Source organism: Microcebus murinus, chromosome 19 (genome assembly GCF_040939455.1).
Source record: "Microcebus murinus isolate Inina chromosome 19, M.murinus_Inina_mat1.0, whole genome shotgun sequence".
Classification (NCBI taxonomy): Eukaryota; Metazoa; Chordata; class Mammalia; order Primates; family Cheirogaleidae; genus Microcebus; species Microcebus murinus.
Window position 1 is genome coordinate 28,096,362 of NC_134122.1, and position 60,948 is coordinate 28,157,309.

The 60,948-nt window shown below is 40.9% G+C and overlaps 3 protein-coding genes across 4 annotated transcripts; all 3 read right to left on the bottom strand.

The window, feature by feature from the left end:
* Nucleotides 1–253: 253 nt before the first annotated feature.
* Nucleotides 254–1,240, bottom strand: OR2AE1 (olfactory receptor family 2 subfamily AE member 1). Its single transcript, XM_012759390.2, has one exon. The coding sequence runs from the start codon at nucleotides 1,238–1,240 to the stop codon at nucleotides 302–304; it is 939 nt and encodes a 312-aa protein (XP_012614844.1). The 3' UTR covers nucleotides 254–301.
* Nucleotides 1,241–16,498: 15,258 nt separating this feature from the next.
* TRIM4 (tripartite motif containing 4) lies at nucleotides 16,499–39,891 on the bottom strand. 2 transcript variants are annotated; one of them, XM_012759389.3, is made up of 6 exons: nucleotides 39,315–39,891; nucleotides 31,552–31,647; nucleotides 30,129–30,359; nucleotides 23,693–23,715; nucleotides 23,333–23,430; nucleotides 16,500–19,308 (listed from the first exon to the last, which is right to left on the bottom strand). In XM_012759389.3, the coding sequence occupies exons 1-6, from the start codon at nucleotides 39,705–39,707 to the stop codon at nucleotides 18,722–18,724; spliced, it is 1,428 nt and encodes a 475-aa protein (XP_012614843.1). In that variant the 5' UTR covers nucleotides 39,708–39,891; the 3' UTR covers nucleotides 16,500–18,721. The 2 variants fall into 2 exon arrangements, with proteins under 2 accessions (XP_075851433.1, XP_012614843.1); XM_075995318.1 differs by lacking the exon at nucleotides 31,552–31,647 and having other exon boundaries at nucleotides 16,499–19,308.
* Nucleotides 39,892–50,245: 10,354 nt separating this feature from the next.
* Nucleotides 50,246–51,061, bottom strand: LOC105868420 (gap junction gamma-3 protein-like). Its single transcript, XM_020281363.2, has one exon. The coding sequence runs from the start codon at nucleotides 51,059–51,061 to the stop codon at nucleotides 50,246–50,248; it is 816 nt and encodes a 271-aa protein (XP_020136952.2).
* Between the last annotated feature and the right edge of the window lie 9,887 nt (nucleotides 51,062–60,948).

Below are 60,948 nucleotides of genomic sequence, written 5' to 3' on the forward strand. Positions count from 1 at the left end.
AAAAGGACTTTGTATCTTTGTCTTGCTATGTTTCTTCAGAGGGCGCTGGCCTTTATATGTCTTATTTTAAAGGGATTATTGCTAAGTTTTTGCCTAAATCTCTAAAGATCTCAGATCATAGTCCATGATGCTTGATTGACTGACACCAAGTTAAAATAGTAGAATTTGTGTAAACCACAACATTCTTGCAGTAGTCAAAGAGCATCAGGGATGTAGATGTGTGAAAAACCTTAGAGTTATAGCACAATCAATTTAAGGAGCTTTTCCCATTCCACTCTAAACCCAGGCAACTCTAATGCAGTCACTGGGTGATAATATCTCTTCTCAACACTTTCCTCAGAGCCTTAGCTACATCCTTATTCCGAAGAGTATAAATCAGAGGATTCAGTGTGGGAGTAATGATGCTATAGACCACAGAACCAACTTTGTCTTGCAGTGGAGTGTGCTGAGACCTGGGCCTCATATATGCAAATATGCCACCACCAAACCAGAGGGAAACAACAGTGAGGTGAGAGCTACAAGTGGCAAAGGCATTTCTCTTGCTCCCAGCTGAATGCATATGAATAACACTGTGGAGAATAAAGGCATAGGAGGTAGAAACCAGTAAGATAGGGAGGAGGACAAGGATGATACTGCTGACATACACTGCATTCTCATAAAAAGAAATGTCACCACATACCAACTTCAAAACAGCTGGGAACTCACAGTAGAAGTGGTGGATTTTCCGAGCCCCACAGAAAGGGAAGTGCATCAAGGTCACTGTGTGAAGGAGGGAGTTCACGGATGCCCCTAACCATGACATGGCAGCCATCATCAGTCCCACCTTTTTGTTCATGAGCACAGAATAACGCAGTGGATGACAGATGGCGACATAGCGGTCATAGGACATGAGAGCTAGAAGAAGGCACTCCGCACCACCCAAGGACAAGTAGAGGAAGTGCTGGGCAGCACAGCCCACAAAGGAAATGGACTTCTCGCCCGAGAGGTAGTTGGTAGCCATCTTGGGGATGGTCGTGGAGATGTGCATCAGGTCCATGAGGGAGAGCTGGCTGAGCAGGAAGTACATCGGTGTGTGAAGCCGGGGATCAGCGCAGATGAGGAGAATGGTGAGACTGTTGCCACTGACTGCAATAAGGAAGACCACCATAGTCAAGGAGAAAAGGAAAAGGTGAGTGAGAGAGTCATCAAAGAGCCCCTCAAGGATGAAGTCAGCCAGATAGGTCTGATTCCTCTGCCACATGTCCCCGTTCTCAGTCCCTGGGGAAACAGAGAGAGGAGACGAAGGGTGACTCCAGAAGTGCTGGGGTTCAGACTACCTGACAAAAAACACTTTAGATTGAAGGAAGAATTTGTGAAGGGAGTTGTTTTTTCTATTTCAAATTATTCAACAGCTCTAATCATTGAAATAACTTTTTTAAAAAAGAGAAAACTTAAAATCCGTCTTCACAAGCATGATCACTCTGATTCTAGACTATATTAAGTGCCAGACTTCTAGGCTGATCTCATTAAGGAAAATATACGCATGTGTGTGCATGCTCACAGGGGCATGTATATGTTTATGTATACACACACACACACACACACACACACACAAATAGGTTTGGGAGGGTTTGTGGACAGTTTCAGGGTGTTCAGTTTTTATTGGGGGTTTTATCTTTATTTTATCAGTGAGGTTTTAACCAAAGATTCTGAACAGGTTCTACATATACATACATATTAGAAACAAATTTTGTTAGGAACTTTGGCCTTACACAGTTGTGGAAGCTGGAAAGGCTTTGTGTGTGATGCTAGAACTTGAATTCCATGGGGCAAGTGGTCAGGAAGGAAAGCTGGGTGTAAAGGGGGAAAGATCAAGGACAGGTTGGAACCCACAAGCATGAGTTGGAACCCACAAGCATGAGCTGTAACCCACAAGGGGAGGCTGAAACCCATGTCAGTTCTTGTTGCCTCTGCAACAGGTGGCAAAGGAGGACCCAGGGGCCCATAAACAGATACAGGCCCAGCTGCTGCTTCACACCACTGAGGTGAGTCAGAAGATCAGTAACAACTGTGTAAATGGCAAAACAGCTGCTTTCCTTCAGATCTTTAAATCTCCCAAGCATCTCTTCTTGGCCCACCTCAACTAGAAACACACGAAAAAAAGGATTTTGGGAAAAGTAGTTCATCCTAGCCAAGACACTATCTTCTGTCAATTTGGCACACATACACATCTCCTTAAGTCACACTTAATCTCTAAATAAATAGAACAAGTTCATCTCTCTAATATGATCCAACCACTTGCATGCAATGAAACACATGCTAACCTTTTCCCCAGAAGAAAATACAAAGGTAGATTGGGGGATTTTTCGTTTCTTTGTTTGCCTCTAGATAATGTTTGTTCTTTCCCTAACTGCGTCATATGTCCTATTGTGTATTTTGTAACTTAAACCAAAAATATTTGATTAATATATATGTAAAATATTTATATAAAAACAAAGAAAAGTAATCATCATTATTATCTACAGCATAGATCATCTTATACAAGTGCTAAACCATTCCTTGGATGCCAGCCCCCTTTTTCCCAGTCACTCCTGTCATTGGCCAATGGACCCATGAACAAAGCAGCCATGGAAGCATGGATAAAGATTTTGAATGGCTTCAGCAACATGAAACACCCACCAAGGCCAATCTGGCTACAGCTTCTGCTGAGTGCCCAATGTGCCAACAGCTGAGATCAACACTGAGTCCCCGAGATGGCACCCTTCCCGGACTGATCAGCCAACTACTTGGTGGCAGACTGGTTACACTGGACCACTTTCAAGCAGGATGGGATAGTGCGTTGTTCTTACTGGAAAAGACACTTACTCTGGATATAGATTTACCTTCCTGACCTGCAGTGCTGCTGCCAAGTGTACTATCTATGGATTCATAAAATGCTTTATTCACCATAATGGTATCCATGCAGCACTGCTTCTGATGAATGGACTCGTTTCACAGCAAACAAAGTGTGGAAATGGGCGCATGGTCGTGGAATTCACTGGTCTTAATTTATGTCCTCTATCGTCCTGCAACAACTGGCCTGACAGAACTGTAGACTGGCCTTTTCAAGATCAGCTAGTTGGCAACACTTCCAGTGTTGGGACAATGTCCTCCAGGATGTGGTGTATGCTCTAAACCTGCATCCCATTTATGGTGCCATTTCATCCATAATGAGCATTCACAGGACCACAAATCAAGGGGTAGAAAGTGTACATTCTCTCACTATAACCTCTATAACTATGACCCACCAGAAAAATTTTTCTGGCCTGTCCCTGCACTTTGAGGTCCTGCACTTTTAGAGCTCTTAGTTTCAATGGGAGAAATTCTTCCACCAGGTGTCACAACAATGATTCCATTTACTTAGAGTGAAGACTGCCACCCTGACATTTGGGGCTCCTCCTTGCACTGACTCAAGGTAAACAAGGTTTGTCTATTAACTGGTCTGATTGATCCTGACCCACAAAGGGAAACCGAGTTACTACTTCACAATGCAAATAAGGAGACATCTGGAAACAGGAGATTTTCTACGGTGCCACTTCATACTCCCATCTCCAGTGATGTAAGTAAATAGAAAACAACCCAATTCACAGAGGACTGTTAGTGGCCCAGATCCTTCAGAAATGAAGGTTTGCATCATTTGAACCTTCAAATGAAGGTTCCACCAGACAAGGAACCATGACCAACTGTAGACAAAGGGAAAAGGGAATGGGTAATGAAAGAAGGTAGTTACAAATACCAGCCATAAACATGTAAGCAGCTATGAAAACAAAAACTGTTAATAGTTATGGGCATTTCTTTTTTTTTTTTTTTTTTTTTTGAGACAGAGTCTCGCTTTGTTGCCCAGGCTAGAGTGAGTGCCATGGTGTCAGCCTAGTTCACAGCAACCTCAAACTCCTGGGCTCAAGCAATCCTGCTGCCTCAGTCTCCCGAGTAGCTGGGACTACAGGCATGTGCCACCATGCCCGGCTAATTTTTTCTGTATATATTAGTTAGCCAATTAATTTCTTTCTATTGATAGTAGAGACAGAGTCTCGCTCTTGCTCAGGCTGGTTTCGAACTCCTGACCTTGAGCAATCTGCCTGCCTTGGCCTCCCAGAGTGCTAGGATTACAGGTGTGAGCCACCACGCCCAGCCAGTTATGGGCATTTCTTTGCTATTTTGTATATGTAAGTGTGTGTATATACTTACATATATGATGATTTTTCTTTTCTCTTCTCTGTCATTGCCTTATCTAACATAAGAGGTATTAATAATAGTTCACTCATATCTCAGTATTTAAGTTATGGGATATAATAGGGAGACTATAAATTAGATAGGAGTGGAATGAATTTTACCCAAAGAAAAAAATAGGGATTCTATATCCTTTTATGGGAAAGGCGTTTTATATCTTCTTCTTCTTGGAATAAGGTTAGCATGTTTTGGGTTGTACAGGGAATAGTTGTATCAGGTAAGGTATAAGCATAACTTTGGCAATATCTTTATTTGGAGATCAAGTGTGATTTAAAAAGTGACACATATGGTACCAAGATGACACATAACATAGCCACCATACTTATGTACCTGAAAACCAACCAGAAATATGCCCCAGATATACTTGAGAGTCTTCAAATTATGAATCAGGCTGATAACACTGGATTGTAACATTTAATCAGTCAAACTTCCCAATCTGCCCTGTATTCAATTGTCACATGAATACTCATCAGAATGAGAGCTTAATCTTCATGATGAAGCATGATTCAAAAAAATTGATCCTCCAAATATGTACCCTATCCTTCTTGGTCATTGTCCTACTAGACATCTCACTAGACATCCATGCATTGCAGATTACCTACTAACATTATAAAGCAAAGAACTCTTTCTTTAATTTTTTTTTATTTTAGCGTATTATGGGGGTCCAAGTGTTAAGGTTACTTATATTGCCCATGGCCCCCTCCCCCCTCGAGTCAGAGCTTCAAGCATGTTCATCTCCCAAACGTTGCACATCTTACTCGTGGTTGTATACACCCATCCCCTCTTCCCCCCTCCCACCCTCCCAACACCCGATAAATGTTACTCCTATATGTCCACTTAGGTGTTGATCCGTTAATACCAATTTGCTGGTGAGTACATGTGGTGCTGGTTTTTCCATTCTTGAGATACTTCACTTAGTAGAATGGGTTCCAGCTGTATCCAGGAATATACAAACGGTGCTATATCACCATTGTTTCTTAAAGCTGAGTGGTATTCCATGGTATACATATACCACATTTTTTTAATCCACTCATGAATTGATGGGCACTTGGGTTGTTTCCATAGCTTTGCAATTGTGAATTGTGCTGCTATAAACATTCGAGTGCAGGTGTCATAAAGCAAAGAACTCTGAACTGAATACACTCTTTAAAGCATAATTCCATTAGCAAGAAAGAGGTCACATCTATTATCTCCTTCTCTACTAATGCATCCTATGGTCTCATCTTTCTGGCTCTCACCTCACACTGGTATTTCCCGCTCAGCTTCTTATCAACTAAAAGCTCAACTTCTACCACTCCAACTTAATTGAGATATCCACACACTTCCCTTTTACCAAGTATCCATACACTTCTCTCTTTCCTCATTAGTGCCCATCTTTCTCTTAATCTCCATAGTGTACGTTTTTCACCATCTGACCCATTTCTTTCACCCTCAGCAAGTTTGCTAATAATTTCCCATTCTGATTTGTGACCCTCATGTGGCTTTTTTCTCTACCTTCTCAGGAAGCATTCTTCATGGACTGACCAAATATCACCCTATGACTGAAGGGATAGCTGACAATACCCTAGTTTCTAATAAAGTTTCCTAGATATCTCAAGCCTCATCATTATCTTACCTGGAATTTCCTCTGCAGAGACTTGTGGGCAGACAAGTATAGATGTGAAATGGAGATGGCAAGATTGGTCCACACTGACCTACAGCTTGACTACTGATGATCAAAACAAGCCTTTGCTGAGGTCTTCATCAGTCTTCCTTTCCTAAGCCTGGAAACCTCCATTTACTGGCGGAATGGCATAGAAGGTATTGCCCTGACACAGTCATCCTTGCTCATACTAATTACCCCAGTGAAAGAGCATCACCAGGAGAAACAGGACATGTACATGTTGAGATTTTCACATCCATCAGCACTTGCCAGAACAGATTAAGTACCTGAACTTCTTTAGCCTCTACTAGTTGGGCCTTGGAATCATGCATATGCTTCCTCTGTCTCTAAATATATATTTAAGCCAAACCTCCATCCCAATATAAAAGCTTGGGCAATAAAAATTTCTATTAATGCTACTTTATTAAGAAGGCAAATTTAATACCAGCTTAATCATCAGTGCGTTCAGATGCAAAGGAAAATCTGTTTGGGGTTTTCTGTTGTTTTGGACCACTCAAGGCACTCTCTTCTGAGCTTTATAGCTCCTTCCCTACTTCATAAGATAAACTTGGCTTATGTAGTCATAGGCCCTGCAGAGTCTTCCTGACTGCATAAATGCTTCATTAATAGTAATCACAGTGGCTAGAATGAGAACAGACTTCACCTGATGTGAGCTAGTCATGGAAACGGAGCACCATCTGTGAGAGAGAAAACATCCCCTAACCCAGAGGACCTATGATGTCAGCTGAGGCAAATTGAGGACACTCAATAGATGGCATCAGGGATTCCAACCCAGAGGACACATCTTGGATCCTTTCTGGAGACCATTACTCAGGACACCAATTAGACTGTGCTGTGCATTGACTTAAGCAGCCCCAAAGGGCTTTACTTGGAGTTTGTTTGTAGGGGTCAGGAGAATGAGATTTTGGGGGAGTGTGCCTGTGAAAGTACCATGGGAATATTTTCTATAGGGGCCAACTAGCTGGAGAGACAAACAATCCCTAGAGTCTCTTCATTGTTTTTCATTTTAGAACCCATCCATCTAACCCTTTCCATCTAGCCCCTTTCCATCTAACCAGTTTGAGAAGACAGTCTGAAAAATATCCAATCTCTCTTGCCCACAGGACCCTTTTCAGGGTTTTCCATGTGCCATGTCATAGAAAAGTCAAGGAATAGAGGCAGGCAATTCCTACCCCAGCTGTTGGTCATACTCCAATTTTATAGACTACATTACCATAACATGTCAAGAGATTTCAGATACAGAAGGAATAGAAGAGAATGGCATATTCCTACCTCTTTTCCTTATTTACTTCCAACTCATTCTTGTACCCTTCCTCTCCATTACAAGGATATGTTGGACTATTCTGTGTCTCCATCTCCACTTAGATCCTAAAATGTCTTGCTTCTCTGAGTTTATCTTGGCTTAATATTGGTTTTTTGCTTTTTTGGTTTTGTTGTGGGTTTTTTATTTTATTGTTGTTGCTGCTGTTGCTGTTTTTGTTTTGTTTTGCTTTGTTTTTGCTATTGAGTTGTAGGAGTTCCTTATATCTTTTGGGTATTAGCCATTTATCAGATAGGGTCTGCAAATAATTTCTCCCATTCCATATTTTGTGTTTTCATTTTGTTGTGTCTTTGCTGTTCATAAGCTTTAACCACTTGCCTATTTTTCTTCTGCTGCCTGATTTTGATGTTGCACCAAAGAAATTACTGCAAAATTCAATATTAGGAGGCTTATACTCTATTTTCTTCTAGGAGTTTTATGATTTCAAGTCTTACATTTAAGTCATTAACTCATTTTGAGCTGATTTTAATGTATACTGTAAGATAAGGATCCATTTTCATTCTTTTGCATATGGATGTCCAGTTTTCCCACCACCATTTATTGACAAGATTATCCTTTCCCTATTATGTATTCTTGGCACCCTTGTCAAAGATAAGTTGACCATGTACACCTGCATTTATTTCTGGGCAGCCTATTCTGTTCCATTGTTCTCTGTTGTCTGTTCTTATGCCAGTATCACACTGTTTGGATTATTGTAGCTGTGGACTAGATTTTGAAATCGGGAAGCATAACGGCTATAGTTGTGTTCTTTTTGCCCCACATTGCTTTGGCTATTTGGGGTCTTTTGTACTTCCAATGAATTTTTGGATTTTTTTTCTCTTACTGTAGAAAATAACATCAGGATTTTGATAGGAAGTGTATTCAATCTGTAGGTGGCTTGGTGTAATATGAACATTTTAACAATATTATTCTTCCAATTCATAAACATGGAAGGTCTTTCCGTTGTGTTTAATTTCTTTAATGGTGTTTTATAGTTTTACATATATAAGTCTTTCATATCCTTAGTTAAGTTTATTCCTAGGTATTTTATTCCTGTAGGTGCTCTTGTAAATGAGATTGTTTTGTTAATTTTTTGAATAGTTGATTGTTAGTGTGTAGAAATGCAATTGAGTTTTCTATGTTGATTTTGTATCCTGCTACTTTGCTGAATGTACTTATTAGTTCAAAGAGGGTTGTTTTTTGGTGTACTCTTTAAGGTTTTCTACATATAAGATCATATTATTTTCAAAGAGAGGTAATTCTACTTCTTTCCAATGTGGGGATTTTTATTTCTTCTTTGATTCAATGGTTATTCAAGAGTTTAATTTCCATGTATTTATGAGTTTTCCCATTTTCTTTTGTTATAGATTTCTATCTTGATTCTGCATTTTCCTTTTGTTATTTCTTTCTTTCTTTCTTTTTTTTTTTTTTTTTTTGAGACAGAGTCTCACTTTTGTTGCTGGGGCTAGAGTGCTGTGGCATCAGCCTAGCTCACAGCAACCTCAACCTCATGAGCTCAAGCAATCTTTCTGCCTTAGCCTCCCGAGTATCTGGGACTATAGGCATGTGCCACCATGCCTGGCTTATTTTTTCTATTTATTTTTAGTTGGACAATTAATTTATTTCTATTTTTAGTAGAGATGGGGTCTCACTCTTGCTCAAGTTGGTCCTAAACTCCTGACCTTGAGCAATCCTCCTCCTCGGCCTCCCAGAGTGTTAGGATTACAGGTATGAACCACCATGCCCAGCCTATTGATTTCTATTTTGATTTTACTGTGGCAGAAATGATACTTGAATGATTTCAATCTTCTTAAGTTTGTTACTTGTTTTGTGACTACCATGTGTCTATCCTGGAGAATGTTCCATCTGTACCTGAGAAGAACTTGTATTCTGCTGTTTGAGAGTGAATTGTTCTGTATATATCTTTTAGGTTCATTTGGTCTATTGTTGTATTCAAGTCTACTATTTCATTATTGATTTTCTGTTTGGATGATCTATTCATATGGAAAGAGGGATATGAAGTCTTCTAAAGTATTGTATTCCTGTTGATTTCTCCCTTCAGATTTATCGATGTTTTGCTTCATATATTTAGGTGCTCTGATTTGGGGTACATATATATTAAAAGTATTATATTTTTCTATTCAATTGGACTTTTGAAATTACATAATGATCTCTTTTGTATTTTATGACACTTATTTATTTAAAGTCTATTTTATCATACATAAGTATAGCCACCTTTGCTTTCTTTTGGATATCACTTGCATGGAATATCTTTTCCCATCCCTTCACTTTCAGCCTATGTGTCCTTAAATCTAAATTGTGCCTCTTGCAGACAGCATTCCATTGGATCTTATTTTCTTTAATTTATATGGCTACTCTGTCTTTTGATTGCTGAGTTTAATCCACTTACACTTGAAGTCATTATTGATAGATAAGGACTTACTGTTTACATTTTTTTAACTGTTTTCAGTCCATTTTGTAGTTGTTTTGTTCCTCTCTTCCTCTTTTTCTGTTTTCCTTTGTGTTTTGATTTTTTTTTTTTTTGGTCATGTTATACTTTGATTATATTTTCTTTATCTTTTCTCTGTCTACTATAGGTTTTTGCTTTGTAGTTACCATAAAGTTTGAATAAAACTTTTTATAGTTATAACAGTATATTTTAAGCTGATAACAACTTAACTTCAATCACATACAAGGACACTACACTCTTACTTCCCTCCAATATACACACTTTATATTATTGATGTCACAATTTACTTTTTATACTGTATATCAATTAACAAATTTTATGTTATAGTTACTCTTAATACTTTTTTAACTTTTATACTAAGGTTAAAATGATGTATCCATCACCATTATTGTTCTACATTATTCTGCATTTGTCTGTATCTTTACCTTTACTCATGAGATTTATATTTTCATGTTTTTGTGCTGCTGTTTAGTGTTCTTTAATTTGAACTTGAATATATATAGAAGTCATTATGTTAATTTCAGACAAACTACACTTTAGATCAGGGAAATTACCAGGAATAAAGAGCTGTATTATATATAATGATAAAGGAATCACCTCTACAAGGAAACATAACAATCCTAAATGTGTGGATGACAAACAAGCACATGAAAAGATGCTCAATATTATTTGTCATTAGAGAAATGCAATTGAAACAACAATGAGGTGCCATTAAAAACCTATTAGGATGGCAAAAAAAAAACACCTGAAAATACCAAATTCTGGTGTAAAAATGAAGTAACAGGAACTATCATTCATTGCTGCTGGGAACATGAAATGGTACAACCACTTTGGAAGACAGTTTGGCAATTACCTATAAGGTTAAACAGATTTACTAAACACACTCCTGTGTATTCACCCAAGTGAATTGAAACTGTGAGACTTATTGCAAACTTGTGTTCACAAAAAAAAAACCTTTACACAAATGTTTATAGCCACTGTATTTATAATTTCCTGAACCCAGAAGTAACCTAAATAGCCTTCCACAGATGAATTGATTACATAAACATAGATTCATACAACGGAATAAATACTATTTACCCATAGAGAGTAGTGAGCTACTAATACACACAACAACAAGGATGAATCTTAAATGCATTTTTCTAAGTGAAAGAAGCCAGACACACAATGGATACATATTATATGATGCCCAATTAAAGGACATTCTGTAAAATCTAGAACTATACGGATGGAAGTGTCCAGGGATTAGAAGGGCAGGTAGATGACTGACTACAAAGGAAACACACAAGGTAATGTTAGGATAATGAAACTATACTACATGCCACTGGAGATATAAATACATAACTGTGTGCATTTTTCTAAACCCACAGAACTATACATCACAAAGAATGAACTTTAACATATAGAAATTTTTAAAAATTAACCACAATGTTGGAAGATTTCCAGGATGAAATGCAAACTGTAAGAAAGAATCTAACTATATTACACATATATTACATAAACTCACTGAAGTTGATGGGGCAGTAGAGAAAGAAGCTAAACAAAGTAACTTCAGAAAATAGTGTTTGATTGAAAAACAATATAAAAACAAAAGAAATTGTACATAAACACTGTATTGCAGTTGGTAAATTTCTCTCACTTGGATACAGGTTAACCATTCTGACTCTGCTTTACATGTATGCTGTGGTTATAAATAAGTAGATGGTGAATGGTGACAGTCAAGTTTCTCACCACAAGAAAAGAAAGTTGCAGACAAGAAAGGAGAGAAGGCTGCAATGAACATTGTGAAATTGGATTAGAATTGGAGACATCAGTATTCATTCATGCTTAGCTGAATACAAATATAGATGAATACAAAAATAATTGTAGAAATGTGTGTATATATGGATTTGTTGCATATACATGTATCTATCCTATCTTTGTCCACTGACTCTGGGAGAAATGATACCCAGTAGCAATGAGCACACTCAGGGCCCAAATCTTGGTTTCTAAATACCATTCTGCAATGAAAGGAAATGGGGATTTTAGGAGAAATGGTAGATTCTAGCACTGGGTAAATTAAAATACAAGATGAGGCTGGGGCATCCTTTAGTACCAGAAAGTAAGAAAGTGTTCAGGAACATAAGTATGGAAATAAGTTAAAAGAACAAAAGAGCCAATCTGAAAGAGTTCCTAATGGCCAAAGCCAGAACAATTTGAGTAACAAAATTATATGGCATTCATTGCATATAACCCAAAGGACAAAATAAATTTCCATGAGCCCATTTTGATATAAAAGGTTGAATAACAGATGGCAGAGAAGCGATCCACATGCAAACATTCCAAAATATTTATATATATACTCCCCTGTCCCCAGGGTTTCAGTTTACTTCTCATTCCTCCCTCCCTGGCCCCTAAGTATGAGTTAGACTTATTTTTTTGTTTGTTTCAGAATTTTATGGGGGTGTACCTATGGGGATACACACGTTTAATTTACCAAATTTGCTTTTTGTACAGTTTGATATAAAGCTATAAGTGTGCCCTTCAGCCAGTTGGTGTACATTGTACCCAGTGGGTATGAATTTATTTTTTCCTCCCCCTCCCACCTACTTAATTTCCCTTGAGTTTTACTTCCATATATGCACAAGTGTTCATACATTAGTTCCAATTTTGTGTTGAATACATGTGGTGTTTGTTTCTCCATTCTTGTGATACTTCACTAAGAAGAATGGCCAAGTTATTATAAAAGATACTAGATCACCATTTTGTTTTATGGCTGTGTATTGCTCTATGGTATACATATACCACATTTTATTAATCTCCTAATGTATTGATAAGCATTTGGGTTTATTCCACATCTTTGTGATTGTGAAATGTGCTGCTATAAACATTCGAGTGCAAGTGTCTTTTTTATAAAATATTTTTTTTCTCTTTGGGTAAATACCTAATAGTGGGATAGCTGGATCAAATAGTAGGTCTACTTTTAGTTCTTTGAGGTATCTTCATACTATTAATACTTTCCATAAAGGTTATACTATTTTTCAGTCCTACCAACTGTTTGTAAGTGTACCTTTCTCTCTGCATGCTCACCTGCATCTGTTGTTTTGGGACTTTTTGATAAAAGCCATTTTCACTGGACTTAGGTAATATCTCATTGTGATTTTGATTTGCATTTCCGTGATGATTAGAGACATTGAGCACTTTTTCATGTGTTTGTTGATCATTAGTCTGTCTTCTTTGGAAAAGTTTCTGTTCATGTCATTTGCTCACTTTTTAATGTAGTTGTTTGATTTTTTTTTCTTGCTGATTTGCTAGAGTTTTGTAGATTCTGGTTGTCAGCCCTTTATCAGATGTACAGTATGCAAATATTTTCTCCCATTCTATAGGTTATCTATTTGCTCTGTTGATTGTGTCCTTGGCTGTGCAGAAGCTATTTCATTTGATCAGGTCCTACTTACTTATTTTTGTTGTTTCTTTGACTGCTTTTGGAGTCTTCTTCATAAATTATTTGCTTAGGCTGATACCTATAAGAGTTTTTCCAACATTTTCTTCCAGAATATTTATAGTTTCATGCCTTAGGTTTAAGTCTATTGTCCATTGTGAATTTTTGTGAGAGGTGAGAGGGGTGGATGCTGTTTCAGCCTTCTACATGTGGCTATCCAATTTTTCCAACACCATCTATGAAATAGGGATTCTTTACCCCAGTATATGTTTTTGTCTGCTTTGTCAAAGATCAGATGGCAATATGAAGATGGATTCATGTTTTTGTTCTCTGTTCTGATCCGTAGTTCTATGTCTCTGCTTTTCTGCTAGTACCATGCTGTTTTGGTCACTATAGCCTTGTAGTATATCTTGAGGTCTGGTAAAGTGATGCCTCCTAATTTGTTCTTATTACATAGAATTGCATTAACTATTTGGGGTCTTTTCTGATTCAATACAAAGTGTAAAACTATTTTTTTGAGGTCTGAAAAAAATGGTATTGGTATGTTAATGGGGATTGCATTGAATCTATAAATCACTTTGGATACTATAGACATTTTAACAATGTCGATTCTGCCAATCCATGAGCATGGTAGGGTTTTCCACCTGTTTCCATCCTCTGCAATTTCTTTCCTCAGTGTTTCATACTTCTCCCTATAAAGGTCTCTCACCTCCATAGTTAAATATATTCCTAAGTATTTTATTTTCTTTGTTGCTATTGTGAAAGTTATTGTGTGTTTAACTCTCAGCTTGACTGTTATTGGCATATATGAAAGCTACTGATTTGTGTGCATTGATTTTGTAGCCTGAGACTTTGCTGAATTCATTCATCAATTCCAGGAGTCCTCTCAGTTGAATCTTTGGGGTTTTCTAGGTATAAGGTTATATCATCAGCAAAGGATAGTTTGACCTCTTCTTTCCTCATTTGGATACTCTTGATTTCCTTTTCTTGTCTCATTGCTCTGGAAAGGAATTCCTGCACTCTGTTGAATAGAAGTGGTGATAGTGGGCACCCTTATATAGTTCCAGTTCTAAGCAGGTATGCTTTAAATTTTTCCCCATACAGTATAATGTTGGTTGTGGGTTTGTCATATATATAGCTTTAATTATTTTGAGGCATGTCCCATCTACGCCGATTCTGTTAAGAGTTCTTATCATAAAACGGTGTTGAATTTCATCAAATGCTTTTTATGAATATATTGAGAGGATAATATGGTTCTTGTTATTGCTTCTATTTATATGGTGAATTACATCCCTATGAATGTAATTTTATTTGCATATATTGAACCATTCTTACATCTGTGGAATGAGGTCCATGTGGTCATGGTGAAATATTTTTTTGATGTACACTTGAATTCAGTTTTCTAAGATTTTATTCAGAATTCTTACTTCTATATTCATAAAGCATGTTAGTCTGTAGTTTTCTTTTTTGTTGTGTCCCTCCTGGCTTTGGTATCAAGGTCATATTGGCTTCACAGAATGAGTTGAGGAGGATTCCTTTCTTCCCAATATTATCAAATAATTTCTGCAGTATAGGTACCAGTTCTTCTTTGTAGGTATGGTAAAATTCAGGTGTGAAACCATCTGGTCCAGGATTTTGTTGTTGTTGTTGAAAGATTTTTTTTCTTTTCTTTTTCTTTTTCTTTTTTTTTTTTTTTTTTTTTTTTGTTGTTGTTGTTGTTGTTGTTTGTTTTGCTGGTTCAATTTCAATGCTTCCACATTGGTCTGTTCAGGAATTCTATTTCTTCCTGTTTGAGCCTAGGGGGTTGTGTGTTTCAAAGAATTAGTCCATTTCCTCCACATTTTCAAGTTCATGGGCATAGAGATTTTTAGAGTATTCAAAGATGATGTTTTGTATGTCCATGGTATCAGTTTTGATTCTGCCTTTTTCATTTCTAATTTATCTATTAAAGTCCTTTCCTTTCTGCTTCTGGTCAATCTAGCAAGAGGCCTGTGAGTTTTTTTATCTTTTCAAAGAACCAACTTTTTATTTCATTAATCTTATCTATAGTTCTTTTGCTCTCGATTTCATTTAGTTTTGCTCTGACCTTGGCTATTTTTCTTCTCCGGAATTTAGGATTGGTTTGCTCTTCCTTTTCCAGTTACTTTAGACAGTGTCTGGCTTTTAAAGAACAACTATAAGGGAAAAATGATAACTTTCCAATGAAGAAATCTGGCAAATGCTACCTTGACCAAGTGGTGAAGATTAACATCACCAGCAAAAAGCCTTGCCCTCCAGCCAGGAGGCCAGGGAGCTCCCAGCCACCAGGGCCACACATCCTGGGCCCCCATTATGGTGGCCCAACCACGACCTGACACCCAGACCCACTCTGGATCTACCCAGTGAGGAACTTCTGGTCTCCTGAGCTAGAAATCAAAGAGCTCTGCAGAGTGGATGATGTGCTGGGACTTACTCCTGCCTGCCCTTCTGGAGCAGGCCAAAGATAAGGACTGATCTTCCCTCCCCATCTCTTCCCTCCTTGCTCCATTGCATGGGCCAGAGACCACCTTACCGCCATGGACATGACACTTAACTTCAGCCAGGCTGAGTCCGCAGCCCAGGGCTGGGGCAGGGTCACTCCATCTGTGCACATGCAATAGCACTGATGTGAGGAAACCACCAACTGTGGAGGGTGGGCAGTGAAAACTTGGGTCTCAAGCCTCTGGATGCAAGTGGTTGAAATCCCAGATGACCAGAAAAAGTGTAAGATAGTGACCAACAAACTGTCTTGGGGAAGTCTTAATTGCCAGCCTGGGAACAAAAGTTTCTGTCTTGAAATAAACTAATAAGTCAGATTACATGTTAACAGAGTAAAGGCTCAGAGAAATCCTTAAAGAAAATTGAAAACTGACTTTTTCTCAATTCTGTTTGTACATCAAGAAGCATCCAGACTTTCTGGGAGGTTTGTTTTGGGGTCTGTTTTTTTAAAATAAATACAGACGTAAAGGTCCCCCCATCCCACACCTGATAAGAACAGAAGGGTTCATATCAAGACTCAAAAACCAAGGCAAGGGCCGGGCGCGGTGGCTCACGCCTGTAATCCTAGCTCTCTGGGAGGCCGAGGCGGGCGGATTGCTCAAGGTCAGGAGTTCGAAACTAGCCTGAGCAAGAGCGAGACCCCGTCTCTACTATAAATAGAAAGAAACTAATTGGCCAACTAATATATATAGAAAAAAATTAGCCGGGCCTGGTGGCTCATGCCTGTAGTCCCAGCTACTTGGGAGGCTGAGACAGAAGGATCGCTTGAGCCCAGGAGTTTGAGGTTGCTGTGAGCTAGGCTGACGCCACGGCACTCACTCTAGCCTAGGCAACAAAGCGAGACTCTGTCTCAAAAAAAAAAAAAAAAAAAAAAAACCAAGGCAAAATAACATGAAGAATAAAATGGGCTGACAAAAAGTTTTTCTGTTGAAGATGCAAGTTCTTTGCAATACTAAGTATGAAGGCAGTCACAAAGGCGTGACAAAAGAGGAAAAGGTTTGGAATTGTTGCCACCAAGGATATAAAAAGAAGTCGAAGGATGAAAAATAAAGTTTACCATGCAGCTCAAAAAGCCCACTTGAAGCCAGAAAATAGCATTTGTAGCAGAATCAATCAATCTTCCAACAGTCCAGAAGGAACAGTGGAGGCAGGTAATGGAGTTCTGATGGGCAAGTATATTTGTTTCCTAGGTCTGCCATAACAAAGGACACAACCCAGGTGGCTTAAAAACAATTGAAATTTTTGTCTATCCTCTTTTGAAGGCTAGAAATCAGAAAACAAGGTGTTGGCAGGGCCATGCTCCCTACAGAGCTTGTAGGAAAGGATTCTTCCTGCCTGTCCTAGCTTCTGGTGGCCCCAGATGTTTCTTGGCTTGTGGCAGCATAACTCCAACCTCTGCCTCCATCTCCCAGAGCCTTCCCTCTATGTTGTCACTTTGCATTTTCCTGTGTTTGTACACAGACATGTGTGTGTGGGCATGTGTATAAATATCCCACTTCTTAAAAGGACACCAGATATACTGGATTAGTGCCCACCTAAATGACCCCATCTAGATCATAGCTGCAAAGATCCTATTAATATTTCCAAATAAGGTCACATTCACAGGTAGGACTTCAACTTTTGGGGAAGACAATTCAATCCATAGCAGCAAGTATCCTAGGAAGTTGAGAAGTCAGTAGAAATTGTTGAATGAGTGGGCTGCTCAGATTGAGGAGGAAGACAAGCCAGGATGGGCTGACATATAGGAAGGGGAAGAGGAGTTAGGGAAAGTGCTGGGAGTTTGTAAGAATCATCATTAAACCATTGCCACAGAGTATTTATTGAAAATCTAAGAGAAAATATATTAAAATGTTAGTAGTGGTGGGATGATAGATAACTTTTAATTTTCTTTATACTTTTTGTATGTTATATATAATATGTACACATGACTTTTATGCCAAAGAGAAACAATCATTATCTTTAAAATAACTATCGGTAATTGTCACAATCCTCAGAGTACATATAATCTAGAGCAGAAAAGTAAAACCAGGAAAACATATACAGGATAAAAAAATATAACAAAATAGTAACCTGAAACGAAGATGATACTGACACCCAATCAGCACTCAATAAACGTTTACACATTAAGGTAGAGTAGAATAGAGTGTGGGCTTTCATCTCAGACAAAGCTGGATTTTAATTCCAACATTCCTATTTACCAGCTAAGCAACTGAGCTAGTTACTCTGAAGTGTTCAGTATTCTCATTTGTACAAATAGAATTTAAATTTCCATCTCAAAAAGCTGCATTATATGAAGATGCCAGGACAATGTAGATACTTAACACATTTCTCAACATGGTCATTAGGATACTAACAACGCTCTATAAAAAACTTATGAAGTTGACAAATGTACAGTAAATGGTTGAGGGCAGAGACATGGTCAGGAACAGAAGACAAGCAGCATGGGCAGAGTGAGGGAAATTTCCTCAAGGTTCCGAGCTGGAAAAGTGGGAGACATCTGTACTTACTGAAAAGAAGACACATTGCATGATTGGACAGCAAGGGATTCTATACCTCTGAGAAACTGCAGAAAAAGTGAGATAAGCCTATACCATGCCATGTTCATGCTATGTGCCTATAGTGCCAGATAGGGTACCTCATGCTGCAAGTAACCAAAGGAAATGGAAATTGCCTTATAAAATAAGGGATCAACTATCTCATATAACAAGAAGCTTCAGATTAGGGATATTCGAACACTTTAACCAGGGCAAGAAAGGCTGTTTCTTCTACCTTTCCACTCTTCTTGTATTCTCCTCAGTTCTGCTAACATCAGAAGTAGGGCTATGTCTTCCAAAACATCTCTTACTTAAAGCTACAAATACATTCTTCAAAAGCACCTTGGAAAATTTCCTGTCCCATCATCACTGGCTTGAATTACTTTCCGTGGACCTACCTCTTCTGAAACACATGTAGGATGAATACCAAATGATTCAATTAGTGAGAACCAGAAGATGGATTAACCAGGATACTGACATAAGCCAAAGAAAGAGGGCCAGGGGATGTGTGTCACTGAGCTAGGGTACACGGAAGGATTTGGGATCTGGAGGCAGGGGAAGAATAGCCTCATTTCCCATCAGTCACTCGTGGGATGACTAAAGATGCTAATGGACCTAACCAAAAAAATGGCCGGAGATGAGAGACAAAAGAACAAGAAAAAGTGTGTAGGTGCAGTCCATCCACGGCACTGTAGAAGGAGACACTGCGAGCCTCATGATCTAGGTAAACCCCCACCCGGAGAAGAGCTGGTTCTTTGTTAGGGGGATCTAAAGGGAGGCTTGTTAGGGGCCGATACCCAGCTGAACTCCACTGAATAGCCCAGATTCCCGAATGGGGGGACATTCTTGAACTATCAGTAATCCCCATGATGTCCTCCTGACACACCCCTGCAGCAATCTCCAGGCCACCTCTATTCTCAACTTCCCAGTAATGCTTCCCTGAGGTGAAAATGTTTTTTCCCAGAACACAGGGTAAGTGTTGAAATTTCTCAACAATGTGTGTGGTCTTCTGAGAATTCTTCCATCCAGCAAAGTAGTTCCATGCTGTAGAAAATACTGGCCATGAACTCTCTGTTGCTGCATTTTTCACGTATCTCCCTTCCTGGGCAAAGACAAGTTTGGGATGAGCTGTCTCTTCAGCTACATTTACAGCCACTGCAGAGAAAATGAGAGTTGAGATAAGTAATGTAGCAGCTTATCACCAACCCTTCTCCAGAAATGTCCCTGTTTTCCAGCATCACTTTCCTCCTGCTCTTCCCCATAAGCACTGTTAGGGATGACTCCTCAGCTGGGCCTAACAAGCCCTAGAATGGCCTTTCCCAACCAGAAATCCTCATTTCCCTTCTACTCTTAAAGAGTAAGTCCCAGAAAATGGGGAGCTCATTATTCCATGGCTCAAGTCTTCACAATCAGCATAAAATTTGGAAAGAGATTAACAAATTCTGACTTGTTTCAGGACTAAAACCAAGGTTTTTGATTAGCTGGTTCTTGTATAGGTACACACAGATGTCACATAGATGAGGGATTAAGAAAACTGAATTCATTATCCTACACCCCTTTCTATCCTCTGGGGACTAACCCCCTCAAATGCAGACATCTTATCTCCTATGTTCTCTAAGTTGTCAGAGCGTTACCTCCAAACAAACACACATCCTTTCAAATCCTGAGTTTGTTCTTAAGTCTTCTTTTCCTCTGACCCTCAAAGGTTAATTAGTCACCAAGTCCTATCAATTCTACTTCTGAAATCTATCACTGTCTTTTCGTAGTCTACACTCCTGTCACCACTCCCTTTATCCCATCTCCCACCTTAACTGTATCAGTAACTTCCTCCTTGGCCTCCCTGTCTGCAAATTCCCTTCCCCCTCAGACTCTCCTTGTCTGCCTAGTTTAAGGTTTTTTTAAAAAAAAAATCAGGAATGTATTAGATTTTGGCAAATGCTTTCCTGCATCAACTGAGACAATTATATGATTTTCCTTTCTTACTTTAATATGGTAAATTACAATGATGTTCAAAAGTTAAACGAACCCTACTTTTCTGGGATAAATCTCATTCATTTCTGAGCAAAGCAAAGCCTTGCTATTAAAAAAAAAAGAAAGAAAAAAATCTTGCTTCATGGTGATTATTGTATATTATCCTTTTAATACACAGTTGGATTCAATGTGCTAATATTTTCTCAGAATATTTTTATCTGTATTCATGAGACACATTGATCTATACTTCTCTCATAATGTCTTTGTCTGATTTTGGTATTATGGTAATGCTGGCCTTACAGAAAGAATTGAGAAATATCCCTTCATCTTCATTTTTTTATAAGAGTTCATGTAGAATTGGCATTTATGTCTTAAATGTTTGGTGAATTCACCAGTGAAGCCATTAGGGAAGGTTTTTAACTACAACACCTGTTTGACAGAAGATTATGAGTCACGTTTGGTAATTTGTGTCTTTTAAGGACTTTGTGCATTACATCAATGTTGTCGAGTTTATTGGAATATTCTCTTATTATCCTTTTAATATCTGTAGAATCTGTAACAATGTCACCTCTCTCATTCCTGATGTTGGTAATGTATGTCTTCTTTTTTCCTACCTTTTTGGTTAAAGGTATATCATTTTATTGATATTCTCAAAGCACCAGCTTTTGCTCCTCCCAATAAGCACTGTTAGGGATGACAGTGATTGGTTTTTCTGTTGTTTTTAATTCCATTGCAATAATTTCTGCTCTGATTTTTATCATTTCCATTCTTCTGTTTACTTTGGGCTTTACTTGCTCTTCTTTTTCTAGTGTCTTAAGGTGGAAGCTGAGGTCATTGATTTGAGAAACTTCATCTTTCTCATAAACGTAGTCAGCGCTATAAATTTCCCTTTAAGTAATGTTTAAGCTGCATCTCACAAATTCTGATATATTGTATTTGTCTTTTCATTACATTCAAAGTAGCTTCTAATTTCCTTTTTGGCTACTTCTTTGATTCATGTGTTATTGAGAAGTATGTTATTTAGTTTCCCAACATTTTGGGATTCTTCCCAAGGATATTTTTGCTACTAATTGGTCAGACAATATATTTTGTATTATTTGAATACTTTGAATTTATTGAAATTTGTTTTATGACCACCTTGATCTATCTTGAAAAATGTTCCACATACATTTAAAAAATGTGTATTCTGCAATTATTGAATGGAGTGTTCTATGAATATCAGTCAGGTCAAACTAATTGATAATGTTACTCAAGTCTACCATACCCTTGCTGATTTATTGCCTATTTCTTCTAAAAATTATTAAAGGAAGGTATTGAAAACTGCAACTGTAATTGTGAATTTGTCTATTTCTCTTTGCAGCTCTATTTATTTTTGCTTAACATATTTTGAGGCTCTGTCATTAGGTGCATACATGTCTAGAATTGTTATGTCTTCCTGATGAACTGGCCTCTCTATTGTGAAGAAAAGACCTTCTTTATCTCTGCTAATATTCCTTGCTCTGAAATCTACTTTGATACTAATATAGTCACTCCAGATTTCTTCTGACTAGTATTAACATATGTCTTTTTACATTCTTTCCCTTTAAATATACATGATTCTTTACATTTAATGTGTTTCTTGCAGCACATAGTTGGGTCTTGCTTTTCTTATCCAATCCAATCTGCCTTTTGATTAGGGTATTCAAACCATTTAGATTTAATGTGATTATTAATATGATTAGGTTTCTGTCTATTATCTTGCTAATTGCTTTCTATTTGTCTGATTTGTTCTTTATTTTCCTCTTTTTGCGTTCTATAGGATTAATCAAATATTTTTATGATTCCACTTTATTTCCTTTACTGATTTATTGGCTATAAATCATTTATTTTAGTGGCTGCTTTAAGGTTTACAGTATACATATTTATCAGTCTACCTTTAAGTGATATCATACCATTTCACATATGTTCTAAGAACCATATAATAGTATATGTCTATTTCTCCCCTCCCAATTGTCACACTACTGTCATGCACTTTACTTATGAATATGTTATAAACTCCACAATATATTATTTTTTGTCTGTTTAGTCAATTACTCTATTAGTCAGTATTCTCAACAGAAACATAATCAATAGGATATATATGTATGAATATGTATAGGAGATTTATTACAAGGAATTGGCTCATGTTATTATTGTCACTGGAAAGTCTAAATCTGTTGTGTCTGATGGCAGGCTCAAGACCCAATGTTCCAGTTCAAAGGCCATGAGGAAGAGCCAGTAACGCAGATGAAGTCCAAGGCAATCTGCTGTAGAATCCCCTCTTGCTCAGGGAAAAGGTCAGCCTTTCCTTCTGTTCAGGCCTTCAACTAACTGGATTAGGCCCACCCACATTATGGAGAGCAATCTACTTTACATGAGTCTGCTGATTTAAATGTTAATCTTATCCAAAAACATCCTCACAGAAACACCTAGAATAATTTTTGATCAAATACCTACGCACTCAATGGTCCAGTCGACACATAAATTTGCCCTCATAATTACTTTTTAAAGAGATTCAAATAATGAAAAAAAGATACATTTATTCATGTCATTACCATTTCTGGTGCTCTTTTATTCCTTTAATAGACAAGATTTCCATCTGGCATAATTTTCCATCTACCTGAACAGCTTTCTTTAACATTTCTTGAAGTAGTTTATTGTGGGTAAACTGTTTCTTTTAAGCCACAATGGATACCCTCCCCTCCATTTTCTCTACACCCTAGTTCATGCTGCTACCTCCACTTGGAAGAATATACCCCCATTTTCCACTTGGCAAGACACCTACTAATCCCTCAAATGCCAGAATTCTCACCTGTGCTGTGAAAACATGCCCACCTCACCCCCCAAACAGAGTCCTTTCTCTGCACTTCTGTAACGTTCTATTCCTAACACTGACAAACGCTGACTCCTGCTAAATTACAGCAAGTGATATGTGTCTGTCTCTTGAATTTGCTTGTGAACTCCTAGAAAAAAGAGAACAGATCTCTCTTTTTGTATCATTAGTACCTTGTAATATACAATGTGTATTAAATGTTTCTTGAATGAAGCATTTATGCATTTATTATTAACATTTTTCCTGCCACTCTTATCAACTGCATGCTCTGTTTCCTCTTTCCTTTCCAGACTTCTCTGTTTATTCTCTTATTTGAAAGATTTCTAGGGAGCCCCAAGTCCCAGAAATTATGCTCACCTTGGTATCGTTTTAGCATTTCCTTCATCATTGGTAGCTGGCACACTGTCTTCACCTTTAGAACTTCAAGGGAACAGTTCACATCCTGCATCTCACTCCTAAGAAAGTATAGCTCTTCTTAGAAGACAACTAGGGCAGCCAAGACCCCCAATTCCCAACCAAAAAGTTCCAAGCCCAAAGCTCAGATCACTTTTGTTCCCATTCCTCCTCACAAAAGTGATCAGTATAATATTTCCTCCGCAGACTCTTTAGTGTGCACCCAGACTGATCTATGGAGCCCAGGCCCTATTTCCCCTCTGCTCAACCTATATCTTGATCATTCCACTCAGGTCCCCATAAGAGAGCCCCAGGAACTCATACCTGATCAACATATCTTTTGGATTCTGTGAAGAGAAGAAAGAAAGCAGTAAGTTATAAACTTTCTCCTTGAGACCTAGTACACAACTCTGTGAGCAGATGTTTTTTGTCAGTTGCTTTTGCTAATGTCACATGCCAAAGCCAATGGATTGACACAATCTTGTCCTTTTTCTCATGTGACCCCTTTGCACTATTTGACAATGTTGACCAATCCACTTCTTGAAACTCTACTCTTTCTCCTTTGGCACAATGACATTAATTCTCTCCTGGCTCTTCACCTACCTCGCCATCTATTTTCTTTCAATCACAGAACCATCTTCCTTTCTTGCCCTCTGGCGTCATCCTAGCAGATCCACCTTTGACCTTCTAATCTTCTTCTTCCCTTTGTTTAACAAGATTACTTTTAAGTTATAATCGCCAAGGACATCTTTATAATGCCTTGAGTCCAAAGAGTTTTTTTATTCAAGTGAATTTTACTAAACTTTAGGGAACTGAAAAACACCTACCATAAGTTGTGACAGAAAAGAGAAAAATGGAAAATTGTCCCAACTTATTTAAAGAGACTAGTATAACCTTGTTCCTTAAGCCATTCAAGGAAATACATGAAAAAATTATAGACCCGTTTCACTTAATAACATATTAATAGATGCAAAAACTCTAAGTAATATATTGGCTAGTCAATGCTAATGGTGTATTTAAAAAATACAGTTCCTCTCAAAAACCTATGGTTATAGGTTTCTCAGTCAAATCTTGAGAAAAACATTAGACAAATTCCAAACAGAGGCATCCTATAAAATACTTGACCAGCACACCTCAAAACTATCAAGATCTAAAAGTCACTTTATGAAAAAGACACCTGCACTCGAATGTTTATAGCAGCACAATTCACAATTGCAAAGCTATAGAAACAACCCAAGTGCCCATCAATTCATGAGTGGATTAATAAAATGTGGTATATGTATATCATGGAATACTACTCAGCTTTAAGAAACAACGGTGATATAGCACTGTTTGTATATTCCTGGATACAGCTGGAATCCATTCTACTAAGGGAAGTATCTCAAGAATGGAAAAACCAGCACCACATGTACTCACCAGCAAATTGGTATTAACGGATCAACACCTAAGTGGACATATAGGAGTAACATTTATCGGGTGTTGGGAGGGTGGGAGGGGGGAGGAGGGGCTGGGTGCATACAACCACAATGAGTAAGGTGTGCAACGTTTGGGGGATGGACATGCTTGAAGCTCTTACTCAAGGGGGGAGAGGGGCATGGGCAATATAAGTAACCTTAACATTTGTACCCCCATAATACGCTAAAATAAAAAAAATTTTAAAAAAAACTATCAAGATCTCCAAAAACAAGAAAAATCTGAGAAATTGTCACAGCCAAGAGGAACCTGAAAAGACATGACAACTAAGTTTAATGTGGGAGACTAGATGGGATTCTGGAAAAAAAAAAGAACATTAGGTAAAAAATAAATAAATAAATAAAAGAACATTAGGTAAAAACTAAGGAAATGTGAATAAATTATAAACTTCAGTTAATAATAATGTATTACTGATTCATCAATTATAATGAATGAAGCATAGTAATGTAACATGTTAAGATTAATAATAGGAGAAATTGGGTGAGGTGGGATGTGGGTACTATATTCTCAACTTTTTTGTAAATTGAAATTACTCTTTTTAAAAAATAGTTAATTGCCATACGAAAAGTCCTCAATCTCATTAGTTATCAGGAAAATGCCACCTACGTTTTTTGTAGAGAAAAGGTATATAAATTTTATTAGCATGTTACATGGGGAGAATCACAGAGTGATTACTCTGCCATCTACCTTTCACAAGAAGGGAAGAAGAACTGATTGAAGGCATGAGATAACATTACACACCTTTCAGGTTAGCTAAAATTAAAGAAATGACAATTCCAAGTATTGGTGAGGATACAGAGCAACTGGAACTCTAATACATTGCTGGTAAAAGTGTAAACTGATATAACCACTTTGGAAAATGGTTTGGAATCATCTTCTAAAGCTGAACACACATACAGGAATTGCTCTCATAGGTACACAACTGATAGATAAGTGGATAAATGTGGAACACCAAAAGATGTTCACATATATTCAGGCAGGACGCGGTGGCTCACGCCTGTAATCCTAGCACTCTGGGAGGCCGAGGCAGGTGGATTGCTCAAGGTCAGGAGTTCGAAACCAGCCTGAGCGAGACCCTGTCTCTACTAAAAAAATAGAAAGAAAATAGTTGGCCAACTAAAAATATATATACAAAAAATTAGCTGGACATGGTGGCGCATGCCTGTAGTCCCAGCTACTTGGGAGGCTGAGGCAGCAGGATTGCTTGAGCCCAGGAGATTGAGGTTGCTGTGAGCTAGGCTGACGCCACGGCACTCACCCTAGCCTAGGCAACAAAGAGAGACTCTGTCACAAAAAAAAAAAAAAACATATATATTCATAACTGTTTTTTATAACACTAAAAACTAGAAATAATCTAAGTTTCCCTCAACAGTAAAAGGACTAATATGGTTTTAGTATATTAATACAATGGAATACAGTACTATTCAGCAGGTTTCTCAACTTCAGCACTACTGACATTTTGAGATGGGTAAGTCTTTGCTGGGAGCTAGGGAGAGGTATGTACTATGTGTCATAGGATGTTTAGCAGTACCCTATTAACACTAGACACCAATAGTAACCATCCCCAAGTTGTGACAACCAAAAATGTCCCCACATTGCCCTGTGGAGAACAAAATCATCCTGGTTGAACACTACTGATGTGGAAATAGAGGGGCAAGATGGTTGACTAGAGACATCGCTTGCTGGACGGTCCCAGAGGGAAGGAAGGGTTTCAAATAAAGGAGAGGGGAGAGGGGACTCAGCTCAGGGGAAGGTCAGTAAGAGAAGTGCCAGAGCCTGCCAGGGACCTCACAGAGGAAAACTTTGAAGCAGAGAAGGAAGTGGATAAAGGAAAAAAAGATAATGGTGAGCACCAAACCCAGAGAGGCTCGAAGCCCAGTGAAGGGGTAAGGTGGGGGGGAGGGGGATCCCTTTTTCCCACTCACAAGAATTCAGTGATTCTGAAGAATTCAGCAGCTACCAAGTTACTAGGAAGCTTTTCCACCCCAAGCCCAAGCACTGCGGCAACCACGGAATTATGGGGAGAATTTGCATGACCCCAGAGCTTGGACATTCCATGCAGGGCTCCCCTCCAAGGGGAGTGACCCAAGAGGCTGGAGAGCCAGCTTTCTTCCATTCAGACTCATTTCTTGCCAACCCTCCCCAACCCACTACAACTGGGAGTGTAGTCTGAGCCCAGAATTTGGCAAGCAGCTGCCTCTCCTCTGCTGGCACACCCTGCAGTCTGAGGTTTCCACAGAGACTGGGGCCCACACCTCTCCCTTTGAGGACCTGCAGGAGACCTGGTGTGCCCAATCTGGGAGCTCCCTACCTACCAGCGTTTCACAGAGACACACACCACTGGGTCAGACATGGAGGCTGGATCCTGTGCCCCAGGACTCGAGCAGGTTGCTGGGGACCACAGGGAGGAGGTTTGGGAGCTGGAATCAAGGGAGGTGAGGAAACCCACATGGGTGGAACTGATGGGAGACTACTATGGGAGTCTAAAACACAGCGATCTGAGAAAGTGCCCATCCCACACACACACATAGGAAAGCCATGCAGTCAGACTAAGGTGGTCTGGCAGGGAAGATCCCAGCCTGAGGTACAACAGCAACCAAGGGTAGCACCATACAGGCACCTAAGGGCAGGGACAAGGCAAGAGGGGTGGAGCTCACTCCCCAAAGCCAATCTATGAACTATAGCCCCTTATGCACAAGCAACCTTCCTGGTTTGGAGACCCAGCATCGACACTTCTCCTAGGGGTCAGGATGACAACACTGAAACCACTATGAGGCACAAAGCTGCACTGTCGGATAAGGGAGGGACCTCCCCAAGCGGAGAAGATCCCAGCCCGCTGGGCCAAAGCAACCAAGTGCCCCATTCAAGTGCCCAAGGGCAGAGGCAAGGCAAGAGGGGCAGAGCTCACTCGCCACAGCCAGTCTGGGAAGTGGAGTCCCTCTCACAAGCTGCATTCCAGGTTTGGACATCCAGCCACAACCCTCCTCCCAGTGCCTCCCCCCATGGCCAGGAGAACGGCCTATGAACCCTGCTTAGGCTTTGCAAAGCCTTCCAGGATGGCCCAGCCTTGCCCCTCCACCCAGCTCTGCTGTGGGGGGAGATCAAGCAACCCTTTGGGAGTTACAAGGCCCCTCCCAAAGCCGGAGGCATTCAAGTGCTCCATCTAAAGGACTAGAGCTTATTACAGGCACAAAAGAACATCTCTGCAGCTGGCTTTCTCCTGTAAGCATCTCCTGACAGACAGGGAGAACAACTCTATAGGTCATTACAGCATCTACCAACTCAGTCAAACAGGGCATGGCCGATTCTTACTCACAAGCTTCACCCACCACATCGGAGATTAAGCTGTGGGTCCCAGTACAATTCACACTGATTGGAAGAGGGGAGGACAGCACGATAGAAGCAACCTGAGGGAACACTGGTTTTTAGAAGGGAAACAAAAGTCACAGGCAGCTCAATATGTGAGAGGTCTCCCTCCTCCACTGCAGACCTCTGAAATGATCGGAGAGGTGTTCAGAGTCTGTGTGGAGACACTGCTCCGGAAAGCAGGTGCAGCAGAGATCTGGTGCCTGCCAATCCCAGGTTTCTGCAACTGACACCATCCTAATCATTCTGGTACACAGAGGCAGGTCTGCACAGGACCCAACCTTCCAGCAATAGCCTTTGCATCACCCCCACTGAGCTGGGGAGGCAATAGATGCTACCCTGTGCCAGGCCCTGTGACTGGGGGCCGAGCACACCTCCTCCCCAGCGTGGGAGCTGAACAGAGGAGGAGCCCCAGATGCCACAGTCACCACTTGGGAAGACTGGGGCTACTGCCTCAGTGGGTCCTAGGTGTGGAGGGAGAACCTGGCTGAACAGCAGCATGGGCCTGCCTACATAGACCCTGGGCCATTGAGACTGCACAACTGGGCATCAGGAGTCCCCACACTGGTGGAACAGCCCCCCATATGGGCAGCTCCATCCCCAAAATCCCCAGAGCCAGCTCAGAAGCTCTCGTTGTGCCTGAGTCGGAGGCTCTTCCCCTGTGGCTCCAGGACCCCTGCCAGGCCTACCACTCCACCCCTGAGATTCCAGAATTATGCATGGACCCTGAGACCTGACTACTGAGTCCCCACCACTACCACGGGGCCGGCAGAACCTCCCCGAGGTCCAACACTTCACTCAGGACTCCCCTACCCTGAGCAGCCATCACTGCTGGACTTGGTTCAGGAGAGTCCCTAGCAGAGGAGAACAGGTACCCTGCAATCCTATTGACCCAGAGCCAGATGAGAAGAAACCAACAAAACAACCCTGGCAATAGGAAAAAAAAAAAAAAAAAGCTCAAGAATCCCAGGAGAACTGAGTAGAGCTACAGCAGTGGACTCTACCCACAAGGAAACTATCAAAATGACAGAAATGGAATTCAGAACATAGGTTGCAAATAAGATAAATAGAATTGAAGAGAAACTTAAAAACCAATAAAATGAAGCCAAAAAAATATTTCAGGAAATCACTGAAAAAAGTGAAAGCCACTAGAGAGCTAGACAACATAAGAAAGGATATCATAGAACTTAAAAAAATGAAAGTCATTTAGGAAATTTCAAAATGTAGCAGAAAGCTTTAACAACAGGCTAAACCAAAAAGAGGAAAGAATCTCAGAGCTTAAAGACATGCTCTCAAGATAACCCAGCCATTCAAGGAGGCAGAGATGAGTATAAAAAAAAGTGAAAAAAAAAACTGAAAGAATTTATAAGGACCCAAATTTAAGTGCTGAGTTAGAATTACGATCTTTTATAGGTTGCTGGATATTAGAAATTATTTAAATGAATGTACCCATCAAAATCTGGGGATAAAAACAAAATTATATCAACCTATCACTGTAATGATTAAAAATTAGTAAGAAAGGTAAATTCTCTTAAGTGTTGATACAGTACTTTGTGGTTTTATGCTTGCTTTGTTTTACTATTTAATACAGAAATATAAGTGTACAAATAAGATGAATCAGAAAGTCTTAGATATGCCTCAGATCTTAGACAAATTATTAGACTATATGAATCTAAGTATCTCATATTACCTGAGCTCAGCATATCTAAATATCATATTAATTTCCTTTGAATGGTGAATCTTTGACTTTTTAATTGTATAATGACAACAGTACACAATTACCAACAAAAAGAAGACATGTCCTCTGTTAAACCCACTCACCACAAAGGGCATTCAGCTCTAAAGACAAGAAGGGGTTCAGTCAGTGATGTTAACTAACAACTTCATGAAGAAGGAGACTATCCCCCCGTGCCTGTCTTACCTGGAGCAACTGCAAGGCGGAGGCCTGGCTCTTCTCCCCGACCTCTATGATGAGCTTCTTCAAGGAAATGATTGTTTCATTGAGCCTTAACATGTTCTCTTTCAGTTTCTTCTTTGTCTCTTCTTCTTCTTTGTTTAGTCTCTGAAGAAACAGTTGCTCTTCTTCAGTCAAGAAGTTGTGCAGCTTTGAAAACTCTGTAGCGATTCTCATTCGCTGATTCTTTATCTGCACCTATGGCCACATGACATTTGTTCATTCCTGGTTCCACCAGGCCCCTGCTCCTAAATTCCTTGTGCATGATTCCCCAACAATCCATGGTCCTTTCCATCCTAAGCAACTCCTCTAGAAAAGCTCCTGTCCACTCCAATACAAATTTCCATTATTCCTTTATCTACACCTACATGATATGACTGTACTAGTCAATACAGTATTCATTCATTCTTCCTAACATTTGAGTCTCTACTGCTGAAAGCAATCCCTTGTCCAGATACTTTTTAAACTAAAACGCACTTTCACATTTACTATTTAGTTCAGCCATCAAAACACCTGTTTACCGTGTTTCCCTGAAAATAAGCCCTACCCATAAAATAAGCCCTAGAGGGATTTCTAAGCATTTGTGCAATATAAGGCCTACCCCAAAAATAAGACCTAGTGATGGGCGTGGCTACGCAGCATATCTGCACAACCCATGCATTTCGTCCAGGAGCTGTGAAGAAGATCAGCAACCCTTCTCATCTGCCCCATGAGAGCTCTATGGCTCAACATGAGAGATTGGGGCCAATGGTTCTAAAGGAAAAATACAGTCGCAAGAAATTCAAGATGGAATTCAGGGTTTGGAGAGTTATGATGATGCTCCAGAAGAAGACAACTTAACTATATTTGAATAAATGTAGATTGTTGTACCATACTTAAAAAAAATAACATGTCCCCTGAAAATAAGCCCTAGGGTGTCTTCTTGAGGAAAAATAAATATAAGACCCTGTCTTATTTCCAGGAAAACACAGTAGTTTGGTTAAACCTTTAGCAATGTGTGTATGTGTGTGTGTGCGCGCGCTCACACACGCATGCACGCGTGCATGATACCTCCCACCTAGACGTGCCTCCCTGAAAGTCCATTCATCTGTTTCTTTCCACAGTGCCATGGACCCAAACCAACTCCAAGCTACAGAGTGTATTTAAGAAAAAGTAGGAAGGAGAGGGGCACTACTTGAAAGTAGAGATACGGGAATGAAGTGTGCAGAATTCACATAACCCAAAGCCACAAGTCAGTAAGGACAGATACTTCTGCTCCCATTATCACCTTATCTACAAGAGACCTGACCTCTGATGATACCCTGAAAGCTCTTTCCTGCAAAACTCCACAGGCAGCCCCAGATTGAAAGGGTCTCAGGGACAAGAAATGCCCAATAGCTCCTGCTATTACCTTCCACTTTGTAGTATTCTTCGCTTCCATCTCCTGTAACTGTATGACTTTCTTCATCTTGGCTGTGAGACTACATTGAGACTTAAGAAGTTTCTCCTGCCAGCAGAAACACACATAGGTAAGAAATCAACTCTCCAAGCATTATCATTTTTAAGAGCTAAATGTCACCTAATCCAAAAAGGGAATCAGATTGAGAAAATATTTAAGGCAGTCACAGGCCTATGGTAAAAACTATTCTAGTCTGTAATCATCATACTATTAATATATTGAGTTTTCCTAGTAAGTTGGTAAAAACTGAAAACTGTTAGAGGATTAACAAATATCTAGTACTGGCAAGGAAGAAGGCGTAGGAAGTAAAAAGGTGCCATCTTTTTGAAGGACAATTGGCAGAATTTAACAAAATTTAAAATATGCATAATCCTACTTCTAATGATCTATCCAATGAAACATTAGTAAAAATAATCAATATGTAAAGGAATGCTCACTGTAGCATTATTCATTATCCACCCATGGGGAAACAGCAAAACAAATTATGGTATATAATTTGTTTTACATGTTACATGGTATATTAAGTTTAAAACAAGCTGCAAAACAGTATGTATTATATGATTCTGTTTTGAATAAATACGTGTGTCTGTGCACATGTGTGTTTATCTGTGTGTGCATATTTGTATATGAATAGAAGAGAAATCTGGAAAGATATACACCTAAGTATTAACACTGGTTATTTCTAGGAAATAAGAATAGCTTGAAAGTTGTGGGAGGGGACCAGAAATTTTATAAATTTGTTTTGTTTAAATTTCTATAAGATGCATATACCATTTTTGTAATTTAAAAACACAAATAAGTTATGAAAAAATAAAGTAAGCAATCAACACTGACAAAGTGGGCTGTTGAGGGGCAGCACCTGATAGCAGAATGTCAGACATGACCACAGAGCCAGAAGTAGATGGTCAGAGAAACAAACCAGAGGAAAACCAATAGGAATTGATGACCAAATCACTGCAGAAAGAAGAGGTCCAGGTACAGCCCTTGGATTCTGATTTGAGTAACTAGATGGATTGTAGATTATTTATCTAATTAGAAAATATAGGAAGATGAGCAATATATAAATGGAAGGAAAGAAAATCAGTCCCGTTGAACAACTGAGTTTGAGATGCCTACAGGACATTCAGGTGGGTATGCTAGCAGTTAAGAGTTAAGAAAAAGATCTGTGCTGCATAAGCAGATTTAGGGTTTAAAACACAGGTGGCAGTTAAGTCATGGGTATAAGTAAAATTACCCAGTAAGATTCTACAGAGTAAGAACAGGAAAGAGGCTAGAACTGGGAACAATTACATGTAAGAGGTATGCAAACGATGAAAATCCTACAAAGGAACTAAGATGGGCAGTTGGTGAAAAACCAAGGACTAACAGTTTCTTACAAACCAAAGCAAGAGAAAATTTAAATTAAAAAACGGGTGAATAGTGTCAAATGCTGAGGGTGGCCTAGGGCAACGTGTTGTAAGTCTGAATGGATGTCAAAATAAAACCCTAAAAGGAAAAAAAATAAGTGAATACAACTAAGGAATAAGCTGTACAACTTTTTAACCCTTTGCACTTGCTTGCTTTTTCCTCATCATCCACTCGACATTATCCACACTCAACATCAGAGTGCAAAGGGTTAAAAAATTCTTCCTAGGAGGATAATAAAAACTGATAGATATAACTTTTATTCCAATCATTTACAAATAACAATGGTTAAAATAAAGTTAAATAATTTAAAAGACTGACAACAACAAAGTTGGCTGTTAATATATAATTATATATTAATAATTCCATAATTATTCCATTTATATGGAATCTATTTTTCCATAATTCCATTTATATGAAGTTCTAGAACAAGAAAACTGTGTTCAAAAAAAGTCAGAACAGTGGTTGCACTGGGTGTGGGGAGACAGCAGAGAATAACTGGGAAAGGGCATGAAGAAAGCAGGATTATGGTAACATTCTTTATTTTGAGAAGGGCTTAGGTTATCCTGGTGCGTGCATTAATCAAAGCTCAGAAAATGTACACTTGAGATCTGTGTATTTTATTGCATTAAATTTTACCTCAAAAAATACCATAAACAAATGTTAAATGTGGTTAATGATATACATTCTGAAGTATTTTGTTTGCATTTGAATTTAAAAAGCTTCAAAAGGAAATAACAATTGATGGATGCAGAGAGAGATACAGACAGACAGCTATGTGATAAAAAATTCAAGTGAGTTACATGCTAATGGTAGAATCTAGATGTGGGTTTACTGGTGTTATAAAATTCTTCTAACTTTGATGTATGTTTGAAAATTTCATCGTAAAATGAAATAGGAAAAAATAAAATTAGGTTATAAAAGGGATTTATACAGTTCTATTAAGTGGCACAATATCATCTGTGCTATTTTCTTTCTGCTATAATGTTTCCTAACATTATATAATTGATTTACTATTCCTAGTGGTTAAATTGGTATATAACCCTGCTACTCAGTAAGCTATCTCATGTAATTTTACTGTTATTCAATTATTAGTAACTGCCATTTTGTGATCACTGTCAATTTTGAGGCTTGCAATGAGATATGTAGCTCCTTTAAATATGACCAAGATTTGTTGAAACTTTTCACTTTAGTTTGATAATGAAAAAATAAAACATTTTAAATAGAGATTTTAAATTTTTTAAAAAGCCTTTTAACAATTCCAGTATGCATGAATTATCTCATATGGTTCTATTATTCAAGATTCCACCTAAGTGTTTTTGAATCTTGCCAAAGTTGGGATCTAAACTGGGACCTGAGTTAATTTGGCGACGCTTTGGGGAAAGTATGAGAACACCTTCCCTGCAAAAACAGAAACTGCCATGAGATGGCAGGAGGACAACACCAAGCATTTCGAAGCTGGGTTAGAGGTAAGAGAAGTTTAAAAAATCACTTTCTCCACCAGGCGCGGTGGCTCATGCCTGTAATCCTTGCACTCTGGGTCAGGAGTTTGAAACCAGCCTAGCAAGAGTGAGACATCCCCACCCCCGTCCTACTATAAATAGAAAGAAATTAATTGGCCAACTAATACATATATAGAAAAAATTAGCGGGGCATGGTGGCACATGCCTGTAGTCCCAGCTACTTGGGAGGCTGAGGTAGGAGGATTGCTTCAGCCCAGGAGTTTAAGGTTGCTGTGAGCTAGGCTGACGCCACGGCACTCACTCTAGCCTGGGCAACAAAGTGAGATTCTGTCTCAAAAAAAAAAAAGAAAATCACTTTCTCTTCATTTAATTAGAAAATCATATGTACATAAAAACATAAGCATAATAAAAGAGCATACACTTATAGAATGAAGACATTTACTGACTGAGATCATGTATTAGTTCAAACAACATTAAACTTCAAAGCAGAAGATCTGTGTTTCAGTACAGACCTTGAACTAGCTGTGTTTCTGTGAGTAAATTAGCCTCACACATTTCCTGTGTGGCAGCTTTCTTAGCTAGAAAATGAAGACAACTGAAATAAATGTCTCTTAAGATCTGTGAATTTCTGTCTTTGCAACCTCTGCAATCAATCTAGCAGGTAGGTCTGCCTCTGAAATAAACTTCAAATCTGCCTACTTGCCATGCCCACTGCCACTGCCCAGTTTAAACCACCATCGTCTCTTATTTATACCTACAATAACCTCCTGACTGGTCCCCCTACTTGGAGTCTTGTCCTTTTCTCATCCAATATCCACAGAGCAGCCACAATAAAAACCAATCAGATCTAGTCACTCCTCTCTAAATATTCTACACTGGCTTCCCTCCTCACCAAGAAAATTCAATCATCTTATTATGGCCCGACATAAGCCAGACCTGGCCAACGTCAAGCATCACATCTCATGCTACTTTTCCTGTTGCTCCTTGTGCCCCAGGCGCACAGACCTTCTTTCAGTTCCATAAATATAACCAGCCCTCCCCAGCCTCAGGGTCTTTGCATTTGCTGTCCACTGCCTGGAATGTTCTTCCCACAGTTCCTCAGACGGCTGACTTCTTCTCATCCATCCAGTCTCAACTGAAATGTCACATCCTGGTAGAAGACTCTGTTCACCTGATTAAAGCCCCTGCTACTTCTCTGACATAGCACTTTCTTCTTTTACAGTACACATCACAATCTGTGATTATTTCATCTATCTATTGACTACCTCCCATCCCAGCCCAACTGAACTGTGAGCTCCATGCAAAGCCTTTATCTGGCTTGTTCACCACTGGATTCCCAGTGCTGTGTCTTGTGCTATGGAACAGTGTCTGACACAAAACAAATGTTCAATAAATATTTGTTAAATGAATAGAATGGAGGGATCTGCTACTAGCGTCAGAGGGCTAAATATTGGCATGTGGGGAATACGAGCTGTGCTTGGAAGCCTTTTCCATGCAAATAATCTGCATCCTGAGGTTTATGAAACTATTTCTGTTTTCTCTTTTTCTACTCCCACCATAACAGGTGTAGAATAGGGATACCTACCATTGATTTAGGGAACACCTAACTTTTCCAACTGTCCAACTTTTAAGAGACAGTCAATCCATCTGAGTATATGCTTAGAATGGGATGCTTGGAAACAGGTTAGCTCCACCCAAGAACAACTTGATGTTTTTCTAACTAACTTGGGATGAAATGAGAGATGAATAAATAGAGTAATGACTAAGCAGAGGAGGATAAAGAGAAGGGCAGATATCAGGGAATTCTGCCTAATAACCTGACTCCTGAATACTTGCCTAGTCAACATTGTGACATTCAGCCCACCCCAGTGTCCCACTCACCCCTGTCCAGTTGGACTATTTTGCTTAATCCCAAAATCCCACCTCTTCCAATATTCTCAGATTAGTTATGACAGAGTGAAAAGTATAATGGATTTGGGGTTAAAGGACCTCAGTTCAAGCTTAGCTGCTTCCTGGCTCTTGGAAGCTATTAGACAAGTAATCTCACATCTCTGTGCTACAGTTGCCTCATCTGTAAAAAGGAAACAGAATCCACCTAGTAGAACTGCTATGAGGATTAAAGCATTACAATATGAAAAATGTTTAAAACTGTGGGTAGTGCATAAGTAATAAAGAATTAACAACTATCATTAATATTATTGTTGCTGATGATTGAAGATTTAAGGGCTGTTTCCCTTTCATATCCATCCACTTACATTTTTCTCAGCCTTCACCCACAAATGCATTTTCCCTTCACATTTCTCCAATGGGTCTTCTCCATCTATTTTTCTGGCTACTAACCACTGGTCTTTCACAAGCTTATCTTCATGCCTGCCTTTTTTTACTCTCTATGGTCCTCCTGGCAGAATCTCATCTGCTTACTTCTTCCATGACTTCAAGAATAGGCTAACAATTCTAAAATATTATCTCTAGCCTCCTAGGCCCTCCACCTCCTATCCCTCTTCCATGGACTTCCTGTCACAGTTACTTCACACTCAACATATCCCAAAACAAGCACAGAATTTTCTATCCTAAACCTATTCTTCCTCCTGTGTACTTTACCTCAGTTAACCCCATAATCATCTACCTGGTATCAGAAGCAGAAATCTGGACTACCCAAGATTACTCTCATCCTCCAAGTCTAATTAGTCACAAGCCATTTAACTCAAGCTCATAACCAATCCATCACCTCTTCTCCTTCACCCCTGCCTTGCACTAATTCGGGTCCATATTACCTCTCGCTTAAAATGGCACAACAGCAGCCTAATTCATCTTCTCTGTTCATCCTCATGGATACCAAAGTAACCTTTCTAAAAAAAGAGAAAAATTGATCATATCATTCCCTGCCTTAAAACCCTTTAAAGACTCCCCACTTGGCCGGGCGCGGTGGCTCAAGCCTGTAATCCTAGCACTCTAGGAGGCCGAGGCGGGCGGATTGCTCGAGGTCAGGAGTTCGAAACCAGCCTGAGCAAGAGCGAGACCCCGTCTCTACTATAAATAGAAAGAAATTAATTGGCCAACTAATATATATATATAAAATTAGCCGGGCGTGGTGGCGCATGCCTGTAGTCCCAGCTACTCGGGAGGCTGAGGCAGAAGGATTGCTCGAGCCCAGGAGTTTGAGGTTGCTGTGAGCTAGGCTGACGCCACGGCACTCACTCTAGCCTGTGCAACAAAGCGAGACTCTGTCTCAAAAAAAAAAAAAAAAAAAAAAAAGACTCCCCACTGCCCAGAAGAGTAAACATTCAATCTTCTTAGTGTGATAAACAAGATTCTTTATGAAAAGGCCCTTCCTCTTTCTTCAGCCTCAACCCCCACCATCCTCCCTCCCATGCTCCACACTCCAGCAGTACTGAGCAAGCTCCAGTCCTCACACAGCACACACTATTCCATACCACCACATGTTAAATATGCTGTTCCTATGGGCTAAAATACCCTCTTCCCTACCTGTACTCACCCTTAAAAAGCTAACATTCATGTTTAATATCTCTGTCAAGCCTTTCCTCACTTGTCACTGATCACTCCAACCTCAGACCTTTCATATACTTGGTAAATATGTCAACAACTCTCACACATGCTAAAATTAATGGTCTACAGGCTTGTGTCCCTTACAAGACAACGTCATGTCTTTCTCATCCATTTATGTTCAGATTTCTAGAACAATGTTTGGCATATGACCAGCGTCAATAAAAGTTACCAAATGAAAGAATGAATGTACACTTTCTAATCTGGCTTTGCATCTGGCTTTCCTAATCATAGCATAAAACTGTAAAGCATATTACAGCTTACAAAAAATTTTTATTGTATCATTAAATCCGTGTATTTGTGTACTTACTGAATATCAATTCTGTTGGAGACCACTGGAGTTACACCGTCACAGTTACACTGGAGTTACAACGGAAGGGGGTGGGGCTACTCTGGAAAGGATGATGAAGGAAGGTCTTCAAGCTAAAAGCTAAAAGGATCTAAAGATGGAAGATGTGGGTAAAGAGAACAGACTTGAAACAAAAGCAAGAAAGCCAGTGTGGCTAGAGCAAAGGAAGGCAAACTGACTTAATCAACTGAAGCTTCTTAACCCATGAGATAGGTAGGACAGACAATCCCCAAATTCAAATGTTAAGTGATTTTCCCAGCTGATGATGGAAGCTAGTAACAAAACCCATTCTCATCATTCCGAGCCAGGCTTTTCCCAAGCCATGTCTATGACTTCCATGGGTATATAGACCTGCACTGTCCAATACAGCAACTGCCACACAAGCACCTGAAATGTAGACAGTCCAAACTGGTATGTGCTGTAAATGTAAAATGAATACCAATTTCAAAGACCTATTATGAAAAAAAGAATGTAAAATATCTCATTGATAATTTTCATATCAATTAACACTGAATGAAATTTTGGATAACTGAGTTAAATGTATTATTAAAATTAACATCATCTGTTTCCTTGTACTACTAGAAAAATTTCAAATTACTTATGTGGTTGGCAACATGTTCCGATTGGACAGCACTGGTACACACCCTCTCATGTTTTTGTCTTAACTAGGAGCTCCCCAGTGGCTCCCTTGAAAAATCTGTAGAATGATTGCTGAGGCATGCACCACTCCTCCCCCAATCTCAGGTACAACCCCAGCTCTGAGATCCAAATCCGTATGTCGCTTAACTTCGCTGAGTTTCGGGGGGGGGGGGGGGAAGGGGTTCATGCTCGCAGTGAGAATGACAGCCACGTCATGGACCTTTTCCGAGAATTAAGTAAACATTCCCAGGCAATACCAGATAGCCCGGTAATAGTAACCGCGACGGCCAACTCACCCGGTAGCTCTGGAAGGCCTCGTCGATGGGTGCCATGGTGTGTGCCTGGTGTCCCTGGGACTCCCTGCACACCAAGCACACGGGCCGCTGGTCGTTCTCGCAAAAGAGCCGCAGCGGCTCCCAGTGGCGGCTGCACAGGCCCGGGGGCACAGGGCCCTTGCGCCGGCGCCGAGTCTTCTCCGTCAGCCTGGCCAGGGCCCAGTTGGGCCGCAGCGCAGCGGGCGCCGACGGCTGCCTACACTCGGGGCAGGAGAACAAGCCGCCGCCCGGCGTCCAGCTGCGGCGCAGGCAGCCGCGGCAGAAGTTGTGGCCGCACTCGATGGACACCGGGTCCTCGAAATAGTCCAGGCAGATGGAGCAGGTCAGCTCCTCCTGAAGGTCCTCGGCTTCCATGCCGCTCCTCTGCTCCAGAGCCAGGGTCCGACCTGAGGCCTGGGAAGGACCTGCAAAATGTGGCTGGCGCGGAGAGTCCAGTTGCCCTCGGACCCGCGCCGGTGCCCTGGTCCCCAAACGGAGACTGGAGTCTCTCTTCCGGTCATGAACGCAGGGTGTGATGGGACGGCGGGCGGCTCCCCATGACAACAATAGAGAAGCGGAAATCCCCCGGAAAGCCTAGAGAGGACGTGGGTAGGGCAATGGAATGCAGCTCCCGCGAGGATCCAGTGGAGCCCTGCGGGAAGGCACTTCCGGTCTCTGCCTTTCAGAGTCTGAGGGATGAGGTCTTTCTTGTGTTCGCCTGCAGAAGGGGCTGATTTAAGTTCTGGAGTACTAGCAGGAGCTCAGGACTAGCTGCAGCCTGGGGGCCTGTAGTGCCAGGAGGACTTTAAGGATCTGTGCAGCTGAGCCTGGAGTTTGGCTAAGGAGTACCGCTCCCCCTGAAGTCCTCCCTTTTTTGTTGTTGTTCAGCCTCATTCTCCAGGGAGAGGAACCCGTTCTCGTCCCCCAACCCCAAGGTCTAGTTGACTTCCTGGAAAACAGGATTTCCTATTGTCCCTGCGGAGACCCACCAACTCTCCTGGTGTTTGAGAAATCGAGAGAACTAGAGAACTAAGTTTCAGGGAGGCGAGCAGGAAAGGCAGTGTTTAGCTCCACAAGCTGCTGGAGAACTATCTGATCTTCCTGCCAACTTGATTTCCCTCTCTTCCCAAGCATGGAAGCCGGATGCCTAGTAGAGGAAGGCTTTTCTCAGAGCTTGAGACACAGTGACCCAGTACAGATAGGGATTAAGTTAATAGTTAAGTTAGGGGAAGAGAATTTGCGTTAGATGGTCTTTCCCACATTTGAGACTTCCCCCCTGTATTTTAGGTGGTTCAACTCCCAGGAGGTCTGGGGACTGTGGGAAGCCCTAAGCCAACCCTGGGTAATCTGCTATGAGTGGCTGTCATCTGAGATGCTAGAAAGAGGCAGATCCTGTAGCTGCTCTTGCTGGAGAAGTCTCTGACCATCCTACCTGCAGAGATCAGGACCAGGGTGCTAAAGCAATGCCTGGAGAGTGTAACTGAAGCCATATCTGTTGTGAGGGCCCTGTGAAAGTCCTGATAGGATCAGGAAGTCAAGTTTTTAAGTGAAGGTGGTTAGGATTCAGAGGCACAGATATTTTGCATTTTTGGTACCCAACCTGAAGAATAGCAACCATTTTGCTATCCTAAGGAACATCCATGGAGGCTTTCAACAAACAATATACTTGACTATTTCAGGGAATTATATATTTCCCTTCAATGGATTTTTTATCTTGTGTTTCTGAAGCACTTTTTTATTCTTCCCACTTTATTCCTTTTCTCATGAATGAGATTTGTTAAAAACTTTAGACCAATAAATTTAATGGAATCTATTTGTGCAAAGAACAAATCATGAATTGGGCATCACTCAAAACTAGAAGAGGTTCAGAGAGCTCTGCCCAGCAATGTGAGCTGCTAGCTTTTAAAGGAAGCAAAATAGAGTCATCACCTGATTGGCCACAGGTAGGTGTCTACCTTATTTGGTCATAGTGTGATGAGGCATTTGCCTTATTGGGGCATGGTCTGATCAATTGGCTGCCTGTTATTGGCTGAAGCTCAGCTCAGCTGTTTGTGATTGACTGACACGAGCTATTTGCTATAAAAAAAAATACTAAGTTAGGTTTCACTTTGTTTATGTTCTAAGATAGGTTGTAGTTTGTTATATAGGAATTCAAAGTACCAAGACAACCTTAGGCTAATAGCCTCCTGCTTATTTAACAGATTTCTCATTCTTCTTGTGTCCCAATATCAAATACTGCCTTTCCCATAACAATTTGCTCAGTGTGATTAAATGATTTGAAAAAGGAGTTCCTGAGATTTCTGTTTTGAGGTTATTAATAAAAGTTCCATAGAATATCTACTTTTAACACATTCAAATTATACAACTATACTGCATTTTCTTTGCAATTGGAATACTATATTGAAAAGGAATCTGAGTATTTACTATGGACTAAGCAGGAAAAAAATTTCTTATCAGTTACTGATATCTACCATGAGTGTTTATTGTGTCAGTATGTGTCTGTCTGTATATCTGCATATGTGTTGGATGGGAAGTCACTGCACTCCTGCAAAGTATTTGTTCCCCTCTCAGTAATCATTTAAATCTTTTCATGTAAATTCCTTAAGATCCTCATCTTAGTCCATTTGTGTTGCTATACAGGAATACCTGAGACTGGATAATTTATAGAGAAAAGAGGTTTATTTGGCTCACAGTTCTGCAGGATTTACAAGAAGTATGTCACCAGAATCTCCCTGGCTTCTGGTAAGGGCCTCATGCTTCCTTCACTCATGGTGGAAAGCGGAGGGGAGCTGGCATGCAGAGATCACATGTCAAGAGCAGAAGCAAGAGAGAAAGATGGGAGGGAGGTGCCAAGCTCTTTTTCACAACCAGCTCTCATGAGAACTAGAGGGAGAACTCACTCATTACCACAAGGACAGCATTAAGCCATCCTTGAGGGATCCACCTCTATGACCCAAACACCTCCCCCTAGGCCCCACCTCCAATATTGGGGATCAAATTACAGTATGAGTTTTGAATGGCCAAATATACAAACTATAGCAGCCCTTATGTCTTCTGTGCTGCCATACTCCTGAGATGATCTACCTTCTTTACTGAGAATAATTGAGGCTCCCTAATTCACAATTTTCTGTATCACAAAATGTCTATAAGTCTTTATATCAGCCAAGGTTCAATCAAAGAAAGAATCACTATGATTCTTTTTTTTTTTTTTTTTTTTTTGAGACAGAGTCTCACTCTGTTGCCTGGGCTAGAGTGCTATGGCGTCAGCCTAGCTCACAGCAACCTCCAACTCCTGGGCTCCAGCAATCCTTCTGCTTCAGCCTCCCGAGTAGCTAGGACTACAGGCATGCACCACCATGCCCTGCTAAATATATATATATATATATATATATATATATATATATATATATATATATATATATTTTTTTTTTTTTTTTTTTTTTTTTTTTAGTTTTCCAGCTCATTTCTTTCTATTTTTTTAGTAGAGACAGGGTCTCACTCTTGCTCAGGCTGGTCTCAAACTCCTAAGCTCAAACTATCCACCCACCTCGGCCTCCCAGAGTGCTAGGATAACAGGCATGAGCCACCACACCCAGCCATGATTCTTTAAGTCTGCAGAGCAAGCAGTTCAAAAGGGAAGATCAACATAAAGCAAGGATGAGCTGGAACCTAAAGCAGAAACTGGTCATTCTTTCACTGTGTCCAACTTTGAAGACATGGGTATCCCTGCTAGAGGGACTGACACCAGTACTAAAGATACACTTGGCTCAGGAACCAAAGAAACTGAAAGATGACCCTGGGGAAAGCTGATTCCCCATGCCAACAAGGTGAACCAGCTGATAGGTGACAAAGTGCATGAGCTGCAATAGCACCTAGTGTCCCTGCACCTCCCTTTCCAGTATAAAACTGTACAGCTACTTCACTTCTGCCCTCCAAAACTTACACAAACATGTCTTTTTTAGAGTATTTTAACCAAGAACAAATAGGAAAGGAAATTCTAAGAAACATAGTTCAGCTTAACAGAGTTGACACATTACAAAATCACCACTGTCTGCCCCTTGTCAATTTGGCACCCACACAAACCTCCTTAAAACATATTTACTATCAAAATAAAGCTCACACTCTATACATAAGTTATCACTAGAGAAATATGAGGCCTGTGGTACACTGAGGATAACCACCACAATGGTTAACTTTAAACCTAGCCCAACCCCTGACTAGACTGACACACCACCACCACCACTATGTACTATGTATGATATAGCAGAAGGAAAGGCACACTCATCTCCAAGCATAATAATATTTATTTAAACATCTGTTTATACAATGTATCCAGATTTCAGTTAGAAGAAAAAATTAATAAATATACATAAAGACAAAAAAACACAGTCTAAAGAGACAAAGCAATCATTAAAACCCAGACTCGTATGGCATAGATGTTAGAATTATCAGAAAGGAAATTTAAAACAACCATGATTAATATGGTGAAGGACTTAAGGGGAAAGGTCAACAACATGCATGCTCAGATAGCTAATTTCAGCAAATAGATGGAAACCATAAGGAAGAATAAAATGGAAATTATAGAAATAAAAATATAATAATAGGGATGAAGAATGCCTTCACTGGGCCCATTATTAGACTCAATACAGTTGAAGAAAAAAGATCAATAAACCTACAGGTAGGTGAATAGAAATTACTGAAACACAAAGATAAAAAAAGAGTGGGCCGGGCGCGGTGGCTCACGCCTGTAATCCTAGCTCTCTGGGAGGCCGAGGCGGGCGGATTGCTCGAGGTCGGGAGTTCAAAACCAGCCTGAGCAAGAGCGAGACCCCGTCTCTACTATAAAGGAAAGAAACTAATTGGCCAACTAATATATATAGAAAAAATTAGCCGGGCATGGTGGCGCATGCCTGTAGTCCCAGCTACTTGGGAGGCTGAGACAGAAGGATCGCTTGAGCCCAGGAGTCTGAGGTTGCTGTGAGCTAGGCTGACGCCACGGCACTCACTCTAGCCTAGGCAACAAAGTGAGACTCTGTCTCAAAAAAAAAAAAAATAAAAAAATAAAAAAAAATAAAAAAAAAAAAAAGAGTGATAAAAACAGAATGGAGCATCCAAGAGCCATGGGAAAATATCAACTACCAAATCAGGAAATAATGGCTGAGAATTTACAAAATTAGAGAGAGACATCAAACCAATGCAAGGAGCTCAGAGAACATCCAGCAGGATACCTTTCTTAAAAGGTGGGAAATTAGCCAGGCACAATGGCTCATGCCTGTAATGAGCACTCTGGGAGGCTGATGCAGGAAGATCACTCAAGGTCAGGAGTTCAAAACCAGCCTGAGCAAGAGTGAGACCCTGTCTCTACTAAAAATAGAAATAAATTAATTGGCCAACTAAAAATATATAGAAAAAATTAGCCGGGCATGGTGGCACATGTCTGTAGTCCCAGCTACTCAGGAGGCTGAGGCAGGAGGATTGCTTGAGCCCAGGAGTTTGAGGTTGCTGTGAGCTAGGCTGATGCCATGGCACTCTACCCTGGGCAGCAGAGTAAGACTCTGTATCAAAAAAAAAAAAAATGTAAGAAACTAAAGTTAAAATTAAGAAACTAAGATTATGACATTCAAACTGCTGACAACCAAAGACAGACAGAAAATCTCAAAGGCAGCCAGAGGAAAAAAGACACATTATCTACAAGAGAAAATGACAAGTACTGTAGCAAGCTTCTTCTCAGAAACCATGCAATTGAGGAGATAATGCAGTTACGTCTTTAAAGTGCTAACAGTGTCTATTCCTCTGAAACCATTTCTGGTACCAAATTATCCCAAAATTTAGCAACTTTAAAATTAGCATTTATTGTCTCACACAGTTTGGGTGGGTCAGAAATTTAGGAGTGGCCTGACTGGACGGTTCTAGCTCAGGGTTTCTCATAAAATTATAGTTAAGATATTATTCAGGAGGGGTGTAATCATATGGTTTAATTTGTTAATGTGGTACATACCATTAAGCCCATATGAGAATCTCTGTTTCCCTGGCAGTGAAAGCACTAATAACAGGAAAAATGGTTCAAATTATATGGCAGTGAGAAGGGTTGATGTTGGGTCGGGCTAAGTATATGGGTAGTTTATTTCCTCTTTGTAAGGGCTCCATAATACCTTGTAGTTACAAGTTACCAAGAACACTGCCCAACATCTACAGCTGATCTACCATTTCTGGGAGTTTTATTTATTATATATCTTACTTCAGAGAGGTGTACCTTTGGCTTCCTCTTAAGGTCAACAGTGTAGTCAATATTTCCCAGAGGTAGAGGAGTGGTTCAGTTTTCCTTCATCCTTTGTTTCCTGTCAGAAGACCTACCACACCACCACAGACTTCTTCTCTACACTGCTTCTGATGTCTAAGTAATTTTAGAATTCTGTTGAGAATATTCCCCTTTTCTGGTAGGATGAATCTGACCCTAAATAGCATACCAAAGACTTTGAGAACTGAACTATGAGTCCAGTTCTCAGGCCCCAGATTACCATCCAATCCCAAACTGGCCCTTAGGTTGCACTCATGTGGGACCTGTCATAATAGCATAACAAAGGCTTTGAAAACTGAACTAACATTGCAGCCCTCAGAAGGCTGGTCAGAACTTGTGGCCTGAACCCAACTGGGTTAGTTGCCTATTACAACATAAATATCAATATTCCCCACAGAATTTAAACAAGACCAAAAGCATCATAATAATATCCAAAATGTCCATAATATCAATCAAAATTGACATATGATGAACCAGAAAAATCTCAACTCACACTGGGAAGGAAATCAACAAATGCAAACTATGAGTTGCCACAGATGTTGGAATTATCAGAGACTAGAAAGCATCTATTCAAATGGAAAGATACAGAGTCTCAGAAAAGAAATAGAAGATATAAAGAATAACCATATGGAAATTTTAGAACTGAAAAATACAAAACCGTCATCACTTTTTATCAAGTGTACATACTATCAACATCACTTATCATATTAATGTTAACCTTGGTCACCTGGCTGAGCTAGTGTTTGATGGTTTTCTCCCCTGTAAAGTTATTCTCCCCCAATTTTACTCTTTAGCAGGAAGTCACTATATGAAGCCTAAAGAGAGAAGAATTATGCTTCACCTCCTTGAGAGGGGACATTCTTCTGCATGAGAAATTTGTCAGTTATCTCCAATTTATTTATTCAATTATTTATTTATATCCAAATGGACTCATGGATTCTTATTTTATACTTTGGGTTATAATACCAATATAGTTTGGATGTTTGTCCACTCCAAGTCTCAAGTTAAAATTTGACCCCCAATATTGGCAGTTGGGCCTAGTGGGAGGTGTTTGGGTTATAGGGGTGGATCCCCCATGAATGGTTTGGTGCCATCCCCTTGGTGATGACTGAGTCCTCACTCTATTAGTTCTCACTCTATTCGCTGGTTGCTTAAAAGATCATGGGCACCTGTTCTCCTCCCTTCTTGCCTCTCTCCCGTCTCTTCTCTTTTCTTTTTCTTCTTTTCTCTCTCTCTTTCTCCCTCTCTTGCCATGTGACAACACCTGCTCCCCCTTTGCCTTCCACCATGATTAGAAGTTCCCTGAGGCCCTCACCAGAAGCAGATGCCAGTATGCACCTGTAGTCCCAGCTACTTGGGAGGCTGAGGCAAGAGGATCGCTTGAGCCCAGGAGTTTGAGGTTGCAGTGAGCTATGATGCCACCATTGCACTCTACCCAGGGAGACAGAATGAGACTCTGCCCCATACCCAAAAAAGAAAAGAACAAACATACAGATCAATGAAATAGAACTAAGAGTTCCACAATAACTCCATACATCTATGATCAATTGATTTTCAACTAGGGTGCCAAGAACCTTACCTATTCAATGAGGGAAGAATAGTCTTTTCAAGAAATGGTACTGGGGCCGGGCGGGGTGGCTCACGCCTGTAATCCTAGCACTCTGAGAGGCCGAGGCGGGTGGATTGCTCAAGGTCAGGAGTTCAAAACCAGCCTGAGCGAGACCCCGTCTCTACCATAAAAATAGAAAGAAATTAATTGGCCAACTAATATATATAATATAAAAATCAGCCGGGCATGGTGGCTCGTGCCTGTAGTCCCAGCTACTCGGGAGGCTGAGGCAGGAGGATCGCTTGAGCCCAGGAGTCTGAGGTTGCTGTGAGCGAGGCTGACGCCACGGCACTCACTCTAGCCTGGGCAAGAAAGCGAGACTCTGTCTAAAAAAAAAAAAAGAAATGGTACTGGGACAGCCAGATATGCACATGCACTAGATAAAGTTAGACCCTTATACCATACACAAAAATTAACTCGAAATTGATTTTAGACCTAAATGTAAAAGTTGAAACTATAAAACTCTTAGATGGAAACAGATGTAAATCATCATGGCCATGAATTAAACAACAGTTTCCTAAATATGACACCAAAATCATAAGTAACAAAAGAAAAATATGGGTAAATTGGACTTTATCAAAATTTAAAACTTTTGTACATCAAAGAACACTCCCAAGAAAGTGAAAGACAAGCCACAGAATGGGAGAAAATATTTGGAAATCATATATATGATGAGTATCTAATATCCAGAATATATAAAGAGCTCTTACAATGCAACAACAAAAATACAAATAACCCAATTTTAAAATGGGCAAAGGATTTGAATAGACATTTTTCAAAAGAAGATATACAAATGTCAAAAAATCATGAAAAATGTTCAACATCATTAGCCATTAGAGAAGTACGAATCAAAACTACAATGAGATATCACTTCACACCCACTAGGATTACTAGAATTAAAAAAAAACCACTAAATAACAAGTTATGGTGAAGATGTAGCTAAATCGGAGGCCTCACACATTGCTGGTTGGAATGTAAAAATAGTGCAGCTACTGTGGAAAACAGTTTCCTGTTTTCCTCAAAAGGTAGATTAGACATAGAATTTCCATATGACCCAGCAATCCAATCCTGGGTATTTACCCAAGAGTACTGAAAACATATGTTCACACAAAAATTGGTACACAAGTGTTCATAGAAATATTCATATTGGCAAAAAAATGGAAACAATCCAACTGTCCAGAAATTGAAGAATGGATAACATACCAAATGATATACCAAATATGTTATATTCTAACAATGGAATAACCTTTAACCATAAAAAGGAATGAAGTTCTGATACATGCTATAACATGAACCTCAAAAATATTATGCTAAGTTAAAAAAGCCAGACACAAAAGACCACTATTGTATGATTCCATTTACATAAAGGCACAGAGGAATCCACAGAGACCAAAAGTAGACTGGTGGGTGCATATGTTTGGGGAAAAATAAGAGGTTGAGGGTAAAGGATATTGGTTTTTGTTTTTTTGAGTTGATGAAAATGTTCTAAAATTGATTGTGTTGATGGATACACAACTCTGTAAATATACTAGAAACTATTTAATTGTATACATTAAATGGGTGAATTTTATGGTGTATGAATTATATATCAGCAAAGCTGTTTTTCAAAGGGTGAAATAAGGAGAAATTGTACATGATGGCATTTGCTTTTTTCCTTTGTCACCTTGGCTAGAATATGACTAAAGTAGATAACAGATGCTTATGAAGCACTCCTGTGGCATCAAGAAAACTTATTTTTTTCCTAGTTGCCAAACCATCCCAACTCAATATCTTTCTTTAGAGATGAGCCTGCCTAACTTACTTGGCCGTAACTGGGATTCAGAAGGAGAAAACAAACCAGGTCACTGCTCTTTGCTGAGACGTTAAAGGCAAGGAAGAACTAAGGAGGGGGTGGGGTTCTGTAAAAAGGTGAGAGGGTAAAACACTGTCCAACAGAAATTACTCAAGGACACAAGAAGCTTGGTACTCAGATTTCAGTCATCCGCTGATTTACACTCTGATATAAACTTCTCTTGCTCTTATTCCTGAATCAGCAGTATAACAGCATTTTCTGTGTTGTAGTGGGGGTTATCATCTTAAAAAGTAGGGACTTGGTCCTACATGTGAGTTGCTGCTATGCTGGAGAACAGCTGCAGGGCGCCAAGTTGAGACTGAGAATCAAGCAGAATTCAGAGCTCTCAGTGTCAAAGGGACATAAGCCCCTGAATTCACAGTAATCTTCCTAAAGGATGTGGTTGGGTGTTTTAATAAATCTCCTCTGGTTATTAAGGGACATTGGGCTATACAGGCTTGGAGGACCAGAGTTTCCAGCTATAATATATGCTGCAGGACTTTGGCGCTGGGAAAGCAGACAATGTGGAACAACAAATAAGATAAATGAGTCACTGAGGCAGGAAGGATCATTGTCTTCAGCAACAGGAATGCCGACACAAGTAGTCAATATTTATTGAGCAGGGCAGGGGTGAGTCATGGTTTATGGAGGCTTCTGCTGGCTGACTGTTGAACTGAGCTCGTGAAAATTGTAATGCTGACACCACAGAATTTGAGTAAGAAGGTACAATCAGGAACTCTTCAAGGAAATGCTTTAGACACCAAGGCCTGCCATCACCCTTAGAAATCCCTCAGCAGCCTCTAATTTGTCATGGACATGAATCCCCACTCCATGGATGTTGGGAAGAAGATCCAATCAAAGGGTTTCCTTCAGGCAAGCCAGGTATCTTCATAACTCTGCAAAGTAATGAATCAAGCAGAAGCTGAGATTTTTCCTAAGTGTAAAGGGACCCTAAATGGAAATTCAGGAGGTACAATTGACTAGCACTCTCTTCCTGGTTCACTGGAAGGAATCATCAAATTGAAGGGGAAGGACGTTGGGAGATGGGTCGGGAGGGAGCAGTGGTCAGAACACATCTGCCTAGAACCTGGTTATCTGCTTTGTAACATGCAGAAGTTGTACTTCCCAGAAGGGTGAGGGACCCGCCCCAAGAGAAGGTCATTGGGACAGAGACATCAGTGGCAGGAAGAAAGAGTGTCCTTCTCACCTGCTTCTCGAAACTGCTCTTTGGTTTCCACCACTGGAAAGCTATCAGTTGGTTCCTTGTGTCTTCTGGTGCTCTCTGAAGTTGGGCGGTAGTTAGAGGAGGAAGATTTGTGCTTCTGGATCTTCCACCATCTCCCCAAACCCAGAAGCACAAGCTCCAAAAGAGTAAACAGGAGACAGAACCCACTGACCCCAAACATGGTCTTTAGGAAGATGGTCTTCTCAGAGGGGCGGGACAGAGTACAGGTTATACTACCAAGGCACGGCTCTCGACGACATGCAAAAGAGCTGGGCACCTGGAACCCATACAGATGGTACTGCCCTCCCAGGGCTGCCCCCTCAAGGGCCAGTCGAGCCCCCAGCTGTGCCACGTAGGCCCAGAGCAGCCGGGGGCTTCCAGCCCCTGGGGCACCTCTGCCGCTCTGCCCTGCGTGGAGCAGGGTCTCCTCCTCCTTCTTCACCTTTCCTGATTCTTCCCAGCGCCAGATCACATGATACAGGGTGAAAGCCACGTAGAGGGCGCTGGGAACAGCCACCAACATGACCTGGAAGGTCCAGAAGCGCAGTGGGGAGAGAGGGTGGAAGGCGTCAAAGCAGGCGGCCTTGCAGCCGGGCTGCTGGGTGTGACACACAAATTCACTCTGCTCATCGCCGTAGACGCCAGGCCCGCTGGCAGCCAGCAGCGCGAGGCGGAATCCCAGGAGCACGGGGAGCAGGAGGCGTCCCACGGGGGTGGAGTGCCCCGCCTCCTCCGCCAGCAGCCGCCGCAGGACGCAGCCACACATCCTGCTACAGAGCAGAGGACAGTCATCAGCCACTGCACGTGTGTCACAGTCATCAGCCACTGCACGTGACTGGAGCTCCTGTAGAGGGAGCTCCAGTCCGCCTTATCACTCCCAATCCAAGGATGGGAAGGCAAGCCTATTTGCTCCTCTCCAAGGATCTGGTTGATCAAATAGCAAGACTCTGAACTTATTTACTAGTTCATGAAATCGCCTCTGTAAATAGTGAGGGGGGGGGCGGGGAGTGCCTCTCTCTTTCCGCCCTCCCCTTCTGTATGCTGGAGTGGAGAGGAACTCTCAGGCAGAGATCAGGGTCCTTCTTTGTTGCATTCCTTCCCTCCCTCTCTCTCTCTCCCAAAAACTACATCTAAGAGTCCAGACTGGCATTTTTGATTACTCACTTTGGCTTCCCCAGATGACGGGTGCCAGGTCTGGTGCTGCTAACAGTGCCATAGTAACAAAATCAGCGCTGACACAGGGAGGGAATGTTCATATTCTCATTCATTCTCATTCATTCATTCCTCATTCATTCTCTCTCTCTCTCTCTCTCTCTCTCTCTCTCTCTCTCTCCTTTGCCTGCAAATGCCCTTGGGCACGCACAATGTGTTTGGATAGCTCTCCCGTCAGAGCAGTGAGATTGAGATGCAGTTCTGTTAAAGAGTTAAATGGGGATGGGATGAAATGAACAGGGCAAGTGTCAAGGCTTGCTTCAGTCTGATGCCCTTGTAAGGCCTACCTTACTAGCTTAGGAAAAAGAGACTATTTTGAAGGTAACTCAGCAGAATTTACCAGAATTAAATGCTGTGGGATTGGGGGCCAAAGCCACAGCTGACCGGACAGAAATTGAAACTCTGATTCCTGTCTGCCATTGTTCTTTGGGCATATATCTCCCTCGTGGTAAGACATGACCACAGTCAGGGGCAGGCTTCAGAAATTCCTCAGTTCCCTGGACAAAATACCATCATGCTGCAAGCCCAAGTTTACCATCTTCATCTCTGTCCCAATCGGCAGCCTTCCCCAACACCCAGCAGCTCTTTCAAACCACCATTTAGCACAAACCCTCACACCCTGGTTTCTCTCATTCTCAGACCATGTGGTGTGGTCCGAATGTTCGTGTTCTCCCAAAATTCATATGTTGGAACCAAATACAGTCATTCCCCCCTTATCTTCAGTTTCCCTTTCCATAGTTTCAGTTACCCACAGTCTACCATGGTCCAAAAATAGTAAGTGGAAAAGTTCAGATATAAATAATTCATAAATTTTAAGTTGTGCACCTTTCTGGATAGGTGACAAAATCTCATGCTGTCCCTCTCCATCTCACCCATGTGAATAATTCCTTTGTCCAGCATATCCCCGCTGTAGACACTCCCCACCTGTTAGTCAGGTAGTAGTCGTCTGGGTTATCAGTCTACTGCCACAGTATCACAAAGCTTGTGTTCAAGTAACCTTCACTTTACTTAATAATAGCATCAAGACACAAGAGTAGTGATGCTGGCATATTTTTATAATTGTTCCATTTTATTATTAGTTATTGTTGTTAATCTTTTACTGTGCCTAATTTATAAAGTAAACTCTATCATAGGTGAGTATGTATAGGAAAAAACATATAGGATTTAGTACTATCCATGGTTTCAGGAATCCACTGGAAGTCTTGGGACGTATCACCCGTGCATAAGAGAGAACTGTTGTTCCCAAAGTGATTTTCACTTCCAACACTGGTATTGGGTTTCTCAACCTTGGCATTGTCTGGAGCCCGAAAATTCTTTGTTGGGGGTGGTCTGTCCTGTGCATTGTAGCATGTTGAACAGCACCTCTGGTCTCTACCCACTAAATGCCAGCAACACACCTCTCCCCTCCCATCTACATTGTGACAACCAAAACTGTCTCCAGACATTACCCAATGTCCCCTGGAGAGCAAACTCCCCCCTGGTTGAGAACCACTAGGTCAGGGTCACACTGAGCCATCAGTTTTCCACTCTTGGTCAGTTACCAGCTCTGCAAAGCAAGATGCCTGTACCAGAGCATCTCAAAGGGCTTTTCTAGCCTCCCATTTGATGGGGCCATGATAATCAGCCCATCTTCTGGGTTAGCCACACATCCTGCCTCTGCCAGCCCCATCTGTGAGTGTGCCTGCAGCCCTGTCCTGCCTCATAAGTCTACGGGATCCCTGGATTTAAGGAAGGCAGCCCCAGAGCTCTGAAGGTGTCTGCCCTGGCTCTCTCAGAGAGTTAGCCGATTAAATGCTAATTTGGTAAATTCTCAAGCCTTGCTCTCAGCCTCATCTTATTTCAAAGTGCAGGCCAAGCATCCTCTGAACACATTTCTAGCACATTCCCCACAGACTTGGAATTGAACACAGGGCAGCAGACCTGGTATATTATAACTGTTAGGAACTTCAGGGGTTCCCAAAGGCCCTATCTCTGGTTCCTCTCTCTCCCACCACAGCTCATGACCGGACACCCAAATGTCCTCACAGAGACTCCCAGAACTGAGCTGAGGTCTCCAGAGCTCACCACAGAGCTTTGGGGGCTTGGAAAGGAGAGAGGAGCAACAGAGGGACTAAAAGACCTGCCTGAGGATGCCTTGGTTTAGACCTCCTGTATCTAATCCTAAGCACACTTCTTGCTATTCACCCGTGGCTGCTATTGCCAGAACAATGCTTATTTCACACACATTTATTTGGGGCCTCCTGGAGTGTGCAGACAAATTCATCTCCACCTCCCAATGTCTGCACACCAAAGGGAGCCTCCTATACAACAGCCCGTCCTCCCTCATCCCCTGCTTTCCTGGGACCCTGTGGTCTCCCCAGTCAGGTCCGGTTGTCCCACCCCATCTGTCTCCTTCTCTGAGACCCGCATCCTCGTCCCATGAACAAGTCTGCAGCTTTGCCCCACAGGGGACAGGGCCCCCAGGCCAAATTTCAGGGCCCAGAGAGCTGAGACAGAAGAAAGGGACTACCAAAGCTACCAAAACTCCCAGCTCAGCATTGTTGACAAAGCTCAGCTTAAAGGACACCCCTGTTTCTAAGAGTGGAGAAACAGTGTGCAAAATAAATTTGTTGATAAGTTAGCAGGATCTGAGCCCTCTCAGGATTTTTGTCAGTGAAACAAAAACTATGAGCTCCAGAGTTGGGAGAAGAAGGAAGGGCTTGAAGGGATTTTCAAATATTCTCACAGATTTTTTAAAATTCTGTCATGATTTTTGTAAGAATTTTTCTAAGCATCTCTTATTCTTTTGGAGAAAAAATTTCAGGATTCTATTGGTGGCAGAATCCATCTCAGAGAGCTACGGTGTGAGGGAGGGAATGTCCAGTCGGGAGGGCAGGACCTCGAGGTTCACAGCTCCATCTTGCTCCACCAAGCCTGGAAAATGTTCTAGATTCTTTTATTCACGGTATGGCCAGGGAGGAGCGACACTGGCATCACCAGGAATGCAGACTCTCGGGCCACACAGCCCAGGCTTGCAAAATCATATCAGAATTTTAATAATACACTCAGGTGACCTGTGTGGGCATCAGAGTCAGAGAAGCCTCTATAGAGCCCAGGGCAGCCCCCACCACCACCACCACCAGGCCCTGCACCAGCCCCGCCACTCTCTGCCCCTGCACTCACCTGGTATCTTTGACCAGAAGCAGCCACGACAGGGGAGAGAGGCAGCAAGAAGAGTCCTCAGACTGGAACCCACAAGTCCCACTCTCCCCAGCGCTGCCTTCTGCCACCACCGCCCACTTCTTCCCCCTCCCCTTGTCATTCCTGGCAGCCTTCCTAAAGGGGAAAGGAATGGCAGCTGTAGCAGCAGCGGGCCCCTGCTCAGCTCTGCAAAACAGCTCTCTGTTGTTGAGGGTGAGGGGTGTTTTCTAAGGGAATTGAAACAGGGATTTTCAGACCATCTGAAAGGGGGGTGGTGGCTCCAGTGTGTCTCTGACATCGGGGTTTGCAGGCAACAACAGACGGAATTCCCATGGGTTTGAATCTCTACTAAGCCCTCCCACCCCCCATTTTCCTGCCCAAAGTACTCAAAGCACAAGTTTACCCACTGAAGAGTGTGTGCACATGTGTGCATAAGTGTGTACATGTATGTATGTCTGTGTTTGTATGTGTTGGCTTCATTTCCTCCAGCAGCCTTCATCTCAGAACTCATGGTGGCCTGGGATGTCCTTTTCTCTTGGCTGGGAGAAATCGCACAGGCTCCACTCATGGCATGGTGGGATTCTGCTCCGTGTGCTCTCAACCCAGGGAGCCCAGCCCCCATCAGCCAGGCCCATTGAGAACTGTGGCACCTGCCCCCCAATACCCCTTCCTGCCGCCATGGCCAGAGCCAGGATCCCCTCCAGAGACACAGTGGAAAGGTGAAAGGTCAAGGCAGGATGAGCAGGTGAGTGGGTGGGAATGTAAAGTGATGGGTCTGTTCTGTTACCTGAGGCAGCTCCCATGTCAACACTGGACTCTTCAAGGCAGAGGAGATGCTGCAAGGAACCTCAGGTCCAGATACTGCCCTGGCTCAGGTGCAGGGTTCAGCCACAATATTCCTTCTCTCTGTGTCACTTCCTGGGCACAAACACCTCCTCATAACCCAGGACTGAATCAGCACCCACCACCCCAAATCCTATTCCCTGATGGCCTTGTTTTTCCCTAGACCCTGTCCAGGACCCTGATTCCTTCTTGTTTAAGGCTTTCCAAAATATCTGCTGCCAGCAATCAGCTCTGCAGAACCGGAGGTCCCTGCAGGGACGAGATGTCCTCATTCTCTGGTGCTCTCCATAGGTTCAAGGTTGGACTCTTAAGAACATTTCCCAGCAGCAGAGCTCCCTACTACTTCACAAGGGTGGCTATCCTCAGTGCCTCTGGGAAGCCTCACATGGTTCCCAGAGGAGAGCAGCTTGCAGGCCATCCTAGGAGAAAACAACATCCAAAGAGAAATCCTCTTGGCATCACTCTCTCTAAAGCAGAAAAAAAATGAACACAAAATATCATGTGAGAAGATTATATTGAGAGTGTACACAAATTATAAAGTATTTCTAAGTGCATCAGGATGTAACTTGGCAAGGACGTGAAAAAAACATTCATAGAAAAGGTCATTCAAAGCTTGTAAATACTTGATCTAGGCAGGAATCAAAGAAATAGTAAAATCTCAATGAAATACTATTTTTACCCACTCATCAAAGACTATTACCAATGACCCAACATCCACTCTTCCCTTTTTCCTTAGTAGGGAAATCCTGGTTTTATTTAATGTGCCTGGTGAAAAGGTGATATTTCCAAGCACTCTTTGCAGTTAGGGGTGACCTAACACTTCTGTGATTTCCTTTTTGCCTTCATATTATATATTTTAGACTCATACATGTTAATATGAGTATGAATATGAGTAATACTCATACATGCAGTTGAAGTTTATTAATGTTCACTTCTGTGTAGTCCTTCATTGTTTAAATTGACCACAGTTATTTTTGTCTTCTAATGTTGATGGACATTTGGGTTGTTTCCATTTTTTTCTGCTTTAACAACGCTGCTATGCATTCTTACCCACTTCTATTTCTGCATGTATGCAAGATTTTCTTTAGAGTGTTTACCTAGGAGGAATGACTAGATTGTACATTTTATGAGGCGATTTCCAAAAATTCATGGAAAATGAAATTAAAATAATAGATAAAAGATAAAATAAAAAATATAGGTGAAGACACTTTTGTAAGTGATGATACCAGGACTGAGGGTTCTTGGAGTTTAACCATGTCAGTTCAGTCCTTTTTACATTATTAACTGAAAAAAAAATGGATCCCCTTTGTAGATTTTTTAGGATTAGGAAACAAAAAGAAGTCAGAAGGAGCCAAATCAGGTAAAGGTGGATGCCTAAAGATTTCCCATCAAAACTCTTGCAAAATTGCCCTTGTTTGATGAGAGGAATGAGCAGGAGCATTGTCGTAGTGGAGAAGAACTCTCCAGTGAAGATTTCTAGGGCATTTTTCTGCTAAAGCTTTGGCTAACTTTCTCCAAACATTCTCATAATAAGCAGGCGGTATCATTTTTTGGCCCTCCAGAAAGTCAATGGGCAAAATACCTTGTGCATCCCCAAAAAACTGTTGCCATGGCCTTTGCTCTTGACTGGTCCACTTTTGCTTGGACTGAACTTCCACCTCTTGAGGTAGCTACACAATTGCTTTGATTGTGCTTTGTCATCAGGATCATACTGGTGAAGCCGTGTTTCATCTCTTGTTACAATTCTTTAACAAATGCTTAGGATCTTGATCCCACTTTCTAAAAATTTCCATTGAAAGCTTTGCTCTTGTCTGCAGCTGATCTGGGCACAAAGGTTTTGGCACCCAGTGAGAGTAGAAAGTTTGCTCGACTTTGATTTTTTCAATCAGAATTATGTAAGCTGAACCAACTGAGATGTCTATAGCGTTGGCTGTCATTTCTTCTGTTAACCATCAGTTCTCTTCAATTAGAGAATGAACAAGATTAATTTTGTACTCACAAATTGATGTGTATTATCTGCTATTGTGGGCTTCATCTTTATGTTTTCAAGATTCTCTGTTTTTTATTTTGTCTTTGGCTTTTGACAGTTTGACTATGATATGTATAAGTGTGGATGTTTTTGAGTTTGTTGAGATTCTTAAATGTGTAGATTAATATTTTCATCAAATTTGAGGCATTTATAGCCATATGTGTCCATGGAAAAACTATTTTCTATTAGCCATCTCCATACACCCCTGCAGGTCAGGACCCTTTGGCCATCATTTCAACCCTGCTGATCATTATGATAATTATGCCCACCTTGCTTCTGATGTTTAAGTGCTGTCAACTAGCCCCTGCTAATTCAGGATCCTATCATCCCTATTGCTATTGGAGAGCCAGTTGTAGCCTCAGTCTACAAAGGATGGACACTACTGAGATTTTCATAGTTATTATAATCCCCTTTACCAGCACGTTCACTATTGCTTCATTAAAAATGAATGTTCTCCAGGACTTCCAAGCAATATAGTCTGGCAGCGGACTTTCCAATCTTTTATTATAGATCTGTTCTCCCATGTCCATTTCTCTAGAACTTTAAACACTTTATTCACAATTTTCCATAAGTATTCTAACATCTCAACTTTGTTAATGGAAGCTCTTGCTTTTTCCAAGTTCTCAAAAGCCATCCCAGCAGCATATTATATCAACCTCATAAGAATAATCTTGCTAGGCTATTAAACCCAGTGTCACATGAGAATGTCCTATATTGACCAACTCCCATATCCAGCTTTATATTTTACCCTCCTCTCTTTGATCTAGGATGTTCAAAATGTACTCTCTAATCTACTTTTCTTGTTCCTGATGACACATGTTATCCAAGTCCTGCAGCTCCTTTGGTATCTAATACTTAGTAGGTCTAGCACTTCCCCAATTTTGGTATGCTGAGATTTGACCCTTGTTATGGGTCTGGTGGCCAAAAAGAGAGGTGGGAACATATCTTGAGAAGAGCCAGAATTTTCTTACAATGCATTTGTCTGGTTTAAGAATTTTGCAAGGTTATCAAGCAAATGTGGGCCTCTATCTTTCAACAAAAAGAGTTGACTACTTCTGCAAACCAGATAATTCAGAAGAATTCAGGATCTCAAAAGGCATCTACTTAATATCACCCCCCCAAGCCTCAGGGTGTTATTCTTCCCTGCTGTGGTCCTGACTTGGAACTGGAGACTTGCCTAGGCTAAAAATTCAACTTTCTCTGAAGTCATACCACTCTTACAATTAAGTCCTCAGCCTGATCTGTCTGCCCTCAGGCAACTAAAGATAAATACTGCCAAGAAGGCATTCTAACTCTTATATTTTGCTTTAAATTGGTTACTTACTGCCCTTAGCCTGACAGTTTTTTTTCTTCAAGGCATCAGTGTTGCTCAGTAATAGCCACCCAATTCCAAAGTCCTTATATGTACAATTTGTCTCATATCTTTTAAATGCTAGACATGTTGCATGAGCCAGTGCATCTACTTCCACCTGTATCCCAGCCAGTTTACCCCAAGTAAAAGTCTGAACCACTGCACTGCTAAAGCATGCCTAATAATACTTCACCTACCATCAACAGTGCTGTCTGCTTTGCCAGAGGATTGACAAGTGACCCAGCCTTAGAATCTGATTCTCATATTGTGCTTCTAGGACCACTCTACATACTCACCATCATAGATTTGGTTTCCTAGAAGCAGAGCCTAACAGAGATTTGAATACATGTGATTTTTTTAGGTTGGACTCCTCAGTGAAAGGTCTGTAAGGAAATGAGGGAAGCAGAAAAGGCAATATAAATAAAGCTGTGCAATGATGTGATCTAGGTAAAGTCTGAACTTGGTCTCATCCAAATGGGACTCTGAAGCATAAATCATATCACAGATTTAGTCCTCTTGAGATAAAGGGGTTGATCTTTTGTGCCCCAGTATCATTTAGTCACTGGCATTGGGAAGCCACAGCAGAGAGGAAGGACTCATATTCTTCCAGGTGAGGCCATCTCTTTAGAGAAGAAGAGAGTCCATGAGCCAATAACACCCAGCATTAACGAAAGCTTGGGAATGGGTGCTTCAGTCCAGAAGAGGGAATCTAGATAGGGCACTAACAGCAGATAAGAATGAAAGATGTCTTGTTGAAAGCAATACAAGCTAGAAGACAGTGGAAAAACATCTTGAAAGTACTCAAAGAAATAAACTGTCAACCTGCAATTAAATACTCAGCAAAAAGTTCTTTCAAAAACTAAGACAAGGGGGGAGGGGAGAGGGGGGCGGATATATACATACATAATGAGTGACATGTGCACCATCTGAGGGATGGTCATGCTGGAAACTCAGACTTGTGGGGGGAGGGGGGAAGGGCATTTATTGAAACCTTAAAATCTGTACCCCCATAATATGCCGAAATAAAAAAAAACAACTAAGACAAAATAAGGACTTTTTCAGATATACAATAGCTGAAAGAATTCATCACCAGTAGGAATGAAATAATTTATGCACTATAATAAATATTAAAGGAAGTCCTTTGTGCTAAAAGAAAATAATACCAGATGGAAATTTGCATCTACATGAAAGAATAAAGAAATGGTAACTAAGTGGGTAAATGTAAAGATTATTTTCATTATTATTTAAATCTCTTTAAAGATAATTAATTGCTTACAGCAAAAATATATAACAACGTAGTATTGAGTTAATAATATATAGAGAGGTAGGATATATGTTAACAATTACCTAAAAGCCAGGAGGGAAGAAATGGGAATGTACCGTGTTTCCCAAAAAATAAGACAGGGTCTTATATTTATTTTTCCTCAAGAAGATACCCTAGGGCTTATTTTCAGGGGATGTGTTCTTTTTTTTAAGTACGGTACAACAATCTACATTTATTCAAATATAGTTAAGTTGTCTTTATCTGGAACATCATCATAACTCTCCAAACCCCGAATTCCATCCTGAATTTCTTGCGATTCTATTTCCTTTAGAACCATTGGCCCCAATCTCTCATGTCGAGGAATAGAGATCTCATTAAATGAGCAGGGCTGGCTTATTTATCAGAGATCCAGTGAGCACTGGGTCCAGTCTGCACAGTGGAGCAGAAATGACTCTCTGGGCTCAGTAGGAGACTGCCTGCTGAAGCTTTTCCCCATCCCCTGGTGTTTGTGGGGGTGAGAGAGGCCCACAGTGCTGACTAAAATGGCAGCCACAGCTTTCCTTCTTGCCCTGAGGACACACAATATCTAAAGTGGAGCATCCCGCTCCTCACTTCACTGAGGAGACTTTCCCCTCAAAGCCTCAGCTTGCAGCACGCACAGGATGGCCAGGACCTGACAGGGGGAGCCGACCTTGTTGGTGGGGCTGCCCACACCTTTCCGGTTACCTCTGGGATAGTAGCTGTCATGATGGGGCAGATGAGAAGGGCTGCTCA

Coding starts and splice junctions, on each gene's coding strand:
- TRIM4 (XM_012759389.3), bottom strand. CDS start 39,707: ATGGAAGCCGAGGACCTTCAGGAGGAGCTGACCTGCTCCATCTGCCTG. Junction 31,648..39,314: donor AGGCCTTCCAGAGCTACCGG/GTGAGTTGGCCG, acceptor TTCTGCTGGCAG/GAGAAACTTCTTAAGTCTCA. Junction 23,716..30,128: donor CCGCCTTGCAGTTGCTCCAG/GTAAGACAGGCA, acceptor TTCTCTTCACAG/AATCCAAAAGATATGTTGAT.
- OR2AE1 (XM_012759390.2), bottom strand. CDS start 1,240: ATGTGGCAGAGGAATCAGACCTATCTGGCTGACTTCATCCTTGAGGGG.
- LOC105868420 (XM_020281363.2), bottom strand. CDS start 51,061: ATGTGTGGCTGCGTCCTGCGGCGGCTGCTGGCGGAGGAGGCGGGGCAC.